The 71,892-nt window shown below is 43.6% G+C and overlaps 2 protein-coding genes and 1 pseudogene across 6 annotated transcripts; all 3 read right to left on the reverse strand.

Annotated features, from left to right (window-relative positions):
• Window positions 1-22,582: 22,582 nt before the first annotated feature.
• Window positions 22,583-42,164, reverse strand: WSB1 (WD repeat and SOCS box containing 1). Of its 4 annotated transcripts, none has more exons than XM_055256568.2 (9): window positions 41,795-42,164; window positions 34,192-34,360; window positions 32,518-32,786; window positions 31,248-31,379; window positions 29,011-29,111; window positions 26,608-26,780; window positions 25,714-25,827; window positions 24,255-24,362; window positions 22,583-23,673 (listed from the first exon to the last, which is right to left on the reverse strand). In XM_055256568.2, exons 1-9 carry the CDS (start codon window positions 41,832-41,834, stop codon window positions 23,514-23,516), a joined length of 1,266 nt encoding a protein of 421 aa, XP_055112543.1. In that variant the 5' UTR covers window positions 41,835-42,164; the 3' UTR covers window positions 22,583-23,513. The 4 variants fall into 4 exon arrangements, with proteins under 4 accessions (XP_055112543.1, XP_063486024.1, XP_055112544.1 ...); XM_063629954.1 differs by having other exon boundaries at window positions 34,192-34,267; window positions 41,795-42,131; XM_055256569.2 differs by lacking the exon at window positions 25,714-25,827 and having other exon boundaries at window positions 41,795-42,144.
• Window positions 42,165-55,648: 13,484 nt separating this feature from the next.
• Window positions 55,649-56,020, reverse strand: LOC129470101 (small ribosomal subunit protein uS9-like). Of its 2 annotated transcripts, XM_055257516.1 has the most exons (2): window positions 55,973-56,020; window positions 55,649-55,921 (listed from the first exon to the last, which is right to left on the reverse strand). In XM_055257516.1, the coding sequence occupies exons 1-2, from the start codon at window positions 56,018-56,020 to the stop codon at window positions 55,649-55,651; spliced, it is 321 nt and encodes a 106-aa protein (XP_055113491.1). The 2 variants fall into 2 exon arrangements, with proteins under 2 accessions (XP_055113491.1, XP_055113490.1); XM_055257515.1 differs by having other exon boundaries at window positions 55,649-56,020.
• A 5,905-nt stretch (window positions 56,021-61,925) lies between these two features.
• Window positions 61,926-62,294, reverse strand: LOC129469633 (large ribosomal subunit protein eL34-like; annotated as a pseudogene).
• Window positions 62,295-71,892: the final 9,598 nt, after the last annotated feature.

Below are 71,892 nucleotides of genomic sequence, written 5' to 3' on the forward strand. Positions count from 1 at the left end.
GATTGCTTGAACACAAGAGTTTGAGACCAGGCCGGGCACAATGGCTCACGCCTGTAATCCCAGCACTTTGGGAGGCTGAGGTGGGCAGACTGCCTGAGCTCAGGAGTTTGAGACCAGCCTGGACAACATGGCAAAATCCCGTCTCTACTAAAAAACAAAAAATTTGTTGGGCATGGTGGTGCACATCTGTAATCCCAGCTACTCAGGAGGCTGAGGCATGAGAATTGCTTGAACTAGGGAGGTGGAGGTTGCAATGAGGCAAGATCGCACCACTGCACTCCAGCCTGGGGGACAGAGAGAGACTCTTTCCAAAGAAAAAAAGAATTTGAGACTAACCTGGGCAACACAGCAAGACACCATCTCTATAAAAAAAATAAAAATACAATAATTAGCTGGGCGTGGTGGCATGCACCTGTAGTCCTAGCTACTTGGGAGGCTGAGGTGGGAGGATCACAGGAGCTCAGGAGTTTGAGGTTACAGTGAGCCATGAGCACACCACTGCACCCCAGCCTGGGCAACACAGCAAGAAGCTGTCTCTAATTTTTTTAAAAATAAGAAAAAATGTGTTAAAAAAAAGAATCACACAAAACTTACATATTAATTTAGCCAGAACTGGCATCTTTCCATTCACGAGTATCACATGCCTTTCCATGTATGTAAACTTTATTTAAAACCTCTTAGTTAAGTTTTTGTTGTTTATAGGACATACACATTTTGTGTCAAGCTTATATCTAGGTATTTTATAAATGACCATGAAAAAATTCACTCTCAAGCATTAAAGAAATGCAAATTATGAGAGAACAATGAGATGCTATTTTTGCCTTTCAAATTGGGATGTAGTTTTACAAATAATACTCAACCTCAGAATGGTGTAGTGAAAAGGGCATTCTCGTATGCTTCTGGGAGGATATGCATTAGTCTATTTATGTCCATTCTGGAGGAAGGTTTGACATTTTGTATAATAAGAATTGAAAATGTTGGCCAGGTGTGGTGGCTCATGCCGTAATCCCAGCACTTTAGGAAGCTGAGGAAAGACGACTGCTTGAGCCCAGGAGTTCAAAGCCAGCCTGGGCAACAAAGCCAGACCCTGTCTCTATTAAAAATAAATAATAATAAATTTAAAAAAATAATTTAACATGTTTATGTCCTTTTAAATGAAATATTTCCTATCCAGTTTTCCTGTGCAGATGCTTCATTCAAGCCTGCTTTTAGTTGGAGCTTAATAACAATGTGAATAAATGTCCTAAATCCATAATTAGCGGCCTAATATGATTTTTTTAAGAAGTCCATATCCTTTGGCTTAATGTGTAAGGTCAGGGTCCTGGCCAGAAATAGGCCCAAGCATTTAGTTTATAATCAAGGTGATATTTCAAACCAGTGAGGAAATATTCTACTAAAAGAGAAAGGCTGGGCTGGGCATGGTGACCCATGCCTGTAATCCCAGCACTTTGGGAGGCCGAGGTGGGTGGATCACTTGATGTCAGGAATTCAAGACCAGCCTGGTCAACATGGTGAAAACCCATCTCTACTAAAAATGCAAAACTTACCCGGGCATGGTGGCACGCGCCTGTAATCCCAGCTACTGGGAAGGCTGAGCCAGGAGAATCGCTTGAACCTGATAGGCCCAGGTTGCAGTGAGCAGAGATTGCGCCACTGCACTCCAGCCTGGGAGACAAAAGCAAGACTGTCTCAAAACAAACAAACAAACAAACAAACAAACAAACAAACAAAAGAGAGAGAGAGAAAGCCTGAATAATGACATATGAAAAGTTGACTATTCAGAAAAAAATAAGTTTAGATCTTTATCTTCCAGTTTATATCAAAATTAGTCCCAGGTGGGTTTAAAAGCTAAATGAAGGAGTAAGAGGAAATGGAGGGAGGGAAGTGGGGAAGAGGAGCAGAAAAGAAAAAATATAGATCTGAAATGTCTGTGTGATACTCGATGGGAGCAGTTTTACAATTAAAAAAAACAAAAGGGAGAAAGAATAAAGGAAAACATCAAGGCCGGGAGTAGTGGCTCGAGCCTGTAATCCCAGCACTTTGGGAGGCCCAAGGCAGGCAGGTTGCTTGAGCCCAGGAGTTCAAGACCAGCCTGGGCAACATAGCCAGACCTCCTCGCTACAAAAGATACAAAAATCAGCCGGGCGTAGTGGTGTGCACCTGTGGTTCCAGCTACTAGGGAGGCCAAGGTGGGAGGATGGCTTGAGCCGGAAGGCGTAGGTTGCAGGGAGCCAAGATCATGCCACTGTACTCCAGCCTGGGTGACAGAGTGAGACTCTGACTCAAAAATAAAAAAAGAAAGAAAGAAAAAGAAAAATATCAAAAGGTCATCCCACATCAAAATGTCGTGTGGTGTATCAAATATCACCAAAAACAAAATCAGAAGGTAAAATTCTAAGCTTAGAAAAATATTTGCAACACATTTGACAGAACTGACATTTTTAAAGTGCTTCTGTACGTCAACTAGAGAAAAAATAGAAAAGCAGACCAAAGATATGAATAGGCAACTCACAAAAAGAGAAAGTCAGATGTTCACAACTATTTTTAAAATGCAGCAGACACGTGGTCTTGGAGACGCAACAAGCAGGGCTTTCGGCAGGAAAGGCATTCACCCCTTCTCCAGCTGCGGGGCGGGGCCCCGGGTCCCTCTCTGGAGGGGCCTCCAGGGAGCGGAGCTCTGGGATGCCGTTTCCCGGGGCGTCTGGGAGGGGCTGGAGAAACAAGCATTTCCTAGGGCTGAGCCCACTTGCCCTCTAGGGGGTGGCGATTTCTCTCCCACTCTTCCCCTCGACTTGGCTGGACTCCGAGGGGAGGGCGCTGGCGCTTCCAATGGCACGGCAGCTCGTGGGGAGCTCGGGCGCTGCCTCTCAGGCGGCTTCCCCGGCCCTCCCGACTCGCGGCCACCGGAGGGCGGTGTTGTCCAGGAGACGCCGGAGCTGGGGGCTCAAAAAGGTCCCTTTCTCCTCCACCGGAGATGAGTCATCGCCGAGGCGGCGTCGGAAGGGCAGCCGCTCCAAGGCGACTGCAGAGCCACGCCTCCGAGTCACCCTGGACTCCCGCGCCGGCCGGCCGCGTCTGCTTCTCCTTGGGCTTGGCAGGCCACAGGGAAAACTGGGTCAGGCCGGTGGCCTAGTTCGCTGGTTCACAGCGTGAACGCCGGCAGGAGGTGACTAGGAAGGGCATCTCCACTTACTGTCTGGCTCATTCATGTGACAAATATCTGAAGAGCCCCTACTAAGTTCCAGGCCCCGTGACTGACAGCCAGTTGCTAGTGAACTCCCAAAGCCCGGGTCACCTGAGTTTAGAATGTGTCATCTCAGGACCCCGGGGGCTGGGCCTGCCTGGGCAGGTCGCCAAATCACTGGTCTTGTCACATCTCAGGTTCAGTTGCCCACATTGCAATACATCCCCTGGCCCCCTGGCATTGGATTCCCTTGCGATCTAACCCTGCCCCACCCCTCTGACTGGCTCCCACCAGGTGGCCTTCACTTTGGTCCCCACCCCTGCCTGGCAATACCCCTCCCCACATCCTGCTCCTGTGAGCCCAGGCCTGTCCTACTGGCAGCCTGCAGTGACCTTCCACACCCACCCGAGCCCATTCAGTCTCCTGTCTGCTTCTGACTGTCCTAGGATGTCTGAGGATGCCATTTGTTTTTCCCTCCAAAATTCTTTTTGCTAATAAGAAGGACACTTTTGTCACCCGGTCGAAAGGTGTAAGCTGCTGGGCCTCAGTGGAGCCAGGAGCAGCCTGTATAGGCCTGGTCTGCTCAGCTGACGGGAGGAGATCTGGGAGGGATGGGCCACTCCAAAGGATAGGAGGTCAGCCATGGGCCTGAGCAGCGTGAAGACCTCGTGTGCCAGGAGGGAGGTCAGCAAGGGTGTGAGACCAAGAAGGGCACTGAGTCGAGAGTGCAGTAGCCCTTCCTCTTCTTTCTTTCCTTTTCTCTCTCTTTTTTTTTTCAGATGGAGTCTCACTCTGTAGCTTAGGCTGGAGTGCAGTGGCACAATCTTGGCTCACTGCAGCCTCCACCTCCCAGGTTCAAGTGATCCTCCTGCCTCAGCCTCCCAAGTAGGTGGGACCACAGATGCACGCCACCAAGCCTTGCTAATTTTTGTATTTTTAGTAGACATGGGGTTTCACCATGTTGACCAGGGTGGTCTCGAACTCCTGGCCTCAAGTGATCTGCCCTCTTTGGCCTCCCAAAGTGAACCACCAGGCCTGGCTCCTCTCCTTTTTTCTTTCCTTCCTCTTCTTTCCCTGCCCTCCCTTGAGGTTGCAGCCGAGGAGCTGGGCTGCAGCTGGGCCTCCCTCATGCTGAGTTTTGCTAACATAGTGCCTTCTTGTTCTCTCCCCCTCCCACCTTCCTGCCACCCCATGTGCCATTTCCCGGTGACTCTGGAGCATCTGAGATGCCTCTGCCTGCATTATGGGTGGGCACACTGAGGCTCAGAAGAGCTAATGACTTGCCAGGCAGCACAGCCATTGGCAGGAGTGGGCAGAGTGGCAGAGGGATCAACTCTGTCTCACCCCAACTTGTGAGGACATGCCCAGAACACATGGGAAAGCAGGTTCTCTGTGCTTTGCTGGGATGGCAGTGTTCATAGACTTGAAGGCATCAATTCGACTTTAGCATTAAAAAAAAATTGTAATGTTTGCTGCGGAATATCCAAACAACAGAGATGTGTATAAAATAGAACCCAAACAAAAGTCCAGTTCTCCCCCAACTCACTTCTCACTGTTGTAAACCAAAAATAATGGACCCCTCCTCTTGGCCAAAGGCATTCCAGGGTTACTTGAAAATCTAGTCAGGCTGTGATGGAAGAGGGGGTGGGAGATGCCTCATTATACCCTCCAGCATTCACCTTAGGTCTGATAAGAAACAATACAGTCTATTCTCCCTAAATCCTGCTACTTGGAGGCTTCACCTGTGTGACAAAACCTAGGTCTTCACAACCTCTTATCATAACCCAGACATTCCTTTCTACTGATAATAACTCTTTCAATCAATTGCCAATCAGAAAGTTTTAAAATCTGACCTCTGGAAGCCGCACCCTACATTTAATTGTCCTGCCCTTCCAGATCAAACCAATGTAAACCTTGCCTGTATTGACTGATGTATTGTCTTCCTAAAATGTATGAAAGCGGCCAGGTGCGGTGGCTCATGCCTGTAATCCCAACACTTAGGGAGGCCGAGGCAGGTGGATCACCTGAGGTCGGAAGTTTGAGACCAGCCTGACCAACATGGAGAAGCCTCGTCTCTACTAAAAATACAAAATTAACCCGGGCTTGGTGGTGCATGCTACTTGGGAGGCTGAGGCAGGAGAATAGCTTGAACCCAGGAGGCAGAGGTTTCGGTGAGCTGAGATCACATCATTGCACTCCAGCCTGGATGATAAGAGCGAAACTCTGTCTCAAAAAAAAAAAAAAGAAAAGAAAAGAAAAAAATAAAAAGTATGAAAGCAAGCTGTACCCCGACCACGTTGGGCATATGTCATCAGGACCTCCTGAGGCTGTGTCATGGGCACGTCCTTAACCTTGGCAAAATAAACTTTCTAAACTAACTGAGACCTGTTTCAGATATTTTGGGTTCACACTGTTAAGAGTTTGGTATACGGCTGGGCTCAGTTGCTCACGCCTGTAATCCCAGCACTTTGAGAGGCTGAGGCAGGCTGATCACCTGAGGTCAGGAGTTCGAGACCAGTCTGACCAACATCGAGAAACCCCATCTCTACTAAAAATACAAAATTAGCTGAGCGTGGTGGCGCATGCCTGTAATCCCAGGTACTTGGGAGGCAGAGACAGGAGAATTGCTTGAACCTGGGAGGCAGAGGTTGCAGTGAGCCAAGATCGCGCCATTGCACTCCAGCCTGGGCAACAAGAGCGAAACTCTGTCTCAAAAAAAAAAAAAAAAGAAAAGTTTGGTATAAATCCATCCTTCTAAGCTTTGCAACACATTTTATATATATGTAAATATAGATATATGTATATATATATATATACACATTTTTATATATACATATATACAATTATAATCACTGAACTACCATTCTGGAACTTCTGTGTTCTCTCCTACAGCTTCATGGCTTTCTTTGTAAAGGCTCCTAACATCCTGCCACATGGTGAACCTGGCCCTCCCTATGGCTGGACAGTTAGGGAGATTTGCTTTATGGTACATGTCTGGGTGTGTGCTGTGGGAACCTCCATGGAGAATAACTAACTTTCTACACGTGGATCTGTGAGCGCGGAGACATCCATGCGTCTTCTGGGCTCTTTAAAAGTTTGTGATGACAAGAGGCTGACAGGTGCACAGCAGGCTGCATGGAATTGCCACTCTGAGGAGTGCACTGTCAGACTCAAGTCACCCCTCCCTCGACACCTACTCACCTGCCCCCTCGCCTGTTCCTCATCCCCAGGGCAGGAAGCAGCCCCATCCAAAGCTTCTGTCTTCCCATGTGGCCTCTGTGGTCCTTCTGGCACCCCTGACCCCCTCAACCACCTTATTTGTCATCAAACATCTATCTCCACCACCCTCAGGCTCTTAGGACAGATGAACAATGTCTGATGCGGCGCACAACTCAGTTAGCCACAGACTCAGCCTCCTTTTGCAACCCTGCCCACCAGCTTTGCTAACAACCCCTTTTTTCTCTCCTTTTGAAGCAGTGGCAGATACAGATGCAGCTTATTTTCAGATGCAAATCAATGCATCTCCACTGCTGCAGGCTGGGTTGCTGGGCCTAGCTTTGCAGGACTGTGTCTACTTATTGTCTCAATACAGGCTGGGGCCTACCCTGGTCTGGGGGTCCACCGTGGTGGTGCCAGGTGACTGGTGCGGTTTTGTGGAGCCCCCCTCTGTGCACTGGACTTCGATACAGGCCCTGGGGGGTTAGACAAGAGAAATAAAGAACAGAAACTCTGTTCCATGTTCTCCCTAGTACTGAGGGCTTCTGAATATCTCTTACAGTGGACTTCTGCCATAACCTGCACAGTTTTTTGTTTTGTTTTGTTTGTTTTTTGAGATGGAGTCTTGCTCTGTCGCCAGGCTGGAGTGCAGTGGTGTGATCTTGGCTCACTGCAACTTCCGCCTCCCGGGTTCAAGCGATCTACTGCCTCAGCCTCCCAAGTAGCTGGGATTACAGGCACCCGCCACCCCGCCTGGCTAACTTTTGTATTTTTAGTAGAAACGGGGTTTCACCATCTTGGCCAGGCTGGTCTCAAACTCCTGACCTCATGATCCACTAGCCTCAGCCTCCCAAAGTGCTAGGATTACAGGCATGAGCCATCGTGCCCATACCTTGTTTTGTTTTGTTTTTTTGAGACTCGGTCTCCCTCTGTCACCCAGGCTGGAGTGCAGGGGTGCAATTCAGCTCACTTCAGCCTCCACCTCCTGGGCTCAAGTGATCCTCCCAGCTGAGCCTCCCAAGTATCTGGGACTGCAGGGGTGCACCACCACCCCAGCTGATTGCTTTATTTTTTTTGTAGAGACGGGTTTTTACCACGTTGCTCACACTGGTCTCAAACTTCTGAGCTCAAGGGATCCACCTGCCTCAACCTTCAAAATTGCTGAGTTTACAGGCGTGAGGCATGAGCCACCGCACCTGGCCCCTGCACAGTTTTCAAGCTTTGCCTCCCTCTTGCTCACCTCTTCCCACCTGCTCCCTGCCCTGCTGCCCCACTAAGAAAAGAGTACATGTGATTCTTCTTCACAGAATTATATTGCAGTATGAATGTTAGGAACCAGCATAATACAATAGTGTGGGATGTTCAGACCAGTTCAACGAGTGTTCTCAGAGAATCTTCCATGTGTCTGGCACATCATGCCACACAAAGTGCATCACTATCTATGTCAGGAAACTAGATGGAAAAATGTCTAGACTCCTGGTCTGCTCACAAGACAGATGTATAAACAATTATAATACAATGTGATGGGAACAAGAGAGGTTGGTGACATTAAATGATAATGTGGAATATTTATTATCTGTGGAATGTTTGGGGAGAAATCTTCCCAGTCTGTCTTTCCTTTTTTACTTGCACATCTCAACTCAAAGTTACATGTTCTCCGTCTGAGCCTCTTGCTCTTGAAATCTTGTTGCCTCAAGGGAATATTTTCAGATTAGACCCAGGAAAGATAGTACTCTTCCCAGTCTAAGTGCAAAAGCCCCGTGACTCTGGCCGACTTCACAGTTGTACGTGTATCCTCCATGTTCTCTGTAACTTAATATTCCATCCACCTTTAACAAGCTTTTCCCTTCATTTGTGACTGGATTGGGGATGTGAACCCTACAGAGGAAGAAGCTGCCTGTGGAACTCACTGGGTACAAAAACTTTTTTGGCAAGATAATGCCCAGTGCTGGTGAGGTTCTGGCGAGATTGTCACTCGCAGATACACACTGGTGCTTGTGGTTTAAATGGACTCTGCACTTTTGGAAAGCAATCTGAAAGCATGAACAAGAGCTATGAGGCATTACTACTTTTTTTTTTTTTTTTTTTAAGACAGGGTCTCACTTGTCACCCGGGCTGGGGTACAATGATGTGATCACGGCTCACCTGCAACCTTCATCTCCCAGGCTCAAGTGATCCTCCCATGTCAGCTTCCTGGGTAGCTGGGATTACAGGTGTGCGCCACCATGCCCAGCTAAATTTTATATTTTCAGTAGACACAGGGTTTCTCCATGTTGACCAGGCTGATCTCGAACTCCTGACCTCAAGTGATCTGCCCACCTTGGCCTCCGAAAGTGCTGGGATTACAGGCATGAGCCACCACGCCCAGCCTATGAAGCAGAACTTCTGACCCACTAGATGCACAGTTCTTGTCCAGCTTTGAGATTACAAAAGCTTTATTCCTCGAGGAGCTATCTTTAAAAGGAGAAAAGACTTTAGTGTCCACCCACAGGGAAATAGTTAATTAGGCTGAAACCTCCTTCAATATACAGACTTTTCCTTATGCCCAAAGCATAGGACAGGCAGTGGGCCGTAGTAGGTCCTCAGTAGATGTTTGAGAACCTGTGAGGCGAGGGAAAAGGCAGTGCAGTGGTTAGAAACACGGTTCCTAGAGCCAGCCTGCTGGGTTCAAATCCCAGCTCTGCACTAACTTGCTGTGCAACCTAGGGAAAGTTATGTACCTCTCTGTGCCTCAGTTTCCTCTTCTGTAAAATAAGGATGATGATGAGAGTAGAACCAAACTTACAGGATTATAAGAATTAAAGAAGGTAGGATAGGTGAGGTGTACATGACTGTGAATATTAGCTATGATTGTTTTCATTGAATAAACTAAAATGTTCTGAAACATGATGTGGCAATTATAAATGATAACAATTAATACCATGTGGCAAAGTAGAATGAATATTAATGATGTCATAGCCTCCACCCTGCTCTTCCTGCCTCTTGCCTTGCACTCTCTGGTACATTATTTCCCAGCTGTCCTATAGCTGACAAGCAAAACTAACCCTGTCCCTGCACTGCTATGCTTTGATTGTGTCAGTTTCCCTAAAATACTGGAAACTGCTTCACACTCCAATACCCTTACTGCCCCCCTCACCCAACTTGGCAAACTCATAGTCATCTGTCCAGACTTACATCACACCTAGAGCCTTTCTTCCTTGACACACCTGAGCATTGCCGCTCATTGTTTCTGAATCATAACAACTGATTAAGAGACAAACATGTGACTGGCCCCGCCTGCCCTCCAGGTCTGGAGCTAGACAGTCATGCTCACGAACACGATCAATGCCAAAGAGCTGGTCAAGACCGCTTTCTGGCCCCTTGTTCTCTTCCCTCTGTCCCTTCCATCTCTCTGCATTGCTTTTCCAACTTAGTCTTTGCAAACCACTCTCACAATTTGAGCCACAACTGCCAATCATCTGTGCTATTCACTACTCAATATTTTCAAAAATCGAGTCTGTCTCTCTCTCTCTCTTTTTTTTTTAGATGGAGTCCTGCTCTGCGCAGGCTGGAGTGCAGTGGCACGATCTTGGCTCACTGCAACCTCCACCTCCCAGGTTCAAGCGATTCTCCTGCCCCAGCCTCCCAAGTACCTAGGACTACAGGCGCGTGCCACCATGCCCAGCTAATTTTTGTATTTTTAGTAGAGAAGGGATTTCACCATGTTCGTCAGGCTGATTTCGAACTCCTGACCTCAGGTGATCGATCTACCCACCTCAGTCTCCCAAAGTGCTGGGATTACAGGTGTAAGCCACCGCACCTGGCCTCGACTCTCTCTTTAAAAAGATAAATATATTTCTTTTAGCAGGCCTAGGAGGAGGCTGGAGGGCCAGCTGGATCATGGAAGAGTCGGGAGAAGAACCAAAGCAGGAGGTCTGGGCTTGGGAAAGCCTGGAGGGATTGGACAGGGTCCAGACAGGGGAGGGCCCAGGGCGATCAAGACTTTAAGGGCCCAGCCTGGGTCAGAGCTGCATTTTAGGAAGATCCCCTGTGGCTACCAGGCGCAGGCTGGACAAAGGTCTGTGAAGACAACATCACCAAGAGTGGATGCCAGGAGTTTATATCCAACATTGGAAAAATGAATTCCAAATATGGAGTGCATACTTTGTTCTCTGGGAGTGAGGGTACCCATGGGCTCTTAACTCTGAGAGAGTTAAGAATAAGTTTTCTCCCGCCGGGCGCGGTGGCTCACGCTTGTAATCCCAGCACTTTGGGAGGCCGAGGCGGGCGGATCACGAGGTCAGGAGCTCGAGACCACGGTGAAACCCCGTCTCTACTAAAAATACAAAAAAATTAGCCGGGCGTGGTGGCCAGCGGCTGTAGTCCCAGCTACTCGGAGAGGCTGAGGCAGGAGAATGGCGTGAACCCGGGAGGCGGAGCTTGCAGTGAGCCGAGATTGCGCCACTGCACTCCAGCCTGGGCGACAGAGCGAGACTCCGTCTCAAAAAAAAAAAAAAAAAAGAAATTCCACCAGTAACTGTGAAGGTCAACACCCGCCTTAGTTCATCTCTGAGGTCCTTGTCACCCGTCATTTTCTGGTGAGGTCCATTGGGCACATTCTCCCACTTGGGGGTGGTGTGGATATAGAACCCCAGCATTGTACCAAGAACTTGCAGCATACTAAAGATAGCACTTACATTGTCCAGGCCAGCCCTATTCCAGGCTCAGAACTATTAAGTCTCTAATCCTCATAAAAACCCCATGAGGATGTAACTTCTATTATCCCCATTTTACAGTGAAGGAAGGAGACGCAGAGAGGTTCAGTTACTTGCTAGTGAGTAGAGAGCTGGGATGCCTACTCTAGTAGTGTACTGTCAATCATGTCTCTCTGTTGCCTCCTGTGCTAGCAAGGAAGGCTGTGATTAGTGATCCTGCATGTGGCCCATTATGGCAATTATGAGGTTGTCTTTTCCTCAGCTCTTTAGGGGTTTGGAGGTCTGTTATCATCTGTGCCCTAGACTGGAGTTCCTAGAAGGCAGAAGCTGTCTTGATAGCTCCAGCATCCAGTAGTCTGGCATATGGCAAGTGTTCAATTGCTGCTGAGTGAATACATAAATGCATGCATGAATTAATGAATGAATAAGTGAGTGAGTGCATGGTTGACCAGTGCTGGGACAGAGAGAGGCACGGGGTGCTGAGGAATCCAGGGCAGCCACTGTCAGAGCAGAGGCTCAGAATCAGGCCCCAGAGGGTGGTTTGGGCCATGATCTGTCCATACCCAAGGGGCCCCTAAACAATATCGTCTGTCTCTTTGTACACAGCCCACCTTGTGGAGTTGGCCCAAGTACTAGTTGTAGCAAAAACCTCTGCCCAGCCCGGGCTGCAGCCTTCCCCGCCCTGGCAGACCCTCCAGTGGAAGGAGGCTCCTGCCCTGGGTTCCAGGGCTTGTGTCTTGGGGAAAGGAAGTCAAGCTGGATTTTCACCCACTTCTCTGCCTCCCTCCCATCGCTCCCAGATCATCTGACCATTCACAGGAAGTCCATGGTGGGGTGTGGCTGTTTTTAAGGACTTTGGCATTGTTTCAGGAAAGGAAAAAAAAAAAGCTAAACAAACAACGGCTCAAAACACTAAAACAATTCTCTGATTTGCTTCAAATTTGTATGGGGGATGGGATATTCATAAATAGCCAGGCTGGTGACAGTGTGGAGATGTGATCTTTGGGGCCTATTAATAACAACCCCCTCCCTCACCAAGACTAGGCCCTATGTTAAGTGCTTCTGGGGCTTGATCTTATTTAATCCATACATCCCTGGGCCATAACTGTGATTATGAGGAGGAGTTTCAGAGAGGTTAAGGGGCTTACCCAAGGGCACACAGCTGCAAAGTGGTTAGAGCAAAGATCTTAAGCCATGTATTTCTTTTTTCTTTTTTTTCTTCTTTTGTGACAGGGTCTTACTCTGTTGCCCAGGCTTGAGTGCAGTGATGCAAACATGGCTCACTGCAACCTGGACCTCCCGGGCTCAAGTGATCTTCCCACCTTACCCTCCCATGTAGCTGGGACCACAGGCACAGGCCATCATGCCCAGCTGATTTTTTGATTTTTTTTGTAGGAATGGGGTCTCACTTTGTTGCCCAGGCTGGCCTGTAACTCCTGGACTCAAGCAATCCTCCCCACTCTGCCTCCCAAAGTGCTGAAATTACAGACGTGAGCCACTGCACCCGGCCTCAAGTATTTCTTGACTCTGGAGTCGGATAGCCTGGGCTTGAATCCCGACTTGCTGTTTACTATCAGGTGACCTCTGGTGAGTTAGTTAACCCCTCTGTGCCTCAGTTTCCTCATTTATAAAATGAAGATAACTGTCTCATAGGGTTGTTGTGAGGATTCAATTATACACATTAAGCACTTAGAACAGTGTCTGAATCATGGTGAAAGTTCATAAATGTTAGCTATATTTCTATTTTAATACAAATGGAAATTAACACTTTATTTAATACAAATAGAAATTAACACTTCACTTACTACCTGTTTCTGGTGTCTTTTACTGCTGACATTATGTATAGCATTCCACTGACCTTTGACTTTTATATGTACATTCTCCTGACTTTGTGTGTGTTTTTTTTTTTTTTTTTTTTTGAGACAGAGTCTCGCTCTGTCGCCCAGGCTGGAGTGCAGTGGCGCAATCTCGGCTCACTGCAGGCTCCGCCCCCCGGGGTTCACGCCATTCTCCTGCCTCAGCCTCCCGAGTAGCTGGGACTACAGCCGCCCGCCACCACGCCCGGCTAATTTTTTGTATTTTTAGTAGAGACGGGGTTTCACCGTTTTAGCCAGGATGGTCTCGATCTCCTAACCTCGTGATCCGCCCGCCTCGGCCTCCCAAAGTGCTGGGATTACAGGCGTGAGCCACCGTGCCCGGCCTGACTTTGTGTTTTATCAAATCCTCAGTGACATTTATAATCTGTACCATCATCTATAATATACAATTACAGGGTGTACCACTTAAAACAATTTTTAAGACATCTTTGATTATAAAATATGTCCTAATTTCAGAGTGCAGAGATAAAAGTATAACTTTCTTATCAGTGAAATATGGTAAGAATGGTCTGACCCTTTATTACTGAGTTGGGTCCTTCCTGGGTATGAATGCTCCCTGCTCCCTAGATGGCATCTGTATTAGTTGATCTAGATAACAGTTCCACCCAATGCAGTCTGGCCCCTGGACTCTTAACCCAGGGCCAGCCCCAATGGCTGGTATTACTGGCAGGTCAGCTCCAGGCAAGTGGGACTACCCTTGTCTGATAGAGCTGGTAGAAGGAGCTCATGTCAGGCCCGGTGTGCTGGCTTAGGCCTGTAATCCCAGAACTTTGGAAGCCCGATGGGGGCAGATTGCTTGAGCCCAGGAGTTTGAGACCAGTCTGGGCAACATGGTGAAAACCCAACTCTACAAAAAATACAAAAACTAGCCAGGTGTGATGCCACGCATCTGAAGTCTCAGCCACTCAGGAGGCTGAGGTGGGAGGATTGCTCAAACCTGGGAGGTTGAGGCTGCAATGAGCCATGATTGTGTCACTGCTCTCCAGCCTAGGAGACAGAGCAAGTCTCTGTCTCAAAACACAAAAATAAAATTAAAAAAAAAGGGGGGGTGCTCACATCAGCTTGTAACCTGATCTCTTGTTGATCATTAAAGCTAGAGGCTCAACCTGTGACCAAGAGCAGACAAATAAATAAAGCCAGGGGCTGCAGGGTCAGGTGACTTCCTCACCTGCAGTGATTGCTTTGGAGCATCCTGCTCCAGCCTGTTTGAGTTGGATTTGTTCACGTTGTAATGAAAATGTGAGATCAGTTCCCAAGGAGAGTGGTGTGTAGGAAAAAACTAACCATCCTTTGGTATCATTTGCCCAGGTGGTGGGCGAAGGACACCTTGTGTGGGTTTCAATGGCCTAATTATATTTGGAGTCATTCCTTCTGCGTTTGTCTATGATTCAATGAAAGCTAGGGAGTGTTGGGAAAGGTTTAGCCTGACATCATGGCTGGCTCCAGGGAGTTGGCAGAGGCACAGGCAAGAACCAATTTAGTCTCACGTACCCCATAAACATATACACCTACTATATACCCACAAAAATAAAATATTGAAATAAAAATGCGTAGAAAAAAGAGAGCTAATTTTGGTATTCGATGTTGACTGAGTGCCCTTCCTAAATGACAGTGCCCATCTATGGCCATCATGAACAGAAACAAGGCTCCCGAGACAGATTTATTTTGTGTTTGAGACGGAGTCTCTCTTAGTTGCCAGGCTGGAGTGCAGTGGTGCAATCACAGCTCACTGCAGCCTCTACCTCCCAGGCTCGAGTGATCCTCCCACCTCAGCCTCCAGAGTAACGGAGGAGACCACCCCTCATTTTGTCTTTTGCCCAATTTCTGCTTCCAAAGAAAGAAGTAGTAAAAACTCAAAGGCAGAAATGAAATCCACAAGCAGACAGCCCGGCGCCACACCCTGGGCCTGGTAGTTAAAGATCGACCCCTGACCTAATCGGTTATGTTATCTATAGATTACAGACATTGTATAGAAAAGCACTGTGAAAATCCCCGTCCTATTCTGTTCCCATCTAATTACTGGTGCATGCAGCCCCCAGTCACGTACCCTCTGCTTGCTCAATTGATCACGACCCTCTCAAGCGGACCCCCTTAGAGTTGTGAGCCCTTAAAAGGGACAGGAATTGCTCACTCAGGGAGCTCGGCTCTTGAGACAGGAGTCTTGCCGATGCTCCCAGCTGAATAAACTGCTTCCTTCTTTAACTCGGTGTCTGAGGGGTTTTGTCTGCAGCTTGTCCCGCTACAAGAGTATCTGGGACCATAGGCACGCCACCATGTGCAGCTAATTTTAAAAAATTATTATTTTTAGAGACGAGGTCTCACTATGTTGCCCAGGCTGGTCTTGAACTCCTGGGTGCAAGTGACTCTCATGCCTTGGCCTCCAAAATTGCTGGGATTAAAGGTGTGAGCCACTGGGCCCAGCCTGGAGACAGATTAATCTGAATTTACAAGCTCGATGGTCTTCTCTTAGCTGTGTGACCTGAGGAGCTGGCCTCTCTGAACCTCCACAGCTGTAATACAGGATAATTCTACAGGGTTGTTAAGAAGTACCAGGGATAGTGATGGGCACGTGATCAGTGCTCAACAGATGGTAGTAGCAGCTGTCAAGTGCCTGCCATGTACCCGACACTGTTGCAGATACAAAATAGAAGCTAAGCACTATTCATGGAGGAGAGGTATTATTACAGTATTTTTATATCAAAGCTCTGAAAGTTACAAGCTGTTAAGCAGCCAAGCCAGCAATCACCCGTCTTTCTTGGGACTGCAGCCTCAGCCAACACTTCTGCAAAGTCCTCTGGGCAGCAGGCCCTGTGGTGAGAAAGTGGGCCAAGCTGCTATATGAACAGCCTCCTGATCTGAGGCCAGATGGGGCCAAGCCTAGAAAGCTGGGTCTTTGCCAGGTGTTGAGCAGTGTGACCCAGACACAGTCTGAGGGAGCTGTTTTCTCCACCCAGCACAAGCTGGATGACTGTGCACCGGGACGCCCATCCCAACTCCCCAGGCCAGAGCTACTGCTATGACTGCTGACCGGGGGCTGGTCTCTCACCTGCCAATGGCATCAACAATCACTGTGACCCAAATATCAGCCAGGGGTACAGTCCAGTGGGAAAAGGTTGAAGGATTCCCTCAGGTGTAAGGAATTTGCATTCTAAATGAGTAACCAACACCCAAGAATGAGTACCTAGCAACAGGGCATATTTGAAAGGAAGTGATGTGGAAATTAGGACTCTGATGGAACTTGAGAAATGGGCAAGATGACTTCTGGCTGGGCCAGCTTATCTGACCACCAAAAAGAGGCCATTTAGGTAATGCATCATAAGCTCAAATATACAAGAATTGGGTTTGTTATGAAATTGGGTAAAACAAGTGAGACAGGCTCATGTCACCCAGGGGGATGGCAGGGACAACCTTTGACTTGGGGCCTCCCGGTTCTATTTCCCCGAAGCTGCCTGCAGACCCTTGCAACACAGCAAGGCCACAGTAATGTTTGCTGTTTCTCTTCTGAGCTCAATTGTTATCAGCCAAGGGAGAACTTGAAACCTGTGTAATTCCTGCCAAATCATGTTAGGGGTCTTAGAGGTGGAGAGATGGTTGGGGAGTACACAGAAATCACTGTCTGTGTGCTCTAGCAGAGTTTATATCTAATTAAGAAGTTTTGGCCAGGTGTGGGGGGCTAACACCTGTAATCCCAGCACTTTGGGAGGCCAAGGCGGGAGGACTGCTACAGTCTGGGAGATGTAGACCAGCCTAGGCAACAAGACCTTGTCTCTATAAAAAATAGAAAAATTAGCTGGGTGTGATGGTGCATGCCTATAGTCCCAGCTACTCAGGAGGCTGAGACAGGAGGATCAATTGAGCTCAGGAGATGGAGGCTGCAGTGAGCCGTGATCGTGCCACTGCACCCCAACCTGGGTCACAGGGTGAGACCATCTTGAAAAAATAAAGACGTTTCAAGGAGGCATTCCTGCTGTTCCTATGCCTTAGTCCATTTGGGCTGCTAGAAGAAAGCACCATAGACTAGATGGGTTATAAACAACAGAAATTAACTTCTCACAGTTCTGGACATTGGAAGTTTGAGATCGGGGTGCAGGTCCTCTTCTCGGTTAGACTGTTGTCTTCTCACTGTATCTTCACATGGTGGAGAGGGAATGAGAGCTTTCTAGGGTTCCTTTTACAAGGGCACGATCCCATTATGAGGACTCCACCCTCATGACCTAATCACCTCCCAAAGGCCCCACTCCCTAATACCATTACATTGAGGATTAGGATTTCAACATATTACTGGTGGTGGTGGGGTGTGTATACAACATTCTGTCCATAATATTAACTGTGCTTTTCCTTAGCCATTACTGTGAGATTAACATTGTGAATCATACATCTTACTGGGTTTCCCATTTTGTGTGTTTGTTTTTGACACAGAGTCCGGTTCTGTCATGCAGGCTGGAGTGCAGTGGTGCCATCTTGGATCAATGCAAACTTTGCCTCCCAGGTTCAAGCTATTCTCCTGCCTCAGCCTCCTGAGTAGCTGGGACTACAGGCATGAGCCACCACGCCCAGGTAATTTTTGGGGAGTATTTTTAGTAGAGATGGGGTTTCACCATGTTGGCCAGGCTGGTCTCCAGCTCCTGACCTCAAGTGATCTGCCCACCCTGGTCTCCCAAAGCGCTGGGATTACAGGTGTGAGTCCCTGTGCCCGGCCATTTTGTGTGAGTTTTGTGCCAAATATTTAGCTCACTCGGTGCAAATGTATGTCTTTAAGATTTCCATTTAAGGCAGGGCGTGATGGCTTACACCTGTAATCCCAGCACTTTGGGAGGCTGAGGCAGGTGGATCACCTGAGGTCAGGAATTCGAGACCAGCCTGGCCAACATGGCAGAACCCTGTCTCTACTAAAAAAAAAATATGGCCGGGCATGGTGGCTCACGCCTGTAATCTGAGCACTTTGGGAGGCTGATGCAGGCATATCACGAGGTCAAGAGATCGAGACCATCCTGGCCAACATGGTGAAACCCCATCTCTGCTAAAAATACAAAAATTAGCTGGGCATGGTGGCACACACCTGTAGTCCCAGCTACTTGGGAGGCTGAGGCAGGAGAATCGCCTGAACCCGGGAGACAGAGGTTGCAGTGAGCCGAGAATGCGCCACTGCACTCCAGCCTGGTGGCAGGGTGAGACTCCATCTCAAAATAAATAAATAAATAAATAAATAACCCAGGCGTGATGGCACGGCCTGTAATCCCTGCTACTCAGGGGCTGAGACAGGAGAATCTCTTGAACCCGGGAGGCGGAGGTGGCGGTGCGCTGAGCTTGCACCACTGCATTCCAGTCTGGGCAACAGAGTGAGTCTCCGTGTCAAAAAATATATATATACATATGTATATATATTTCTGTTTAATATCAGCCTCATTCTTGGCTTTTTTTTTTTTTTGAGATGGAGTTTCACTCTTGTTGCTCAGGCTGGAGTGCAATGGTGCAATCTCGGCTCACTGCAACCTCTGCCTCCCGGGTTCAGGCGATTCTCCTGCCTCAGCCTCCTGAGTAGCTGGGATTACAGAGGCATGCCACCATGCTAGGCTAATTTTTTGTATTTTTAGTAGAAGCAGGGCTTCACCATGTTAGCCGGGCTGGTCTCGAACTCCTGACCTCAGGTGATCCACTTGCCTTGGCCTCCCAAAGTGCTGGGATTACAGGCGAGGGCCACTGCACCTGGCCTCTTGGCTCTATTTTAATCATTATCTTTCTCAGGTACCTCTCTAATGCCCATTATCCTTAATCTATTTTTTATAAGAACATTTCATTATTATTCAACAATTTGGATGCATAAAACCACCTAGTGGAGTAGCCATTTCACTTCTCTTACTTACTGATCTATACTCGAGCAAGCTTGTCCAACGTGTAGCCCACAGGCCACATGCGGCCCAGGACAGCTTTGAATGTGGCCCAACACAAATTCATAAACCTTCTTAATAACATTATGAGATTGTTTTTGTAATTTTAAAGCTCATCAGCTATCGTTAGTGTATTTTATGTGTGGCCCAAGACAATTCTTCTTCCAATGTAGCCCAAGGAAGTCAAAAGATTGGACACTCCTGTTCTAGATGATTTCTATAGCTCACGCTTTACTTCTGGAGAATAATTTTTTCAGAAAGAGCCATTGATGCTTCAGCCTTATTTAAAACCAAACAAACAAAAACTCACTATAATGACGGTGACAGGCAACACTGTATTATAGGTTTTCCTAACAAAACCTGTAATACTACTTTCAGACCAGACGACCAACTGTTCTGTGGAACTATAGAGAAAATTCCTTATTTTTATCATTATCTTTAAAACAGAAACCAGAAGGATAATGACAGTAGTCTCTAATAAAGAAAATAGTGCTGGAGTTTATAAAAATTGAATTAAATCATTTTTCCTTCTCCAATTCCAGCCCTATTCAATCATTTTCTGATTCCTCAACTGTTAAGATAAGCCTAGACAGGCCAGGCACTGTGGCTCATGCCTGTAATCCCAGCACTTTGGGAGGCCAAGATGGGCAGATCACTCGAGGCCAGGAGTTCAAGACGAGCCTGGCCAACATGATGAAACCCTATCTCTACTAAAAATACAAAAATTGGCCCAGCTCACCCCTGTAATCCCAGCTACTCGGGTGGCTTCTGCATGAGAACCACTTGAATCAGGGAAGGCAGAGGATGCAGTGAGCTGAGATTGCACCACTGCACTCCAGCTTGGGTGACAGAGCGAGATCCTATCTCAAAGTAAAAAATAAAAGCATATATAATGTCAAAAAACAACCACACAAAGCTACCCCACCCCACCTGTAATAAAACAGGTCACTTTATACCTGGCTCAGACCAGATTTTTGCTGTTGGCTAAAGAATGCTTTATGGATCAAAGGGCAGGTTGAGATTGCCTACTTATGTTCATTCCTTCCAAGCATCTTACTATAAACATCTGCCAAGGTTATGACGAGCATGTCACTAGGTTGCATTTTATTAGTTGCTGCCAACAGCTCTACTTCTGATGGAAAAGAATTTAACAACAAAAAAACCCCAGTATGCTCCAACTTATGCTTTTATCACCAAATGATAATACATCCACACATAACTCTAGGTAATTTTATAGTCTATACACTTGCTAGTTAAAATGTATTATCATAAGCCACAGTCTGTTCAGAATTACTTGGGTAAAATGCTATGTCACCTACAAACCCTCATCTTATTAATATGGAGGTTGTAATCACTGTCTCAATGGTTTCTGGCTCGTGAAACTTCTCATGCTTTCTATTTTCTTACGCCTGTGCTGGCTGGCTGACAGCCAAGTCCCCTGCCTCTGCCACTGCCTCAACCCATAAGCATGCTACAGTGCAGTCCAACCTTTTTTGGTCTTGCTGATCCAAGAGCAGTGCAAACCAGTTGAATCCAACTTTATCACAGTCACAGCAGGCAGGAAATTTCAAGGATCGTTAAGTTTAAGATTTGCCAACCTAAGATCAAGTTATAGGTTTTAAAGTGATTTCATTATTGCAAAAGGATAGCTTGGCTGCTGAGTGTGATTTTCCTATGTTCACATGTACTCCATGGGATTCTAAAACAGAAAATCAAATCTGAACATAAATGATCTCTTGCCAGCTCTCCAAATGACAGGCTTGTGGCAAAACAGGAGAAAGAGGCAGTGTCATTTTCAAATCATGTAGCTAGAATCTGATCCAAGTCCATAATCAACAATGTCTTCCCTATTTTCCTTTGGTCCTTCAGTCTATTATTACTGTTATTACCTTCTTCCCCACAGACAAATGGAAAATTCAAACGTTTCTACTTGACATATATGCTGCAATCTTCCTTTCACACTGGCACGCACTATGGTTTTCACGAGAAGAGGTGGCAAACAGGTGAACATCTCAAGAGAATGTAGCTTCCAAAAATGCTGTTTTAGGCCACGTTCAGTGGCTCACACCTGTAATCCCAGCACTTTGGGAGGCCAAGGCGGGCGGATCACGAGGTCAGGAGTTTGAGATCAGTCTGGCCAACACAGTGAAACAACGTCTCTACTAAAAATACAAAAAAAATTAGCTGGGCGTGGTGGGGGGGCGCCTGTAATCCCAGCTACTTGGGAGGCTGAGGCAGGAGATTCGCTTGAACCCAGGAGGTGGAAGCTGCAGTGAGCCGAGATCGCACCACTGCACTCCAGCCCACGTGACAGTGTGAGACTCCGTCTCAAAAAAAAAAAAAAAAGAAAAATGCTGTTTTTACTTGACTGGATATGTTGGCGTGGAAAGTAAAAATAATGCAATGGTGTGAAAAGTAATGGTATCTTATTTATTTATTTAGAGTCCTACTCTGTCACCCAGGCTGGAGTGCAGTTGCATGATCTCAGCTCACTGCAACCTCCATTTCTCCAGTTCAAGCAATTCTCTTGCCTCAGCCTCCTAAGTAGCTAGGAGTACAGGCACCCACCACCATGCCCAGCTAATTTTTGTAATTTTAGTAGAGACAGGGGTTTCACTATGTTGGTCAGGCTGGTCATGAACTCCCAGCGTTAAGTGACCCACCTGCCTTGGCCTCCCAAAGTGCTGGGATTACAGGTGTGAGCCACTGCGCCCGGCCAGTATATTTTAAAATTATAAAGCCGATATATTACAAAGTAAAATACAGGGGAAAAAAAGTCACAAGAAGTATAAAGATTAGATGCTTCTTGTGCTTCTTTTTGTAAAATACAGATGATCCTCAAGAAGTAACTTGAGCAGATTTTCTACTGGCTTTCAAATTGATAACCCTACACCCCCTATAAATTTTTACATTCCTTAACAGAGCTAACCGTAGGAACTTCCAAATAATTTCTCAGTGGAAATGAGTCTTCAAAATCACACATGGCTCATAAGAGTTTTGCTTTTTCTATGCCTTCTCAAACGACCTAGACTGCTAGATTTTCATAACTACTTTAACCAGATAGGCTTACTATAGGCTGGTAGTTCCCCACTAAAAGATATTTTTCTCTTGCTTAGTAGTCACCTTCCTGTGTTCTAGAGCTTCCCTATGCTTTTAAAATATGCATTATTACAACAGTTCTCCTAAAAACAAAACCACCATAAGAGCTGCTGCACTCGGGGAGCCCTGAATGAACTCTAGAGCAGCGCCTGAGTCCTGCGTTCTTTCTTCATTGTCCTTTTTGCTTAATTTGCCCGTGGTGTACCATCAACCTTACAATGGAGACAGAAAGTACTCCACCTAACCTATTTAAGAAACGTTTGCAATATACTGTTTTTTTTTTTTTTACAAGTCTTTAATTAAAAAACAACAAAAATATATAATTGAGCATTTTACATAATGCATACATTCTTAATATCTGCAGGTAAGATAAACAACAGAAGGCAAAAGCAGATATACTGTATTGCTTCTTTGGCAACTCACCAATATCATCCCCTGCAGAAACATAGTTTTTTTTTTTTTTTTTTAATCCATGGTCTTAATTGTCCCTTAGTACAAACAAAATATTTAGCAATAATACAGTAGATGGATTCTTCAAATTCACAACAATTTATAACACTTTATACCACAAGGGTAAACTAGTAAGCTGCTTTCTAAAATTAAGGCAGCCAGCAGTGTTTAGAGGGGGAGTACAAAAAAAAAAAAAAAAAAAAAAAACCAGACATCCTTTTTCTAGTTATATCCTGGCTCTGCCTTCTTTGTTGTTATTGTTTTTAAATAATGTCACATTCAAGCTCTACGTCTTGGATGACATTCCTAAGGATAATAAAATCCTTTCCCTGTACATAAACTGTGTTTCACTTCCAGATCAGTCTGACACTCTCCAACAAAACCAAATACATTTCGTATGAGGCAACACAAACTTTTTTTTTTTTTTTTTTTTTGAAATAGAGTCTCGCTCTGTTGCCCAGGCTGGAGTGCAGTGGTGTGATCTTGGCTCACCACAACCTCCGCCTCCTGGGTTCAAGCAATTCTCCTGCCTCAGCCTCCCAAGTAGCTGGGACTACAGGTGCACACCATCACGCCTGGCTAATTTTTGTTTTTTTTTTTGTATTTTTAGTAGAGACAGGGTTTCATCATGTTTGCCAGTCTGGTCTCAAACTGCTGACCTCAGGTGATCTGCCCGCCTCACCCAATTCAACTTTCTTAAGTCAGTATTTACCACCTAACTCAGTGTCCCAGAATTTAAAAATTCCTTGCACTTTACAGCAAAGATACATATTGTGGCTCTACTGAAGCAATATATACATGTCAGAACTAAAAATCAGAAAAGCAAAAGGGTCCATTCAACATATAGCAGCTTATATCTAAATATATACATGTATGTATATGTTTTCACAGTTAGATCTTTAAAAAAATTTATATTTGATATGTTCAGAAATATTTCTAGTCTATAAATATTTTAAAAGCTCAACTGATCACAATGCAGTACAAGAACATATCAAATTAAATAAATCTTCTATGTCTTTAAAAACAGATAACTGAAGTCAGTAAAGCTTGAGGTTTGTGTTAAGTGTATTCTGTCAGTCCCTACTACTAGGGAAGGCAGAATCTTCTAAATACGATACAAGAGAAATTCCAAAAGCTTGGAAGGAATTGGCAGCTCCTCAACTTCTTGGGTGGGCATCACTCTTCGGATTGACATGCGACATAAATGTTGCAGGCTAGGGACCTGCCGTGGAGTGGCCCAAAAATACACACTTCCGTCATGTGTCCTAAACAGAAACAAAATACATGCTTAGTCACCCAAGTATATGTATTTCAATGTCGCTACAGCTCAAACAACTATCATTCAATACATGTGAGTACTGGAGTCACAAACTTCACATTAAAACCCAACTAGGAAGAACTAACCAGTGATGTGTTCCATGACAAGGTAACACTACTATAAAGAACACTTATTAGAGTTTTACTGACAATGAATTACCAGTTGCTAAAAGCCACCTTAAATTGGCCCTTAAAGAAAACAGAAAAATGGGCCAGGTGTGGTGGCTCATGCCTGTAATCCCAGCACTTTGGGAAGTTGAGGCGGGAAGATCACTTGAGGTCAGGGTCAGGAGTTTGAGACCAGACAGGCCAACGTGGTGAAATCCCGACTCTACTGGAAAAACAAACAAATAAATTAGCCAGGAGTGGTGGTGTGCACCTGTAGTCCCAGCTACTCGGGAGGCTGAGGCAGGAGAATCTCCTTGAACTGGGAGGTGGAGGCTACAGTGAGCAGAGATTGCACCACTGTACTCCAGCCTAGGGGACTTCATCTCAAAAAAAAAGAAAAGAAAGAGAAAAATATATTTACCCAGCAGCTAAAACACTGCCATCAGTAGAGAAGGCACAGCAAAGACCATTGCTCAAAGGTGCAACTTGCACTGGATAATCCTCATCAATTCTCCAGAACCTTACCATTCTGAAAATGAAATAAATTATTTAGTAACTTGTAGAAAATGTAAGGTAAAAGCAACTTTTTTAAAATTTAGAAAAGCCATTGAGTTATGAGTCACAAAATACACACACAAATCACACCAACAGGCAATTATTATAACTTGCTTTATACAATTACAAAATATTTTAAGGTCTGTAATACCAGTTGGTAAATTGGATAAACTTTTACTTAAGAGACTACAATGCATGGCTGCCTTCCCTCCTTCCCAGTGTCCAAACCTAGAATGTTCACACCCGGAAACTTTCTCCTTACTTTCCTACACTTACAATACAATCAATTTCTAGTCTGTTTCACTCTTTTCCCAAGACATTTTTAAAAGCTAGGTGGGCCTGGTAGCTCATAACCATAATCCCACCACTTTGGGAGGCCGAGGTAGGTGGACTGCTTGAGCCCAGGACTTTAAGACCAGCTTGGGCAACGTAGGGAGACTGTGTCTCTACGAAAATTTTTTTAAAAAATTAGCCAGGTGTGGTGGTATATCCCTGTGGTGAGAGATACTCGGAAGGGTGAGGTGGGAAGATCACCTGAGCCCAGAAAATCAAGGCTGTGGTGAGATGTGATTGCACCACTGCACTATAGCCTGGGCAACAAAGCAAGACCCTGTCTCCAATAAACAAACAAAAAAAACCAGGAAAGGAAAAAAAGCTTTTCACCTAGGCTGAGTGTGTCTACAAATACAGCAGAGAACTCACATGCAGAATCTATCTGAGCAAACAGGAAAACAATGGTTGCAGAGAAACAAAAAAAACAACCTCTCTCCATGTTTGCTAACATTCTGGAAAGAGAAGAGTTGCCTTATGAATTGATATCACCCAACTACTCAATGCTATATGCATGAACACTGTATGATAAAAGGATGTGAAAATGAGATGGCTGCAACTAGTTTCTGCTTCTTACCAATAAGCAGCACATCTCATTCATGTGACATTTCATATTCTAATCTCAATCATGGTGGATACAAATTACTATTTATTTGTAATTCTTTTGGTTTTACTATTTGTTTCACTTCAGAAATTTCCTTCTGCTTCAACTTTTGTTAAGACATTACTTTAAAAAATCTCTGTAAGCTGGGCTAAAAGCTGACTAAAAATCAACCCACTATACCTAAATAAGTTAAACAAGGAACACAGGGAGAGGCATGCATTATCTTTAGTTTACACAGATAATCGTTCAGGCTGATATTCTTTAAGACACAACAAAATCTCCCAGGGGCTTGTGTTGAGGAAGAGACATTAAAACTCTTAACTGCAGAAAGGCTTTAAGGCTTAAGAATGTAGAAGGTAGTGGTAAGTCAAGCTATAACGCACATACTTACTTATCATCAGCAAGGCTTGCAACATGCAGTCCATCATGGCTAAAAGATACAGATCGTACCCACCGGTCATTTGCTCCTCCAGCAAATATTGGAGTAGGTGGGGGAAACAGGTGCCTGAGGTCAAATACATGTTTTCAGTGGATATCAGTCACTTCAAGAAAACAAAATTACCCAGGTACAAAGTCCATCTGTCTTTGAATAGTGTTTAAAGTAGCCTTAATTAATATAACTGAGAAGACTGAGTAGAGATGATACGTCCAAATTAAAGTCACCTGAAAAGAACTAATCTTTTATGGCTGGGCGCAGTGGCTCACGCCTGTAATCCCAGCACTCTAGGAGGCTGAGGCAGGTGGATCATGAGATCAAGAGATTGAGACCAGCCTGACCAACATGGTGAAACCCCATTTCTACTAAAAATACAAAAATTAGCCAGGGCTGGTGGCAGGTGCCTGTAATCCCAGCTACTCAGGAGGCTGAGGCAGGAGAACTGCTTGAACCCAGGAGGTGGAGGTTGCAGTGAGTCGAGATCACGCCACTGCACTCCAGCCTGGAGACAGAGCGAGACTCTGTTTCAAAAAAAAAAAAAACCACAAACTTTTATGATTTAAGATAGTAAGATTAAGTCCAACTTTGGTTTTAACTGTTTTTCTCCAACAAAAACTCTAAACATAATTAGTACTTCTATAGAGAGCTGGGTACTGTTAAGTAGCAAGAGATCCAAGTTTACTTTTAGAATTTATATCGAAGGCTTTCCGTAGTCAAGGGCTTAAATAATACCAAAATTTTAAATTACAATAGACTGTAATTTTAGGTTTCATATGCTGGTGATTGTAATTATTCACATAACTTGATAGGCAGAGATGAATTATAGACTATAATTCATGCTGTACCCACCCAAATTCCATCAGAATGTCTCCATTATGTGGATCCCAGATATACACTCGAGTATCGTAAGACGCAGTAGCCAGTAATGCTCCATCAGGAGAAAAGTCACAAGCTACCACATCATGGTGATGTCCTTCTAGTTTCCGTATCATGGTGTATTTATCCATATTCCAAAGGAAAACCTGCAATAAAAAGGCACATGTTATAGCTTCATTCAGACACACAGAGGACAAAATGGCACATCTTAAACTAAAACTGCTAAATTTAATTAAGATTATATTAAGCATTATAAATTATGAGTAATTTAAAGAATATGCTCAGTGTCATAGTCAGATTAAAATCAGTCTTTAAGTTAATTAAGGCAAACATGCAAATTCTATTTCAAATGTTTCTGTTAAATGTTAATTTAAAAATAAGCCTAAACATAAAATAAAGGCAATGCAATTTAACCACAAAGCTATACTGAAATCCATTTATTCCAAAAACTACTTAACTAAAATATACGGAAATAAATAGGGTTAAGTACTACAAACCCCCTTCTCTTTTTTTTCCAGAAACTACCAGATTTTTAAAAAAATATACAGACAGAAAACGTAAGGTTAACAAATTGTTACTCCACTGGCATCTCCCTTTGAGATAATCACTTGTTTACAATAGGCTTGGGTCACCAACTTGAGCCTAGGAAGAGAAACAGATACTGCAAGCAAATAGAATATTCACAGCCAAATGAAATTTCTTTGGCAAACAACAAGGATGTTAAACCACATTACAAAATGAAAATGCTATTTTATGAAAATAATACAATTACATTTCAATAAATCAAAATTTAACCATCTTATTTTTCCCAATCTAACCACAATCATAAGTCATTTGAATATAAAACGGTTCAATTATTTAAGAATAAGTTCACATACAATTTTAGATTCTAAAGATCAGTAGTTAACTGTGCAGAATAGCTCTAAATAGGATTCTAATGTTTACTTCAGTATGTTATATTAAATGTGAGCTTGGAGGTTTATCCTAATAAGGCAATCTCTCCTCTTGGAGTAAAGCAATCCTTTTTGCTTTTTTTTTTTCTGCACAGACACAATACATTATTTCTAAAAGAAAATAAGTACAAATTTTAAATTGAATCAAAGACGTAAGATATCTCTGGAATCTTAAAGAATTCCAAAAAATAGCACAGAGAAACCATTTGAAAGCCAAATAATTTACATTAAATTGGTTTCACTTGTCAGACCCCCATTCCATAAAACTGGAAAATCAATTTACTCAGGAGTCAGTGAATTTTACTGTGGGGGAAATTACTTTAAAAAAGAAAAAAAAGAAAGAAAGAAAAGCAGAAAGTGGACATCGACCAGCACCTGTGTACGTACAGTACACCTTGCAGCCGAATGCAAGGTTACTTCATCCTATGGTAAAGGTCGCCCCCAGCCCGGTAGCCAGAGATGCCACTCTTTCTGCCCAGCTAACACCATTGTGCGCCTGTGTGCGAGTGGTGCCAGCATAACCTCAATCACACCAATATTGCTGCCACCACCTGTGACAGGGAAAGCAAGAAGCATATGGAAAACACACAGCCTAAAATAGCAATGTCAACATCTAGTTTTGTTCTTCTTATGATTTGTAAAGAACTAAACTGAGTATCTTGCTTTAAACTTCCAACATTTATAACTATCATTTTAACATACTCCTTGGGTAAATAAAATGCATTTCAACTAGCCTCCCACCCTCCATTAATTCAAAGTGTATTGTAATTATCACATATATTTGGACTTCAACCATTTTATAAATACTTGAAGCTACTGAGATCAATTTAACTATACTAACTTAGAGCTGGTAAACAACTACAAGAGTTCATCAATAAGCATAACCCTCTTAACAGTCACTTTACTTAAGCTGTCTATAGGTATGCTATGTAAGACAAACAATATCAAATTTCACCTATAACTTAACTCTAGGACATACATGAGAGCTATTTTTATATTTTTTAAGTTACTTTTTTTCAGTTAAATGTACAGGACCAGCTGGGACTCAAAACTTTAAAAACAGCAAACTGGACCAAAAAAAATAGAACAACAGAGAAGAAAATAATTAGCAAGGGAATGTCTTAACATATAGACTACATCTCTTCTATAGCACATACTTTTCTAGATTTACAAAAAAAAAAAAAAAACAACCCTGATATGCCCATTATTGTCTATTATCTCTAAAAACAATCCAACTTCTCACTTGGCAATCAATAACTATATTTAATTTGCTTCATGCAAATTCTCCCCCATCATGAAATAAAACATTTAAAATATTCATGACACCGAGCACAGACTTCATAGATTACTTAGATTTAAAATGATTATGCACACATTATCATAATCCAATTCATAATGAATGTACAAGAACTTTGACACGTACTGTTTTACTGGCTCCAACTGAACACAGCATAGAAGAGTCAGGAGAGAATGCACAGCTGTACACCCAATTCTGATGCCCCCTCAATACTTTCATCATGTTTCCTGAACAAAAAAAATAATCTGTATTAACCCTAGAATCCACTTCAAATGAGCAGTATTTCAAAACAGCAGTAAATCAAAGGATCACAAACATTTATAGCTGAAAGCAATTTATCTATAACGGTTACCGATATACACCAGCTGCTTAGGTTTTAAATTTTACTGGAACATAATCCTGTCCATGTGTTCATGTTGTGCCCTACAGCAGACAGCATGGTTCACAAGCCTCAAATATTCAACATCTAGCCCTTCAAGAAAAAGTCTGGGGCCTGGCATGGTGGCTTGTCTGTAATTCCAGCACTTTGAGAAGCTGAGGCGGGCGGATCGCTTGAGGCCAGGAGTTCGAGACAAGCCTGGCCAACAGGGTGAAGCCCATCTCTACTAAAAATCATTAAAAAATTAGCCGGGCATGGTGACGCATAGCAGTAATCCTAGCTACTTGGGAGGCTGAGGCACAAGAATTACTTGAATCTGTCAGGCAGAGGCTGCAGTGAGCGGAGATCGCGCCACTGCACTCCAGCCTGGGCGAAAGAGCGAGACTCCGTCTCAAAAAAAAAAAAAAAAAGACGGAATTCTTTTAGTCCAATCCCCTTATTTTAAAAGTTAAGCAACTGGGCTGGGCGTGGTGGCTCACGCTTGTAATCCCAGCACTTTGGGAGGCCGAGGCGGGCGGATCACGAGGTCAAGAGATCGAGACCACGGTGAAACCCCGTCTCTACTAAAAATACAAAAAATTAGCCGGGCGTGGTGGCGGGCGCCTGTAGTCCCAGCTACTCAGAGAGGCTGAGGCAGAAGAATGGCGTGAACCCAAGAGGCGGAGCTTGCAGTGAGCTGAGATTGCGCCACTGCACTCCAGCCTGGGTGACAGAGCGAGACTCCGTCTCAAAAAAAAAAAATGAAAAAAAGTTAAGCAACTGGAACACAACAGCAAGGTTAAGAAACTTGACTATCTTCAAAATGCCTTTTCGTTCTTCATTTTTGAGAACCTACAACTCACTCCAAAGTCTTTGTGTATTTATACCCACAGCACACAACTATGCTTAAGTATACTGAACTCTTAGTTTTACAAATACTGAGTGCCTACACATGCCAGGCCCTATGCCGGCACTGAGGATATAACTGGAAATAAGGCAAGGACCCCACTATCTTGGAGCTTATATTTTACTAAGCCTATATTCTTAAAACATGTACATTGCTGAAATTAGTTTCAGATAAGCAAGCATCATTCGATATGCAAAATAAAAAAATTATTAAAATATTTCAACTGTTGGGATCCCTTTGCACCTCAACAGCTGAGCAGATTTGTTGATGTTAGCATAGAACTTTATTAAGGAATGGTTACTATCTATCAGCTGGAACATCTCCAGATCTGAGGGTTTTGTTTCCTACTAATTCAATTTAAGCTTTATTACACCTAGGCAAGCCTGTTAACCTCCAGCTTGAGGCTGTTAGAGCACCAACAGACCTTAAATTTAAGGTTTTAGTTAAAACATATAAACTCTTTCATTAGGGACTGAGAAAGGGAAGAGATGCTCATCTCAAATGAAGTAGCATCTCCAAAACTTTGTAAGGCTTTAGAGAAAGGTGAGTATTTGACACCAACGTATCTTTCTATTGTATTGGACAGTGAATCTTTCACTGTTTATAAAAACATTTCTTAACCTAGCCAATTTATTATAACGTTTACTAATATTCACATGTTATAAGTTCTGGTATGTAGGTCACGTTTTAATTTAAATTTTATTAGATACTAAGTTACTTCAAGACCTACCTAAATTTTCACTAAGCCAATGCAGTAAGTTAATAACCCTCCCTAAGGGGACATAAACACAGACTGGTTCCTGTAAAACCCTAAACCTGATCCATATTTGGTCCTCAGATAGTTGATACAGATCTATGTGATTAGTTTCTGAATAATATCAGATCGTTTACTTCGAATAACTGTTGGCCCCTATTCTGGGTCACATTTATGTTTTTCTTTGATCTATTCAGGAAAGGAACCAAAGTGTTAGGCAGAGAAAAGGAACTTTGATCACATGCCATTTTTAAAGTCAAATGCCCCAGATGTTCCCAATACCTCTCAACAGTAGTATCAAAAAACAAATCCTAGTTCATAGCTTGGAAAAAAAAAAGACATACCATCATCTTTCAGGTCCCACACTCTGAGAGTTTTGTCTCTTGAAGCTGACACCAGGATCAAGCTTCCATCTGGAGCAAAAGTTAAATCTCTGACCACTTCAGTATGATCTACCAAATTAAGGAGGAGTTTTCCTAAATATGATAGAAAAGGGAAAAAAAGACAGTATTAATATATTTTTGTTTTGTTCTTATTTTTCTTGAGACAGGGTCTCACTCTGTCACTCAGGATGGAGTGCAATGGCGCAATCTTGGCTCACTACAGCCTCGACCTCCTGGGTTCAAGCAATCCCCTACCTCAGCCTCCAAAATAGTTGGAACTATAGTTACAAGTCACCACGGCTGGCCTTTTTTTTTGAGAGATGGAGTCTCACCATGTTGCCCAGGCTGGTCTAGAACTCCTGGGCTCAAGTGATTCCCCCAGCTTTGGCCTCTCAAAGTGCTGGAATTACAGGCATGAACTTTAAAATATAAAATCAAATTATTTCTTTGCTTGTTATTTCCCTGGCCTAGGAATGTTAAGCTCCCCAAAAGATACATGTTATCCCACAACAACTTTAGTTTTCAAACATGATCCTGGTGAAAAAAATGTATTTAACTAATAATGTAAGAGCTTTGTTTTCTAAGACAATCTATGTGTTCATCTTATTTTTTTCAAGAACCCAAATTTTGACTCAGTATCACCTATGTTAGTATCACTTGTTACGTTCTAATGTACATGTTGTTTTAATGCTTCTTTAAAAATCCTTTACATTTTTGAGTATATATTATATGCCAGAAAGTGTTTTAGGCAATAAGCAACACATTTATTTCTAGCTGCCCAAAGAATTTAACTTCTCAATCTATCTAAACTTTCACTAAACCTTTCCAAGGTGAGATAATGATTACTGAAATCTGATTTACCTCGAAAACCCCTAAGCTATCAATCATTGAAAAAGCATAACAAAGAAAACACCTTGACATGTAATTCATTAACTAAATAACTAGTTTATAAAGAACAACTAACTAAACATTCCCTAGAAAATCCTTTCCTACTATAATACTCTCTAAAGAGTGATGAAGCAATATGAACTCTATTGTTTTCCTAAATTAAAATCATGAGCTGAAGAAGGTGATATTCAGGTCAATTATAAAGACACACCTATGCCATCAATTCTTGCTTTTCAGTAAGCTGAAATCCTCAAATCTCAATTCCAGTGCCTATGAGCAGTGCCCATGAGCAGTGCCCTGCATCATAAAATAATACATTCGCTTTAAAACTATGAATCCATACCTGTATATACATCCCATATTTTGATACGCCCATTGTTCAACCCTGTAGCAAGAAGTAGCTGATCTTGTCCAAATCTGAAGCGATGCCATTCTATATTTACACAGCGACTCTGTTTTTCTGGAACTGACGACCCAAAAGCAAGACTCCACACTATATCTCCACAGTCTATAATATGTTCACGAGGCTCATTTTTCTGACCACCATCACTATTTTGTCTTGGCAATCTTAAACTGCTTGAATTGGTAACATTCTTGGTGCCATGCAAGAGACTGGGGTGGGAGAAGTCAGATGGAAATTGTATTATTATTCACTCTGGACTCCTCTGGACATTGAATAATTACAAATGTTTGTTAAAATAACCTCTATTATTATAATGACACCAAATAACAATAGAATCCTATAGATAGGAAGGGAAAGGTTGATATTTGAACTACGAAAGAAGGACCAAATAAATTCAGGTCATTAATAGACATTCTCAGTGACTGAGTAGTAAGTTCAACAATAAAGCAATTTATATTATAACTTATTTGCCTCCCAAATTTTCCTCAAAACCACTGAATCAACTGGTGCTCCTTCAACCTAAAAACACAAGTATAAATAAGCAAAAAACAAACAAACAAAAAAACCCAGTAACTTAAGATATGGTCAAGCTGATACCAGAAAATTGCCTTAAGGGGGGAAAAAATCCTCAAACCATAATGATCAGTTTCCCATAGGTTCCAGACCTCAAGTTATATGTAATGAGAACATTAGTGACTATAACCATGAAGGTCTACTAGATACAAAAAAAACAGGGAAAGATCCAGTGTAGCATATGATACATTTTAGAAAAACTTTCAACAAACATCCAAACTCAATTTACCCCAGAGGGACTATAAGTCCATTAAAAACAAAAACAAAAACAACAGCAACAAAGGGCCAGGCTCGGTGGCTCACGCCTGTAATCCTAGCACTTTGGGAGGCTGAGGAGGGTGGATCACCTGAAGTCAGGAGTTCGAGACCAGCCTGGCCAACACGGTGAAACCCGTCTCTACTACCACGCACCAGGGTTATCCAACAAAACGTAAAATCCAAGGTGAATCCAAAAAGCTTCACATCACAGAAGTCACCTGCTCTGGCACAACAATATACATATACACTTGTCAGACACAATGTGACTTTTAACATACAGAAAAACAATGTATAAATAAGACCAGACGATTCTTTTTTTGTTGTTGTTTGAGGCAGAATTTGGCTGTGTCACCCACGCTGGAGTGCAGTGGTGCTATCTCGACTCACTACAACCTCCGCCTCCTGGGTTCAAGCAATTCTTCTGCCTCAGCCTCCCGAGTAGCTGGGACTACAGGTGTGCCACACCATGCCCAGCTAGTTCTTGTATTTTGAGTAGAGATGGGGTTTCACTATGTTGGCCAGGCTGGTATCAAACTCCTGACCTCAAGTGATCTGCCTGCCTAGGCCTCCCAAAGTGCTGGGATTATAGGCCTGAACCACCGTGCCCGGCCCAAAGAATTCTTTACACAAAATTTCCAATAAATATATTTGGCCCACGATTAAAACTCACAACATCATCTATAAGGTAAAACTTAAATATCAAAATGTTTTTATTACCCTACACTGAGAGAAAATGGTAAATTCCACAAACAGATATAAAATACAGAACAGAAACAGTCTTACAAGTTTTGAAGGCACTGGGACCACGGAACAAGCTTTACTGTGCGATGTCCTTGTGACCAAGCAAAGTATGAACCATCTGGAGCAAAAGCAACAGTCCAATTTTCACGACCACATTTCTTGTCAAAAGGAGCTGCAGGAGCTAAAAGTTCACCTATAGTACGTGATCTCACTAAAAGGAAAAATAAAAATACTGGATATCATATATAACCAACAATACATGTGAGACTGCTTCCATATTACTTTGGGATTGAGTTTCTTCCCTCTTCTATGCAGACAGGGTATAGTGAGTTCTGCATTCCATCCTCTAAAGGGCGGTATGCCGTATGTGAAGACCCCTTAATGATAATGACTATCTCCAAGTTTTGATAAAGTGATTTCCCTAAAATTTCACAATGCAAGAGTTTTTAAGAAAGTTTCTGCAAAAAAACCTGGTCAATAATAATGTAATGACCAATTAGACCTAACAATTACAAAAGTCCTAACTTTTCCATTGTATTATGTTCTCATCAAATTATTAACATTTAAAATGCAAGAAATTAAACTTAGTTGGCAGGAAAAGTATCTTCCAAATTAAGTTTCTTAGCTTTCAAAAACCATATCTCACCATAAAATACAATATTACACCATTACTCAAAGGAAAGCACTATAAAATACACTATCCAAACAAATATTTTTATCCTTTTCAGGCCCAGGTCACAAAAGTCACAAAACCCTCAGAACTAGAAGAGACTTAAAGCTTGTCTAGTCCAACCTCCCAACCAGTGCTTTAAAAAGGCATTACAGGCCGCGTGTGGTTGCTCACACCTGTAATCCCAACATTTTGGGAGGCCGAGACAAGCAGATCACTTGAGGTCTGGAGTTTGAGATCAGCCTGGCCAGCATGGTGAAACCCTGTCTCTCCTAAAAATACAAAAATTGGCTGGGCGTGGTGGTGGGTGCCTGTAATCCCAGGATGAGGCAGGAGAATTGCCTGAACCCAGGAGGCGGAGGTTGCAGTAAGCCAACTAAGTGCCACTGCACTCCAGCCTGGGTGACACAGTGAGACTCCGTCTCAAAAAAAAAAAAAAAAAAAAAAAAGCTAAAATAAAAGAAAATGCATTACAGCCAGGCATGGTGGTATGCTGGAGCGTGTCTGTAATCCCAGCTTCTTGGAAGGCTGAAGCATAAGAACTGCTTGAACCTTGGAGGTGGAGACTGCAGTGAGCCAAGACTGCATCACTGCACTCCAGCCTGGGTGACAGAGCAAGACTGTCATAAAAAAAAAAAACCCCAAAAAGCATTATATTTGTGATTCTCAAATACTGGTCCTTAAGAGTCTTCCTAATGGGACTCAGACTGACTCAAAAATGGAATTATTTTGGTTTTTAAGGACAAAAAATGGACAATGTCATATATTTTAAATTCAGATTACTCAAATTTTGTATTCCTAACAAAAATTGGCATATTACCAGAGTATATGGAGAATATTACTTCCGTATTTAACAAAAAGCATGACCAACAAGCTCATACTGCAATGCATGCATGCAAACTCAGCTAGAATTTCCTCAATTTGGGGAAAGGAGCCTCTTTATCAGTGTATCACCTATTTTGGGTTGGTCTTAATTTTCCCTATTATCTATTTTGTGGTCAGTTGTCTGGTCAATTGTACAGTGTATCATAATATATTTTTATGTATTTCTGGTTTAAACTTTGCAACACCTAAGCTTTAATATATTCTATGTATTGCTGTTCACGTAAGAACCACTTCCACTGCTATAGTTAGAGAACCTGGACATGGACACCCCCCCACACCCGAAAATGTACTTCTTCAGTCTGAATGTATGCTCCGTCAATAGCTAGTATAGCACCTGGCATATAAGAGGTGCTCAGTAAATATTTACTGAATGAATATGAAAGCACACATTTATGCTCCCATTCTAAAGTGATTTAAATATGTTATCTGCCCAATTCTGACACCTTAACAAATAGGTGTCGTTTAAAAAGCAAAAACAAAAAGCCTGAGACCTACTTTTCTATGATATTCATAATAAGGCTTACACTATTTTGGTGCAACTGAGACCGCTTTTAATGACTCAAAATCTTCCTCCTACCACTCTACCCACTCAGTACTGATTCTGACCTAAGAGAATAAGCCTACTGCTATCCTCATATGGCATATATATATTGAAGATAGCCATGAATGAATCTTTTTACCAGGCTAAGAGATCTCTATCCTTTCAATCATACCTTAGATCACATGGTTTCAAGTCCATTTCCCATCCTAACTTCATCATACTTTTCTGGATAAATTCTAGTTAGTAGTGGCCCTCATAAAAGTGGCACCCAGAACTAACCACAATACTTCAGGTGTGGTTTAATCAAAGCTGCAGAGTCCCGCACCCACCCGGTATTAGCACAGCATAAGATGACATTAACTTTACTAGCGGTAACATAACTTTGTTTTTTTGAGTCAGGGTCTCGCTGTGTCACGCAGGCTGGAGTGCAGTAGCACAATAACTGTGCACTGTAGCCTCGACCTCCCAGGCTCAGGCAATCCTCCTGCCTCAGCCTCCCAAGTAGCTGGGACCACAGACATGCACCACCACACCCGGTTAATGTTTTTATTTTTGTAGAGGTAAGTTCTCCTTTTGTTGCCCAGGCTGGTCTCAAACGATCCTCCCACCTTCAGCCTCCCAAGTACTGGGATTACAGATGTAAGCCACGTAACTTTCTTAATACAAAATTCACAAACTTGGTGACCCTCAAATGCCTGCAGATACTTTTTTTTTTTTTGAGACGGAGTCTCGCTCTGTCACCCAGGCTGGAGTGCAGTGGCGCAATCTCGGCTCACTGCAAGCTCCGCCTCCCGGGTTCACGCCATTCTCCTGCCTCAGCCTCTCCGAGTAGCTGGGACTACAGGCGCCCGCCACCACGCCCGGCTAATTTTTTTGTATTTTTAGTAGAGACGGGGTTTCACCGTGGTCTTGATCTCCTGACCTCGTGATCCGCCCGCCTCGGCCTCCCAAAGTGCTGGGATTACAAGCGTGGGCCACCGCGCCTGGCGCCTGCAGATACTTTTAACATACAAATGATTTCAGAAAGAGCATGCTGCTCCAGGTTTCCTTACATTTTTCCAAACCTACGGCCTTATTTCTTCCTTTTACCAGGGTTCTTTATATGCCTGGCCTCTGAATTTGCAACCCCTGCCTGCCTAATTTTTTAGACAGGGTCTTGCTCTGTTGCCAAGGCTGGAGTGCAGGGGCAAACTCATAGGCTTAAATGATCCTCCTGCCTCAACCTCCTGGGTTCAAGCAATTCTCCTGCCTAAGCCTCCCGAGTCGCTGGGATTACAGGCATGCACCACCATGCCCTGCTAATTACTATTATTATTTTTTGTATTTTTAGTAGAGATGGGGTTTCACCATGTTGGCCAGGCTGGTCTCTCGAACTACTGACCTTGTGATCCACCTGCCTCAGCCTCCCACAGTGCTCGATTACAGGTGTGAGCCACCACGCCCAGCCAAAAAAAAATTTTTTTATAGACAGGGTCTTGCTATGTTACCCAGGCTGGTCTCCAGCTCCTGGCCTCAAGCGATCCTCCCACCTTGGTTTCCCAAAGCGGTGAGATTAAGGCATGAGCCACTGCATCAGGCACAATTTTTTTTTAACTTGGATTCCTGTTTAACCACATCTATCTTTCAAAACAATTTTAAAGCATTTTAAAAACATTTTTAGGAGGAAAAAAATGCTAAGTTCACAAATAAGGGAAGCAAGTTCTAAAATTCAACTTAAAAGTCTCTACGGAGAATATTTATGTAACTTGTATACAAGGAACAGCCCTTGCATTCAATTTCAAGAACATCTAGTAAATGAGACTAAAATTAAGCTCTCCCTTAGCAAGCATAAGTGAGACTAAATTTCTCATACAAGACTGTTTTTTTTTTTGAGACGGAGGCTTGCTCTGTTGCCCAGGCTGGAGTGCAGTGGCACGATCTCCGCTCACTACAACCTCCGCCTCCCGGGTTCAAGCAATTCTCCCTGCCTCAGCCTCCCGAGTAGCTGAGATTACAGGTATGCACCATCATGGCGCCCACCACCACGCCCAGCTAACTTTTGTATATTTTAGTAAAGATGGAGTTTCACCATGTTGGCCAGGCTGGTCTTGAACTCCTGATCTCAGGTGATCTGCCCGCCTTGGCCTCCCAAAGTGCTGGGATTACAGGCATGAGCCACCGTGCCCGGCCTAGACTGTATTTTAAGTTTACTCTATATTTTTCTTCTACCTTGACCACCATCATGGAACTCCTTGTGTATAGTGGTAATAGGACAGGCACACTGGTAACCCAACACTTTGGTAGGCCAAGGTGGATGGATCATTTGAGCCTATGAGTTTGAGACCAGCCTGGGATATATAGGGGACCTCGTCTCTACAAAAAATTTAAAAAATTAGCGAGTGTGGTGGCATGCACCTGTAGTCCCAGGCTGAGGTGGGAGAATTGCTTGAGCCCAGGAGGCAGAGGTTGCAGAGAGCCAAGATTTCACAACCACACTCCAGCTCGGGTGACAGAGCAAGACTGTCAAAAAAAAAAAAAAAAAAAAAAAAAAAACAGTAGGCTGGGGGCAGTGGCTCACGCCTGTAATCGCAGCACTTTGGGAGGCCAAGGAGGGTGGATCACTTAAGGTCAGGAGTTCCAGACCAGCTTGGCCAACATGGTGAAACCCCCCGTCTGTACTAAAAATACAAAAAATCAGCCGGGTGTGGTGGCACGAACCTGTAATCCCAGCTACTCAGGAGAGTGAGGCAGGAGAATTGCTTGATCCCGAGAGGTAGCGGTTGCAGTAAGCTAAGATTGCGCTACTGCACTCCAGCCTGGACTGGACAGAGCGAGACTCAGTCTCAAAGGAAAAAGAGTAAAGTAAAAGAGCGGTAACAATTACTAAAAAATTGGTTCAAATAGATAGCAAAGACAATGAAATAACAACATATTTATAACATAATTCTCAAATATATACAAACTCAAGAAATAGAGCCATTATAAAACCTACCAAATAAATGCATTAATCTGTTAAAATTTACTAATAATTGCCTTGATTGTGTTTCTTTGCTGGATAACAGGTATATCAAATTGCCTTTGGCACTTTAATAAAATTATTTAAGTGCTCAGTTTAAATACTGGTACAATTCTATAAACCTAGCACAAAGTTTGTAATAAAGTGCTGTGAAAAAAAATTTTTCAGTTAAACCTTTATTACATTATCTGTAACTGTTTAATGTTAGCAACAGAAATGTATGATTTAATTACCTTGTTAAGGGAAAGGCTGCCATGGGAAATCAGCCATAAGATACACTACATTATTAGTATCTGTAAAATAGTAACATACCATCTGAGTCACTGCTGAACCAAGCAAACCAGATTTAGCTCCTTCTTTACATTCCTCCCCCAAATTTCATAACCAGAAAGGGACGATTTGTGGCAGTGCCTTGTGAAAGAGGGCAGTAGCTCAAGGCAGTAGTATCATATAGAATTATTTAATCATTCATGGAAATCTTGCCTCTACTCTCTGTATGTCCTCAAGAAACTAAACTTGGCTTGGCTTTTAATTAACACCCAAGAAAAGAAAAAAAGTAATTCCTTACTCATAGATTTAAAAAGCTACACAGAGAAATGTTTAACCTTGTATCCAAATGATAATTCAAAAAAAGAAACAAAGAAAAAAACTGGGGCTAAAAAAAGCTCAGAAAAAGCAAAAGTTCTTCTAGGTATTTGGCACTTAGCTAGTAACTTTTTATGCCATATCCAGGAAATAAAACTGAGACCTAAATATGAAAGAAAAAAAAAAGAAAAAAAGAAATCAGGGGGCTGGTGGGGGAACACTTAGTGGATGGTTCTACTTTATGTAGGTATGCTCTCCATCTCTATCCATCTCTTAGAAAACAGAACCGGAAATCTGGGCGAGGTGGCTCACACCTGTAATCCTAGCACTTTGGGAGGCCGAGGTGGGCGTTTCACCTGAGGTCGGGAGTTCGAGACCAGCCTGACCAACACGGAGAAACCCCATCTGTACTACAAACGCAAAAATCAGCCGGGCGTGGAGGGGCATGCCTGTAATCCCACCTACTCAGGAGGCTGAGGCAGGAGAATCGCTTGAAACTGGGAGCTGGAGGTTGCAGTGAGCTGAGATCGTGCCATTGCACTCCAGCCTGGGCAACAAGAACAAAACTCCATCTCAAAAAAAAAAAAAAAAAGAAAACGGGACGGGAGAGTTTTCAAAATGGTTCATCAGGATGAAGTAAAAAAGGCAGATCACTCGTCTATAACACTATGGTGTAGTGAAGTAAAAGAAAAACCCACTGGACTGATAAAGAACTTTTGAGTTCTTTGGCCCACTTCGCAACATACTTTCTAGTCTTAAAATACAGTTAAAATAATAACTGGACACAAATTTGGTGTTCTTTGCATCTTTTTTCTTTTTTCTGTGTGAACTCTGCTACAATTTTTTTCCTTTTTTTCTGTTTGTATCTTTAAAAATGGTTATTAAAACCAGGGTTAAAGTCCTTTCCTAATCAATCATCCCTAAGACAACAAAATTCCAGAATTCTAAAACAGCTGTTTCTAGATATAAAAATTCACCCACATACAAAATAGTAGGCGTTTTGGCTACTTCAGCCTCTTTCCTTCTCTAGAAATAACTCCTCCTTGTACTTAGTAAAGGCACACATTCACTTCAAGAGTAGGAAAATGTAAATGCTCTCTGCTCAGTGGCCACAGCTAATTATTACTTAACACAGTAAAATCAGTGTTTGCTAAGTGTATCAGCCAATGTACAGCACCCCCCCAACACCGTCAAACGTTGTTCCAGTTATTTTACTTTAAAAGAGGATTTAAATAATGCGACGTGCTTTCCACTGAGCCACTAAGTAGGTGCGGACGCACAACCTTCAACACTAATTGCCCTTTACTAAGCCGGCCAGGGCTAGACACTAAGCCAGAAAAGCCTTTTCCAGAGTTTCCTCTTCCGCACAAAAGCTTTCCTTCTGTCACTCCACCCAACCACCCAGCTCCTCCCTTAAGTGTTTGAAAGATAATTCTAAAAGTCTCCTCCCCCGAACCGCTGCCTTTCTTAAGGCCACACCATTTTTAAAAATACTGTATTGCTTTTGCCAGGCTGTTGGGACCTCTTCCATCTCCTTTCTATCTAAGAGTGGTTGGTACACACGAGGACCCCCTCCTTTCATTACTGCTCACAACCCACAAGTTTACTTTCCCATTGTAAACCTAAAGTCCCTGAGTGGCCCTTCCCTGTCCACTCGACAGTCATGCCCTGAGCCAAGAACTCCCAGGACAAGAGCCCTGCGCGGACCTCCGACGAAGAAACCGGGGTCCGTGCCCGCCCCAGCCACACGGCAACCGCGAGGGAGCACAGTACGTGCTGCATCCACGTCGGTGCCGTTTACCCCTCCGCCAACTCCCACCGAGGCAGCTTCCTCCTCCTCGCTAGTGGGCTGGCTCTGGCGCACTGGAGCTCTTCTCTCAGACTCGGAGTCGCTTCCTCCCAAACCTCCTCCGGGGAGTCCCTGCCTCTCCTCGGCCCTCATGCGCCCACCCACGGTCCCAATCCTCACCGATCTCTTTCTCGTTGACCCTCGGGGGAAAGCTGGCCATCTATGGGGCACCGTCTGATTCCGGGAATACGATGCGGACCCAACGACAGAGAAGAGAGTGGCGAGCTCTGAGGGGCGTGACGTGAAGTTGGTCCCTCCCGGGCCCGGGGACAGCGGAGACGGGCGGGGACGGCCGCTGCGGCTTCTGCTAACTGCTCCGGAAAGCTCCCGAAGGCCTCAGACCAAAGTACGGAGTCAACCACAGACAATAGACCCTGCACCCAGCCTCGCGCCTGCGGAGCAAAACAGTTCCCTGAACGCGCCGACTGCAAACGAGACACTGGAGTCAAAATGGCGGGCGGCGCGGGAGATATCTGGGCGGCAGGGGCGCGGTCACGTGACGTCAGAGCCCCGCGGCCCCGCCTCCCGACGCACGGGACGTGATCTCCCGGGCCGGGCGCGCGCGCGGGCGTTGCTTGGGGGCCTCGCAGAGAGAGATCCAGCCCAGGCTGGTTCCGCTGTCTGAGCCTGTAGGCCGGTGGCGTCTTCTGGGCCTGGATGGTCTAATATGGAGTTTATACGCTGAAGTGGCTTTGAAAAGGGCAAGCAGAGTATTGTATTATTATTAGCCTCCTAGCTTAAAGATTGCATGGAACTTAAACTGGCTGAACCGAAAAGAACAAAAAGACATTTCAGGTTTTCACTCAATTTGGCCAACTCCCCAGCCCACAAGTACTAGGGAACTGAAGGATGCACTGATGAAAAAGATAGGATGAAAATTAACATCGTTGTGCACCACCTGTCCAGCTGCGATTGTTCGGACCTGAGCCAGCAGGTTTTAGGAAGGGCCGAGGGGAACGAGAAGGAGACTGGGGCGTGATTGCGCCGCACCGCGCAACGGGACTTCCCTGGACTGCCTTTGTCCTGGCCAAGATGGATCCCACTGTGTCAGCTAAGAATTGGTCCTTCCTCCACCTTACCTGAAGGCCTCTGGGAGGCACCTAGTTGTCCGCACTTCAGACTGATAAATGTGTCAGTGTCTGCCAGATGCCAGCTTGGTTCCCGGTCACAGATGACATATTTGCATTTTAATGGCTTCTTGTGTGGACCCTAAACATTGCAAAGGCCTGGGGCGTATAAGACTGGGAATTTCAAATATGTGGTAGATATTCATGGGACAGGGTAGAGTGTTGCATAGCCGATTTTTTTTTTTTTTTTTTGAGACGGAGTCTCGCTTCCCCCAGGCTGGGGTGCAATGGCGTGATCTTGGCTCACTGCAACTTCCGTCTCCCGGGTTCAGGCAATTCTCCTGCCTCAGCCTCCCCAGTAGCTGGGATTTGTACAGGCATGTGACAACAAGCCCGTGTAATTTTTGTATTTTTAGTAGAGAGGGCGTTTCACCCTGTTGGCCAGGCTGGTCTCGAACTCCTGACCTCAAGTGCTCCACCCGCTTCAGCCTCCCAAAGTGCTGGGATTACAGGCGTGAGCCACCGCGCCCGGCTGCATAGCCGCTTTTAAGAGATCTCAAATGATAACACTGTAGGGCATGTTTACTTCATCTTTTCTTTGCATGAATGTATTAATTCTTCAAATAGCGAAATGTTTAATAAAACATCGCCCCCCTTTTTTTTTTTTGTTGTTGTTGTTATATATATATTTTTTGAAACGGAGTCTTGCTCTGTCTCCCAGAGCAGAGTGCAGTGGCACCATCTCGGCTCACTGCAACCTCTGCCTCCCGGGTTCAAGCGATTTTCCTGCCTCAGCCTCCCCAGTAGCTGGGACTACAGGTGCCTGTCACCACGCCTGGCTAATTTTTTTTGTCCTTTTAGTAGGGAGGGGGTTTCATGATATTGGCCAGGCTGGTCTTGAACTCCTGACCTTGTGATCTGCCCACCACGGCCTCTCAAAGTGCTAGAACTACAGGCGTTAAGCCGCTGCGCCCTGCCTGCCCCTCCTCTTTAAAAAAAAAAATCACTTGGTTAGGCTAGGGGCAGTGGCTCACGCCTGTAATATCAGCACTTTGGGAGGCTGAGGCGGGTGTCAGGAGTTTGAGACCAGCCTGGCCAACATGGTGAAACCCCATCTCTACTAAAAGTACAAAAAATTAGCCAGGCATGGTGGCGAAGTCCCAGCTACTCCGGAGCCTAAGGCAGGAGAATTGCTTGAAACCAGGAGGCAGAGGTTGCAGTGAGCTGAGGTTGCACCACCGCACTCTAGCCTGGGTGACAAGAGTGAAACTCAGTCTCAATAAATAAATAAATCAATAAATCACTTTGTTAGCTTCAGTCAACCATATCTTGAGGACTCACTCTGTATCAGGCACTGGGCCTAGTTGCTGAATTTTTAGAGTAGAACAAAAGAAAAACTTTAACCCAGTCTTGTAGCTCATATACCAACATTGATATCAGTCTCAGTTAATTCTTTTAACCAACTGCTATTATCCGTGTTACTTGTACTATACCATACAAATTCATGGGAAATACCAGTTTTTGAGTGTCCAACAGTGAATTATTGTGATGACTTTTTCTTTTTTTTTTTTCCCTGAGATAGAGTCTCACTCTGTCGCCCAGGCTGGAGTGCAGTGGCACGATCTTGGCTCACTGCAACCTTTGCCTCTTGGGTTCAAGTGATTCTCCTGCCTCTGCCTTCCGAGTAGCTGGGATTACAGGCACACGCCACCATGCCCGGCTAATTTTTGTATTTTTAGTAGAGATGGGATTTCACCATGTTGGCCAGGCTGGTCTCGAACTCCTGACCTCAAGTGATCTGCCCACCTTGGCCTCCCAAAGTGCTGGAATTACAGGCGTGAGCCACCCCAGCCAGACTTTTTAATACAATTGTTTAATTTCTATTTTAGTTTATTCCTGCAAGCCAACAGACTTCCTGGTCATTTTCTCAACTGGCAAAGCATGACAATGGAATGAAAAATAATTTTATGATTTGTGTACTCATTAGTAATAGATAGTTCTAAGCACTGAGCCATATAAGTGCTTCTGTGGATTAACCGATTTCATGCTCACAACATATAAGCAGTGTAATGGCATACATTAAAGAAAAACTTTAATGCAGTCTTGTAGCTCATATACCAACATTTATATCCATCTCAGTTAATTCTTTTAACCAACTGCTATTATCCCTGTTACTGGTACTATACCATACAAATTCATGGGAAATACCAGTTCTTGAGTGTCCAACAGTGAATTATTGTGATGACTTTTTCTTTTTTTCTTTTTTTTTTTCTCCCTGAGATGGAGTCTCACTCTGTCACCCAGGCTGGAGTGCACAGATAGTGTATTGACATACATTTCATAGACACTTAGTAACCTGAGAAGCCACAGGACAGAGTAAGCTGCAGAGGCTAGATCTGAACTCAGACTTGTTTGACTGCGCTGCTTCCATGCTACATTGCCTCTCATAAATGAAACCTAGCTTGAAAAGCAAATATATACCTGGCATTTCAATCTGTGCTTGCTATTTTAATGTCAGATCTGAAGGGGCTTCTTACTCCCTACATGTTGCATAGATGTTGGGGTTCTCTAGAGTTCTGTCCTTGGCCCACAGCTTTTTTTTTTTTTTTTCCTTCTTCTGCAGTCTCCCTGGGTGATGGCAACCTCCTTCTTGGGTTTAAATACCAGCTCTGTATGAAGACCCTCAAGTTGAGAGCTAACTTCTGTCTTTTTTTTTTTTTGAGATGGAGTCTTGCTTTGTCGCCCAGGCTGGAGTGCAATGGCACGATCTCGGCTCACTGCAACCTTCACCTCCTGGGCTCAACAGTTCTCCTGTGTCAGCCTTCCTGGTAGGTGGGATTACAGGTGTACACCACCATGCCCGGCTAATTTTTGTCTTTTTAGTAAAGAGCATTTCACCATGTTGACCAGGCTGGTCTCGAACTCCTGACCTCAGGTGATCCACCTGTGTCGGCTTCCCTAAGTGCTGGGATTACAGGCGTGAGCCACTGAGCCTGGCCTGTCTTAAGTTTAAAATTTGCATGTTCAAATGCTTACAATAAAACTCAAAATGTCAAAACTGAACACATCATTTCTCCTCAGTCTGCTCTGCCTTTTGTATTTCCTACTCTAGTGAAATGTCCACCCAGTCACAGGTGCCAGAGGCGAGTCTTCCTAGCTTCCCTGCTATGCCTCATCCCAACATCAAATCAACCAATCCACAAGGCTTGCCAATATTTTCTCTTAAACTGTTCTAGAGTCTGTCCTGTCTGTCCCAGCTCAGCTGCCATGGGCTTAGTTCAAGATCTTGTCATTTCAATCCTCTTTTTTTTTTTTTTTTTTTTTTTTTTTGAGACAGAGTCTCGCTCTGTCGCCCGGGCTGGAGTGCAGTGGCGCAATCTCGGCTCACTGCAAGCTCCGCCTCCCGGGTTCACGCCATTCTCCTGCCTCAGCCTCCGAGTAGCTGGGACTACAGGCGCCCGCCACCGCGCCCGGCTAATTTTTTGTATTTTTTAGTAGAGACGGGGTTTCAACGTGGTCTTGATCTCCTGACCTCGTGATCCGCTCGCCTCGGCCTCCCAAAGTGCTGGGATTACAAGCGTGAGCCACCGCAATCCTCTTAACAATCCTTTATAACCCCACACCCTGAAAAACCATCATTGACACCTTGGTGTTATTTCCTTCCCCTTAAAAAATTGTATTAGTAATGTCATGTCTTTAGACAAATTATTTAGCCTCCCTGTGCCTCAGTGTTCTCATCTAGAAAATGGGGATAGTAATAATACCTACTTCACAGTTTTGAGGATTAGTATTTACAACAGGGCCTGACACAGAGTACTATATTAAAGTGTTAAATACTATTTTTATATATAGTAATCCTAGCTAACTGCAAAACTGAAGGATCAAAATCTCATAGAAAATAAAGGTTGGCAAAAAGCTGTGAAATAAGTATATGTATAATCAAAACAATAAATAAATACATATTAAGTATACATATGATCAAAACAATAAATAAATAAATCAAAACAATAAATAAATAAAAGGCCAGGCATGATGGCTCATGATGGCCAGGCATGATGGCCCAGCACTTTGGTAGGTTGAGGCAGGCAGATTGCTTGAGCCCAGGAGTTCTAGACTAGCCTTGGCAACATGGTGAAACCTCGCTTCTACAAAAAAAAATACAAAAAATGTAGCTGGGCATGGTGGCACGCACTTGGTAGTACCAGCTACACAGGAGGCTGAGGTGGGAGGATCACCTGAGCCTGGTAAAGTCGAGATTGTAGTGAGCTGTGATTGAGCTACTGCACTCCAGTTTAGGAGACAAAGTGAGACCCTATCTCAAAAATAAATAAATAAAAATAAATAATAATAAACAAAAGTTCTAGAAAGCATTCATTCCAAAAACAAAGCTAACCCAGCCACTAAAAACCCATTCTCTTGAATCTCATTCTTGAATTATTCAAAAAACATCACTGTTATATAGTTATTTGTTAAGGCCAATTTACCCATAATTTTTACCAACATTTATTATCCTGAGATATATATACACACACACATATACATATACAGGCTGAGCATCCCTAATCTGAGAATCTGAAATGCTACAAAATCCAAAACTTTTTGAATTCCAACATGATGCTGCAAGTGGAAAATTCCACACCTGACCTCATGTGACAGGTCACAGTCAAAAGTTTGTATAGGCTGGGTGAAGTGGTTCACAGCCATAATCTCAGCACTTTGGGAGGCTGAGGTGGGTAGATCGCCTGAGCTCAGGAGTTCAAGACTAGCCTGTGCAACATGGTGAAACCCCGTCTCTACCAAAAATAAAAAAAATTAGCTGGGGTCAATCGCTGAGGTGCTAGGATCTCTTGAGCCTGGGAGGCAGAGATTGCAGTAAGCAGAGATTGCAGTGAGCAGAGATTGCAGCACTGCACTCCAACCTCGTGTGACAGAGTGAGATGCTGCCTCAAAAAGAGAAAAAAAAAGTTTGCGCAGTCAAATCTTTGTTTCATGCACAAAATTACTAAAAATATTGTATAAGGCCGGGCGCGGTGGCTCATGCCTATAATCCCAGCACTTTGGGAGGCCAAGGTGGGCAGATCACAGGGTCGGGAGTTCAAGACCAACATGGTGAAACTCCGTCTCTATTAAAACTACAAAAATTAGGGTGTGGGGGTGCATGCCTGTAGTCCCAGGTACTCAGGAGGCTGAGGCAGGAGAATCGCTTGAACCTGGGAGGCAGCGGTTGCAGTGAGCCGAGATCGTGCCACTGCACTCCAGCCTGGGTGAGTGAGACTTCATCTCCAAAAAAAAAAAAAAAAAAATTGTATAAAATCGCCTTCAGTCTATGTGTAAGATGTATATGAAACATAAATGTCATATTTAGACTCATGTTAGACTTAGTGCCATCCCCAACATAGCTCATTATGTGTATGCAAATATTCTGATATCTGAAACACTTCTGGTCCCAAGCATTTCCGATGAGAGATATTCAACCTGTATATATAACTGTATATGCATCCTCCATCATGCCATTATCTCATATCTCAGCAGAATGTTGTATAAACAGGCAGGCATTTTCATGTAGTTATACCTTTGCTTTTTCTACACCATTTTCTTATACGAACAGGGAGGTGCAGAAGCATAAAAGAGGTGGAACAATAGTCACATTCGTTTGTTCAGGGGGAGTGAATATAACCATGCATATGGAAATAATTAACATTTGGAGTAGATTACAATTTAAAAGTTTGTGTCTTGCCTTTTCTTTCCTATTATAAAATAATGTTTTCCTGTATTAGAAAACCTTTTCAGCCAAGTGGTGGCTCACGCCTGTAATCCCAACAGTTTGCTGAGGCAGGCAGATCACTTGAGGCTAGGAGTTCGAGACCAGCCTGACCAACATGGTGAAACTCTGTCTCCACTAAAAATACAAAAATTAGTTGGGAGTGGTGGCTCATGCCTCTAATCCCAGCACTTTGGGAGGCTGAGGCAGGCAGATTATGTGAGCTCAGTAGTTCAAGAACAGCCTGGCCAATATGGTGAAACCCTGTCTCTACTAAAAATACAAAAATATTGGCCAGGTATGATGGCGTATGCCTGTAGTCCCAGCTACTTGGGAGGCTGAGGCAGGAGAATTGCTTGAACCCAGGAGGTGGAGGTTGCAGTGAGCCGAGATCTTGCCACTGCACTCAACCCTAGGCAACAGAGTGAGACTTTGTCTCAAAAAACAAACAAACAAACACTTTTTACTACATCACTGTAGGTAACTTTGACTTCACTTGGCATTGAACATTTTTCTTTTCTTCACAATACTTACTATTGCAGAAGACTGGGCTTCTCCTATAATTAACTTTTCATTATTCTTCTAGACATTAGAGGTATATTACCCTTGATATCATGAATGTATCCAGTTCACAACTGGGCCTTTTTGTTGAGCAATTCAAGTGGGTTGCTATCAGGATATGCATCCATATAGAGCTGCGAAGTTGCAGACAAACGTCTAAATAAATTTAAAATTTGTAAGGATTCCTGCAGGTTCTTATTTTTGAACCTATATCTTGGTGACAGAAGAAAGGAAATATCCCCTTCCTATAACTAAAAGAAAGCAACATTTACTTAAAACAAAAGCCACACGCCAGGTGCAGTGGCTCACACCTGTAATCCCAGCACTTTGGGAGACTGAGGTGGGAGTTTGAGACCAGCCTGGATAACATAGTGAAACCCTGTGTTTACTAAAAATTCAAAAAATTAGCTGAGTGTGGTGGCGGGTGCCTGTAGTCCCAGCTACTCGGGAGGCTGAGGCAAGAGAATCACTTGAACCTGGGAGGCGGAGGTGACAGTGAGCTGAGATCACACCATTGCACTCCAGCCTGGGCAATACAGCGAGACTTCGTCTTTAAAAAAAAAAAGAAAAAACCACACATGAATAAAATAGAAAAGCTAATAAATTCTGTAACAGGGAATTGAATGAAGCCCACTACCACCAAAAAAAAATTTTTTTTAAGCCCAAAAACCAAAAAACCAAACTCAACAAACACAATGCCAATATTTTATTGTTTCCTAGTGTGATCAAATCTCAAAGATAAAAATGATTATCATATGGCCAGGCGCAGTGACTCACGTCTATAATCCCACCACTCTGGGAGGCTGAGGTGGATGGATCACTTGAGGTCAGGAGTTCAAGACCAGCCTGGCCAACATGATGAAACCCCATCTCTACTAGAAATATAAAAAGTTAGCCGGGCATGGTGGTGGGTGCCTGTAATGCCAGCTACTCGAGAAGCTGAGGCAGGAGAATCGCTTGAACCCAGGAAGTGGAGGTTGCAGTGAGCCAAGATGGCACTACTGAACTCCAGCCTGGATAACAGAATGAGACTCTGTCTCACCAAAAAAAAAAAAAAAAAAAAGCCTATCATAGTGTTTTGACTCTGTCCTGACCAAGTCCAAACAAAAAACAATTATAAATGCCTTGCACAGCATGCATTGTTTAAGCAATAGGAGAGTTGCTTATTTTTGCTTTTTGGACCTCTCTGCTATTGCATTGTTTTTACAACTTCTCCATGCTAAGTCTAAGGATGCATGCAAAATTATGCAGGGTTTGGATTCTAGGCCAGGAGTTTCAAATCATGGGATTTGTGGCACTAAGTCTGGGATTCTAGAATGAAAGGATATGGAATTTGCCCAGGATTCAGCTGGGTAAGTACAATTTATACACATAAGCATGTACATTAATAAATAGTAATAGATATCTTTCTAATTGTGGAACATGCTGGAAAAATAAGAGGACCCAGAGGAAAATTCTGAAGGCAACCACTTTTGGCAGTGGTAGTCTTGCTGGGGATGAATCTAATAGTGCCCTCATTTTTACCCTGCTGTCTTATTTTTCACTTTTTCCCTGATTTCACGTTTTTTATGTGGGGTGTTTTGACAGTGTTGTTTGAGCAGAATATTAGTATTGGGTTTTCAAAGATGTATACTTTGATCTTAGTTTAAAACTGTACCCAAAAAGGCTCCAAGTGTGGAAAATGGTGCAGCCAGTCTAGATGTTTCCGCATCTGTGTCTGGGCCAGAATGCTGGAGGCTTACAGGAAATTATATCTTAAAGAGTAAGCAGTGGGGCTGGGTGTGGTGGCTCAGGCCTGTAATCCTGACACTCTGGGAGGCTAAGGTGGGAGGATCACTTGAGTCCAGGAGTTTGAGACCAGCCTGGGCAACACGACACCTAATCTCTACAAAATTAAAAAAAAATTAGTCTATTATGGTAGTATGCCTGTAGTCCCAGCTACTACTTGGGTGGCTGAGGTGGGAGGATCGCTTAAGCTCAGGAGGACAAGGCTGCAGTGAGCCATGACTGTGCCACTACACTCCAGCCTGGGCGACAGAGTGAGACCCTATCTCAAAAAAAAAAAAAAAAAAAAGAAAAAGAAAAAACGAGTAAGCAGAGGCCCCCCATCTCTACTGCTCTGTTGGATTTCCTATGCACACTGATTAACCCAGCTCCCTCTCCTCTCCTTACCCCCAAACTCAGGGCAGTTACACGCAGGCTGTGTCCTTTAGTTCAGTCCTTGACCTTCAGAAGAAATCTGTGTAAAATGGAATATTCCATGCGATGATGGAGATTTTCCTCCTATCAATCATTTTCCTCTTCCTCTAATAGAGCTCTGCACTTTCATTTTTCTGATGTTTTTGCCCGTGACCATTCCACAGAGATTGCGAGGAAGAAAACAATGATCCTTCACTAGCTGCATAAAACTCCAGGATTTCTCTTTCATGGCCTCCTCCTTCACTCTTTTGTTTCTGGTTTGGAAAACGCTTCCTGAGTCTTATCTCCAGGTGCCTGGCTTTTTTTGGCAAGCTTTTTAGTCAGCTGTTTCCCACTTCTGGTGCAATGACACGGGCTGGAATTTGAATCCTCTTCAAGGGGTCTCAGAGAGTCCTAGTGACAGGTCACAGGCTATCTCTCCTCAGGATTTCACCCCTGCCAGCCAGTCTTGTCCTGGTGCAATGGATTTGAATCCAGGATCTGCTATTGCTATCTTTACTTGCTAGAATACAGGTCATAGTATATTTTTTAGGCTGAGGAACTTCTGACTGACGCCTCCACATTATTTCAGTTCTTTTTAATCTTCCATATTGTTTTAGTTACTGAAGTTTTTTTTTTTTTTTCAGGTTCCTTTTTTTTTTTTAAGACAAAGTCTCACTCTGTCGCCTAGGCTGGGTGATCTTGGCTCACTGCAACCTCCGCCTCTGGGGTTCAAGCGATTCTCCTGCCTCAGCTTCCCAAGTAGCTGGGATTACAGGCATGAACCACCATGCTCAGCTAATTTTTGTATTCTTAGTAGAGTCGGGGTTTCACCATGTTGGCCAGGCTGGTCTTGAACTCCTGATCTCAGGTGATCTGCCTGCCTCAGCCTCCCAAAGTGCTGGGATAACAGGCACGAGCCACCATGCCCAGCCCTGTGCCTAATTTATAAATTAAACTTTATCGTAGGTATCTATAAGAAAAAACATAGTATACTTAAGGTTCAGTACTATCTGCAGGTTCAGGCATCTACTAGGGTCTTGGAAGTATCCTCCGAGATAAGTAAGCACTACTGTTTTGTGTGACTTTGCTTATTACTTGTAGATGGAAAAATAAGTGTATTGAAGAGGTTATCTTTAATAAATATTTAGGAGTTTTTAAGAACAGGCATTTAAACTAATGTTTCAGAGGCATAGAATCATTTTCAGACTCATAGCTAGAAATGACCTTAGAGGCCAGATCATGTAGTATTACCTTTTACAGATGATGAAGCTATTGTCTTAGGGTATAAATAACTTTCTCACATTCATACAATTGGTTAGTGATAAAATGAGGATGAGGCATGGTTTTCCTCGTAATACTCCCAGCACTTTTCCTATTACACTGAATTTTGTATACATGTTATCTCTCCCCAAAGTCATAAGTTAATGGAAGACAGAGGTCATATCCATTCGTCTCAATTTTTTTAAACTTTTTTTTTTTTGAGATAGAATCTTGCTCTGTCACCCAGGCTGGCATGCAATGTCATGATCTTGGCGCACTGCAACATCTGCCTCCTGGGTTCAAGCAATTCTCCTGCCTCAGCCTCCCAAGTCGCTGGGATTACAGGCACATGCTACCACACATGGCTAATTTTTTGTATTTTTAGTAGAGACGGGGTTTCACCAGATTGGCCAGGCTGGTCTCGAACTCCTGACCTCATGATCTGCCCACCTCGGCCTCCCAAAGTGCTGGGATTACAGGTGTGAGCCACTGCACCCAGCCTCATCTCAATTTTTATGAAAGACAAAAAATTAGAATGCGTGGCAAATACAGCTGCCAAATAGCAGATGCTTAGTTAATTCTCTTTGAATTGAGTTCTTACACGATGAAACATTCTTCTTCTTGGTCTCATGTTCATAAGAAGCCACTCTATTCATTGAATATTTACTGATGTCTTACTATGTGCCAAGTACCAGACTAAGATAAAAAATGAGAATTAAAATGAAGATCTCCTTTCAGTTTTGGGTCTATATTAAAATATTACTGTGAGGGTGTTTGATTTCTCAATTAGAAAGGGAAGGAAGTGAATTTTAGCTAAGCTATTTCCCTTTTATAGACTCATTTGCATTTCCTAAAATTTTAGTGCTAACAAGAACTTAGGTTACCTAAGATCACATTGTCAGTAAATGGCAAATCAAGGGTGAGAATGAACATCAGCTCCCTCAAAATCCAATATTCCTTCCATTACAAATAATCTCTTTCTTGTGCATTTTTGGAATAACATATACAATAGTTTAATTTATAAGTGTTAATAAAATGGAAATCCATGTTTCTTCTGGATTAGATATCGAAACACCTGAAAAAGCATATGGAAAGAAAGTGGGATGGGAGAACGGAGCCATTGACTCTTAGTCAAAAGAGTAGAAGATGCCCTAATCATCTGTGTCGAATTATGGATTACGGGCGCACGCCACCATGTCTGGCTAATTTTTGTATTTTAGTAGAGGTGAGGTTTTGCCATGTTGGCCAGACTGGTCTCAAACTCCTGGCCTCAAGTGATCCGTCTGCCTCGGCCTCTCAAAGTGCTGGGATTACAGGTGTTAGCCACCTTGCCAGGCCTAAATTAAAACAAGATTTTTAATTTAAAATATAACAGAGACAAGGTCTTGCTATGCTGCCCAGGCTGGTCTCAAACTCCTGGGCTCAAGCCATCTGCCTGCCTTGGCCTCCCAATATGTGGGGATTACAGGCATGAGCCACCACGCCCAGCCAAAAATATGTTTTGACTCTGCACTTTCATCCTTGGATACCAATGTACTTTGTAAGCATTAATTGGCTGTTATCTAACCTTGTGTCTTAAGGGTATAGACTGTTATCTCTTCATCCCACAGAGAAATGAACTCAGTTCCAGAGAGGTTTGGAGAATTATCCCAGCATAACACATAAGTATGATTAAGCCAAGCAAAATTTAAGCCTAGGAGCTTAAATTCCTCTTAAGATTTGGCCACCTTGATGTGATCTGGGAATTTGGGAGTTGTGCAATACTTATGGTTTGTTCCAGCTCTCAAGCAAGCACTAAGGAGCTAGGGAGAAGGCTACCCTTCATTAAACTCTGTCTGGCCCTTTGCTGGGTTAGCGCATTTAATCCTCCCAGCAAATATTTCCCCATTTCACAGATAAGGAAAGTTTCAGAGGTTAAGTAATTTCTGCAAATTCACATACTTATAGTAAGAGTCAGAGTCAGAATTGAAACCTTTCTTTCTGACTTCTTGAGTTCATGTGCTTCGTGGAAACCATAAAATTATAAATTTGGAGACCTGGGCTCTAGGCTGATTTTGCCACCAAACTGAAGCATAACACTGATCAAAAGAGCCAACAGTCCTGACCCATAATCATCTCCAGCCCCTTTGCTCAGTCATGGGCTTCCTTAGTTTATTCATCACCTCACACCGGGACACAAGTGGATCCACACAGTAGGCCTCCTGACTTCATCTTTCTTCCCTGCATAAATATCATTCCACCATTTTATGCTGCACCATATGCTAGAAGAATGGCAAAATTTGATACGTTATTTTGAAAAATTGAAACTCCAAGATGAATGCTGTTAAGAATCAATCCAAACTGGTTGTTTTTCTTATGTAGAAATAATCCACATAGAGATAGTCATGTGACCTGTCTATCTCCTAAATCTCATCAGGAGGGCTTCCGTAAGCTGGTGAGAGGATGTTGAGAGGGAACTGCCTGGAGGGAGATGATTTAAAAGGAGACTTAAAAGCCTTAAGCATGGGGGGTGGGAAAAGGTCTTAATAACCAGGAATTCACAGGGACCTGAGGATGAGGAGCTAAGTTTTGGGGGGGGCGGGGCAGAGATGGGGATGGTGGAGAGTTAGAACAGGGGAGGGAAAGGAGGAGGGACAGAGGCTTTCTCTTTTCTGCAGCTCCTTGGCCTGGCTTCTCTGCCCACGGCAGCTCTTGCACGTATCTTAGGGCCTTTTCACATTCCAGAAGCTGGCAGTGCCCTCAGCCAGGTATAGAGCCCTGTTGGGTTGGCTGGTTTGTCTTTTACCCCCTTTTGGCAGGCTGATGCCTTGGAGAACATCATTGTACTTGCTCCATGCCAGGCACGACGTGTTTTCAAACTGCAGACTCTTGGACACTAAGCCTGCTGCCTTCTCAGATGGAAACTTCTTTTCATATTTCAGCAGGTCATTCACAGTCCCCACCTCATTCAGCCTCCATGGATGCTGCTGCCTCCACAGTTCTCCTAATGCCAAATCCCCAGCAGTCTATCTCCCTGTCCCATTGAGTCATATATTTTATTTTAGTTTTAGTTTTTTAAACTCAAACGTTATTTATTACATAGGTATTTATTACACAATGATGGACTTTTACTGATAACTCATGATGGGCTTTAGGGTAGGATTCCTAGTAACAAGCATGGGCACCAGGGCCTCCAAACTTTCTGGATTTGCAGCGACGAGGGTCAGCCACCAGCAGGGTCCAGCCATATTGGATAAGGACATCTTTGATCTTCTTAGAAGCCACTTCCACGTATTTCTGGTAACAGGCCACCAGGGCTTTGGAGATGGACCGACAGATAGCATGAATCTGGGCCACCTGACCATCACCCTTCACTAGGACATGGATGTCCATGCCAGCAAATCGCTCCTTGCCCAGAAGCAGAACTGGTTCCAGCAGCTTGCAATGCAGTGTGCATGGCTCCATCATCTCCAGGGGCCACCTGTTCACTTCCATGAGGCCACTGCCATGTTTGCGGCCCGTCATGGCTGTAGTCATCTTCCTCTGTCCAAAGACCTGTATGGACTGCAGCAGGCTCTTGGGCTACATGGCTATGGGCATAGATGAGAGATCCTCACCATGCAGCACCGCCCCTGGAAGAGCCGGTGTCACATATTTCAATGCACCCATTTTATAGAACATATGGTGAATACCTTAGAGTTCTTTCTGTTTTCTTTATTGAAATACAGCCAAAAAGTTAGTGGACCCGTAACACAAAAGGAACTAGCAAGTGATAGATTCCTCTTATTTCTCAATGGCTTGTCTGATGCAATCTGATTTTGGATAACTCATCTACCATTCATCCATTCATTTCACCCTCAGCATAACACACCAAAAAAAAAAAAAAAAATCCTAATAATTTTCTTTGTCAAGAAACTTAGGCTGGGCATGGTGACTCATGCCTGTAATCCCAGCACTTTGGGAGGCCAAGGTGGGAGGATCACCTGAGGTCAGGAGTTCGAGACTAACCTGGCCAACCTGGTGAAACCCCGTCTCTACTAAAAATACAAAAATTAGCCAGGAATGGTGGTGCACACCTGTAGTCCCAGCTACTCAGGAGCCTGAGGCAGGAGGATGGCTTGAATCCAGGATGTGTAGGTTGCAGTGAGCTGAGATTGCACCACTGCACTCCAGTCTGGGCGACAGAGCAAGACTCTAAATTTCTCAGCTTGTTATCTGGGAAGAAGAAAAACAGAAAGGAAGGAAGGAAGGATGGAAAGGAACCTAAAGACTACGGGTAGTAAATGGCATTTAAGCTGGGACCCTTTCTCACATCACGTAATTTTGTAACTAGTAATTATTCTGCCATTGAAGATACTATTTTATTTTATTTTAATTTTATGTTTTTTTGATACAGAGTCTCACTCTTTTCCCCATGCTGGAGTCCAGTGGCACAATCTTGGCTCACAGCAAACTCTCCCTCCGGGGTTCAAGCAATTCTCTTGCCTCAACCTCCCCCTGCCTCAGCCTCCGGAGTAGCTGGGACTACAAGTACAGTGCCACCATGCCTGGCTAATTTTTGTATTTTTAGCAGAGATGGGGTTTCACCATGCTGGCCAGGCTGGTCTCGAGCTCTTAACCTCAAGTGATCCACCTAACTCGCCCTCCCAAAGCACTGGGATTACAGGCATGAGTCATGCCTGGCCTGGTTTGTTTTTTTGAGACAGGGTCTCACTGTGTCACCCAGGCTGGAGTGCAGTGGCGCAATCACAGCACACTGCAGCCTTGACCTCCCAACCTCAGGTGATCCTCCCACCTCAGCCTCCAAGTGGCTAGCCAAATTTTTTTTAAGTCAAAATTATTTTTTATGGCCATTACTATACCAATCCCAGAACTCAAGACTCCTCAAGTCTATGAAACACAGCTCTGAAAGGAGCTGCTTCAAAATATTATTTTGTTTCAATTATTTCTGGGATTTAGATTCATTTAGCACAATAAACACAGTATAGAAAGAGAAGGCAGAGAGGTGGAGAGGAGGGGGGAGCCTGAGAATATGTTGCCAAGATGTTCTTTTTGTAGAAAATGACTGTTAAAGAAGGAAGAGCTCATTCTCTTATCCTTTTAAATCTCACAACTTCATAATCCTCCCTAAACCTGACCTTCCTTTCAACTTGTATTGGAAACTCTCCAGTACTGAAGTCTATTGTCCAACTCAAATGATAACCTTTCCTATTTTCTTTCTTCTTGCCCACCCTATTACAAATAGCTGGTATGTTTTTTGCTTTTATTAAAACCTTTTTTGTAATCAATGTTTATTTTTTATCAAAATATTCCATGCAACTAGTCTAGGGGTCAAATAATGCTAAAGAGGCTTAGAGCAAAAGCAACAGTTTCACTCCCAACCCTTCATCACTTCCTACCACTCAGAGGCAACTACTCAACTTGTTCAATTTATTGCTTTGTGGGTACATAATAAGAGTGGGAAAACAGGCCGGGCGCAGTGGCTCATGCCTGTAATTCCAGCACTTTGGGAGGCCGAGGCCAGTGGATCACCTGAGTTCGGGAGTTTGAGACCAGCCTGACCAACATGGAGAAACTCCGTCTCTACTAAAAATACAAAATTAGCCAGATGTGGTGGCACATGCCTGTAATCCCAGCTACTAGGGAGGCTGAGGCAGGAGAATCCCTTGAACCTGGAAGGCGGAGGTTGCGGTGAGCCGAGATTGCACCATTGCACTCCAGCCTGGGTGACAGAGCGAAATTCTGTCTCAAAAAAAAAAAAAAAAAGAGTTGGAAAACAAAATTTATCTCTTTGGACATTTATCTCTGTTATATCTAAGAAATATGTACATATTATCTCTAGTTTGTCACATAGCATTTTTTTTTTTGAGACAGGGTCTTGTTCTGTCACCCAGGCTGGAGTGCAGTGATTCACTGCAAACTGTACCTCCCCGGTACCAGGGATTCTCATGCCTCAGCCTCCCGAGTAGCTGGGATTACAGGTGTGCACCACCACACTCAGGTAATTTTTGTATTTTTAGTAGACACAGGTTTTCACCATGTTGGACATGCTGGTCTTGAACTCCTGGCCTCAAGTGATCCATCAGCCTCAGCCTTCCAGAGTGCTGGGATTAAAGGTGTGAGCCACAGCACCTGGTCCACACAGCAATTTTTATGTTAGGCAACTGTGAAAAGCTTACACACGTGAACTAACTGTTTATCTGATCAAGTTTATTGTTCTTCAAAATTCATGTAGAGCCAGCTACTAGGGAGGCTGAGGCAGGAGGACTGCTTGAGCCCAGGAGGTTAAGGTTGTAGCTCGCAATAATTGTGCTCATGAATGGCCACTGCACTCCAGCCTGGGCAACACAGCAATAATGACTTCAATGTAGTTCAAGCTTGTCCAAACCACGGCCCACTAGCTGCATGCGGCCCAGGCTTTGAATGTGGCCCAGCACGAATTTGTAAACTTTCTTAAAACATTATCAGATTTTTTTGCGATTTTTTTTTTCTTTAGCTCATCAGCTATCGTAAATGTCTGCCTATTTTAACCGTGGCCCAAGACCATTCTTCTTCCAATGTGGCCCAAGGAAGCCAAAAGATTGGACACCCCTGATTTAATCCACCACACACCATTCTGAATGAAAAGTTTTCAGAAGTGCAAATCCGAAGAAGACAATGCATTTACCGGATTACAAAATCATTATAATACAACCAGTCAGGATTCTAGCAAACAGACTGAAGCAGAGCAGAACCCACTAGGGATTATATATCATATATACCGCATATAATCTTACACAATTGTGGGAACTGCTTAAGCAATCCCTGTAAAGCTGTTATCTTCACACCTGATCCTGGAGCTTGAAGACATCAGGGAAGGCAGTCAGGAAGGCGTAGAGAAAAGCAAATACCGGCTGGAACCCACAAAGGCAAACTAAAACGTGTCAATTCTCTTTGCCTTTGACCTTGATAGTATGGCCATCCTGCAGAAGAAGCTGCGTTCCTTCAGTACATACTTAGCCTAGGAGTAGGAAACGCTGGGGAAGGACTTGGGGGAAGGCGGAGCAGTTTTAGGCCCAGCTGCTGGCCCAAGCCAAGGAGGTAAACCAGCAGATAAACAATAACACCAGCCACAAAATGGCTGCTGCTTCGCTCCCGCCCCCAAATCTGCATGAGAATGTCTCCTGTGGCCCACCCTAACCAGAAACATATCGACAGGGAATGCTGGGAAATGTAGTTCCACCTCGCCAAGTGGACACAATACGTTTCAAAGCCACCATGGTCTACCCCTTCTCAATTTGGCACCTGAGTTTATTTATTTATCTATTTATTATTTATTTAGCTGGGGGTGTCAGGAAGTCACTTTATTTGTAAAATGATGGATTAGACCTGACTGTATTCTCTAATAATTAGAAGTTTGCAAAGATGAATAAAGATTTCTAGGCCAGGAGTGACGGTTCATGCCTGCAATCTCAACTTTCGGAAGCCGAGGAGGGAGGATCACTTGAGCCCAGGAGTTCGAGATAAGCCTGGGCAACCGAGCAAGACCCACTTCTTTACAAAAAAATAAAAATAAAAAATAAAAAAATAAATAAAGAAAGAATTAGCCAGGCTTGGTGACTTACTAAGGCAGGAGGATTTCTTGAGCCCAGGAGTTCAAGGCTGCAGGGAGCCATGATCACTGAATGGCACTTCAACCTGGGCAACAGAGAGAGATCTTGGCTCTAACAAAAAAAAAAAAAAAAAAAGGAAAGAAAAGAAAAAGATTTATAAAGTCAATTTTATGGAGGAAGATCTCTCATTCGGTTCTGAAGTGTTGCGAATCTAAAGGTAGGAAGACAAATTCCCTTTAATTCAGCAAACACTGAGCCCCTACCATAGGCGCCCTCTGCGAAGGAGGCACTCCGAACCTCGGGCACTCACTCGCCATGTGTAAGAGGAAGCACAAATAAAAGTCCTGGCCAGGCGCGGCGGCTCACACCTGTAATTCCAGCACTTTGGGAGGCGGAGGTGGGAGGATCACTAGAGATCTGGAGTTCGAGACCAGCCTGCCCAACATGGTAACTCCCTCCACTACCCCCACGCCCCCCACCACACTTCTACAATAAATAAATAAATAATAAATAAAAATAATAAAAGCCCTTTCACCCAAGAAGCGTTTCGCTTCTTTTAGCCGGAGCCATCCTCCAAAGTGCGAAAGCCTAATTACTGTCCATTCTCACCAAGCCATTGGCAAAATGACCACCTACCTGCTGTGAACACGGAGGTGAGGCTACTACAGTTCCCAGCCGGCCTCTCTCCCGCTTCCGCTCCTGGACTCCACAGGCCAGGATTAAGGCACCCATGTTTTAAACCATACTTAACCTCTAAATAAAGATAACAACTAAGTCATCTTTCTGTCTAATATGACACAACTGTACCATGTACAACACAAAACACGTTAACCCTTTCCCCAGAAAGACGAGGCAAAGTTCCTTTTCAGTTTTTGAAGGGTATTCATTTTCCTACCTAATTCACACTTTTCCTTTGGTATTCTACAATTTAAAGACTGATATAAATCTAATCTGCTACTAAGTATGGGTATGGGAGAGGGAAAGAAAATCAAACTACTTTATTCATAGAGACACAAACATATTCATGTGAAAAAAAGGAAAAAATATTCATTACAGTCCTTATTTCTGCAGCTAGCTACATGGCTGTAAACTGTTTTATCAAGCCAACTGCTTCGGAATGATGGGAACATGATAAGAATATGAATTCCCGCCGGACGTAGTGGCTCATGTTACCGCCTGTAATGCCAGCACTTCGGGAGGCTGAGGCAGGCAGACCTTGAGGTCAGGAGTTCAAGACCAGCCTGGTGAACATGGCGAAACCCCACCTCTACCAAAAATACGAAAAAAGAAAAAATTAGCCAGGCATGGCGGTGGGTGCCTGTAATCCCAGCTACTTGGGAGGCTGAGGCAGGAGAATCGCTTCAACCCAGGAAGTGGAGACTGTGGTGAGCCGAGACTGCACCACTGCACTCCAGCCTGGGCAACAGAGTGAGACTCTGTCCATAAAAAAAAAAGAAACACAAAAAACACAAACAAACAAAAAAATGAATTCCATGAGCATAAGCCCCTTGCCATACTTTATTTATAACTACTTTTTTCCACTTCCCATTCCTATTATTTGTGTCCTCAGCAGGCACCTCAGCTGATTTTAGTTCCTTGCCTGCTAAAATAACCCAGACCTTCATTCCTGAACCGTCTGGACCATTAGCAGCCCTGCCTTAACTAGGTTGTTATAGTTTTCAATTGACTATAATCCCTGGGCTTGGGAGGACAAAGGGAACCCTGGAGAATCTCTTGCATTCCAGGCATATGCTCCCTTACCCTCATTTCATAACAGCATCCTCATTTTCTCTCTCTTTTTTTTAAGTCTTTTCATTTTTATTACTCAAAAAAGTTTCATTTTTTAATTTCGTTTTCTGACTTTGCGCTTGTGCCTTCAACATTTTCACAACGATTTTCTGCTCCTCGATAAGGAAAGCATGCTTGATCCTGTCACGAACACATTTAGCACACATGGAACCACCACAGGCCCTGCTGACATGTTTCTTTGTTTTGGACAATCTCATAAGAACTTTAGGTCTTACAGCAGGAACCCCTTGAAGTCTGCCTGGGCACATGCCGCATGCAGATTTTGGTGCTTTCCCAACCTTCTTGGTATAAAGATAAACAATTCTATTACCAGGGGTTCGGGACAGCCTAGTTTTGGTTCAGGACAGCATAGTTTTTTTAGAGGCTGTATTGTAGGAAAGCCTACGATGGTATGTCAAATGCTGGACCATTCCGAGTGCCTGTAGACAGCATCCCTGGAAGAGCCCCATTTTCTCTTGATGGTCAGGATCAATCACCACAGACAGTACTCCTTCTTTGCCTGTTGATTCAGAGGCATGAGCCCAAAGTGGCTGGGTAGCATTCTCGATTTCCAGTTCATTGGAATCATTGTTGTGCCCCTGATGGAAGCATTTATCCCTTTGGAGCCCAAATCTCTGCACCATTCATGGGGCTGGAAAGCAAAAGTGTCACTAATGGATTGCTAGGAGTAATAGTGAGAAGAAACTATTCCCATTCCCATCCTTTGACTTCCAGACCTGGGAATCCTGGCTATGACAGAATATGACCATATGTTGGATGCTGATTGAGAACACACACTGCCTTCTGAAGAACACTGCCCCAGCCCCACAGGTGTTACCATCTAGCTAGAACTATAATTGAGTCTTCCAAAGGCCACCGAGGCAGCTGCTTCAGGACAATGAGGAACATGGCAAGAACAGTGAATTCCATGAGCATGGGCCTTTGGTCACACTTTATTTGCTGTGAAATGAGCTCTTTGGTTAGAAATAATGCATGTGGAATTCTATGATGATGGATAAAGCATTCTATAAGCCCACAGATAGAGTGAATTTCATCTTTTTTTTTTTTTGCCCATGGTTTTATGCTTTTGGAGTCTTATTTAAGAAACTCTTTCTCAATCCAAGGTCACAAATATATTCTTCTACATTTTCTTCTATTACTTTTATGGTTTTACCTTTCACATTTAAGTGTTTTGTACACTTGGAGTTTATTTATGGTGTGAAATAGACCTTTTTCTTTGAACAGGATTTCTCTCTATCACCCATGCTGGAGTGTAGAGGTGCCACCACGGCTCACTGCAGCCTCAACCTCCCAGGGTCAAGCAATCCTCCTCCCTCAGCCTCCTGAGTAGTTGGGACTACAAGCACATGCCACCATGCCTGGAGTGCCATTTTTAAAAATCCACTTAGTGAATCAGTTTTCCCAGCTCTGCATCCTTCCCTCACATATAACTGTGTCTCTTTCTGGACTCTATTGTATTCTGTCTATTTTACCTGTTTGTATGACAGTGTCACACTTTTTCTTGCTGTGGCATTGTAATGTCTGGTAGAGACAGTCTATTCCTTTGCTCCTCTTTTCTCAAAATCATGTTAATTGTTTATAAATCTTTAAATATTAAAAAGTATTTTTAGGCGAGGCGCAGTGGCTCACACCTATAATCCCAGCACTTTGGAAGGCTGAGGCAGGCGGATCACCTGAACCCAGGAGTTCAAGGCCAGCCTGAACAATAGGGAAAGACCCTGTCTCTACCAAAAATACACACAAAAAAATTAGCCGAGTGTGGTGGTGCATGCCTGTAATCCCAGCTATTTGGGAGGCTGAGGAAGGTGGATTGCTTGAACTCGGGAGGTGGAAGTTGCAATGAGCCAAGATTGTGCCATTGGACTCCAGCCTGTGTGACAGAGTGAGACCCTGTCTCAAAAAAAAAAAAAGCTTTAAAATTTATTTTCAGGATTCAAGTCTGCATCCTCTTGCGCTTGGCAAGAGGGCAATGGAAGAGTCATCTAACATTCCTGGGACCCCATGTGCACCTCTTGGGAAAAATTATTTGTATGAGAAAAAAAGAATAATAGTGGTATTTAATCTCTGGAAACTACATAGAACTCCATCATCAGGGACATTTGCCCAAATTAAGAAAACTGCTAGATGAACCAAGGTTTCTGAAATTGTATTCCTCTTACCATAAAGTAATAAAATAGGCCGGGTGTGGGGGCTCAAGCCTGTAATCCCAGCTCTTTGGGAGGCCCATGCCTATAATCCCAGCTCTTTGGGAGGCCAAGTTTGGTGGATCACCTGAGGTCAGGAGTTCAAGACCAGCCTGGCTAACATGGCGAAACCCCATCTTTACTAAAAATACGAAAATTAGGCATGGTGGCACATGCCTGTAATCCCAGCTACTTGGGAGGCTGAGGTACAAAAATCACTTGTACCTGGGAGGTGGCAATTGTAATGAACCAAGATTGCAACACTGCACTCCAGCCTGGGTGACAGAGTAAGACTCTGTCTCAAAATAAAATAAAATATAGCAGAGCAAGACTTTTAATGCACAGCCCCTTCATTTTAAATGAACATCTTATTTAAAATAAAACAAACACAAACCAAAGACTTTCAAATGAATGATCTCTCTAGTAGTTTGCATGTATTCTCTTACTTTTTGGCATTTAAATAAATTTCTTTTGCTTTATTTTTAGGTAGGTAGGCTTAAGTTTGTCACTCATCACCACAATGGAATCTGAGAATTGCTATTTATAATGTTTAACAAGTAAGAACAATGCATGCTGTTCTGTAGAGGGTAGGGTAGTTGAAACTGGGTACCTATAAAATTTTGAGTATTAAGAAAAGTGCTCTGGGCCAGATGCAGTGGCTTACCTCTGTAATCCCAGCATTTGGGAGGCCGAGGTGGGTGGATCACCTGAGGTCAGGAGTTCGAGACCAGCCTGGCCAACATGACAAAACCCCGTCTCTACTAAAAATACAAAAATTAGCTGAGCGTGGTGGCACATGCCTGTAATTCCAGTTATTTGGGAGGCTGAGGTAGGAGAATTGCTTGAACCTGGGAGGCGGAGGTTGCAGTGATCTGAGATCTTGCCACTGCACTCCAGACTGAGCGACACAGTGAGATTCCACCTCAAAAAAAAAAAAAAAGGTTCTGTGTTCTGGACTCACCCCCAGAGACCCTCCAGTTACTATGTCTAGGGTGCAGCTCAGCAATTTGTGTTTTTGCAACCACCTCAAGTGATTCTGCTATCCCACATTTTGAGAACTACAATAAACACAGTCCTTTCTACTTGGTTGCTGGCTCAAAGATGATGTGGACAACTGGGATACGGTTTCAGGCCACAAACAGAATGGTTAGAATTTGAGAGGACTCGAGAGCCTTAACCATAACTGAGGAAAGTGAAGAATCTGTCAGAAGTGATACGTTTCACAAGCTTTGCTCTTAAATAACTGCATTAGAACTGTAACTGCCACATCACAGCTTTGAAATGTAATTGGGAACATTTCTCATCACTTAAAAAAATGTTAAAAATTCAAGAAGTTTTCCCAACCTGGTTTTAAAAGCTGCATATTTGAAATTAAAAATATTTATTTATTTATTGTGTTAGTCCATTTTCACACTGCTGATAAACATATACCCAATACTGGGAAGAAAAAGAGGTTTAATTGGACTTAACAGTTCCATAAGGCTGGGGAGGGCTCAGAATCATGGTGGGAGGTGAAAGGCACTTCTTACAGGGTGGCAGCAAGAGAAAATAAGGAAGAAGCAAAAGTGGAAGCCCCTGATAAACCCATCAGATCTCAGGAGACTTATTCACTATTATGAGAATAGCTTGGGAAAGACTGCCCCCATGATTTAATTACTTCCCCCTGGGTCCCTCCCACAACATGTGAGAATTCTGGGAGATACAATTCAAGCTGAGATTTGGGTGGGGACACAGCCAAACCATATTATTTATTTATTGGAGATGGACTGTCACTCTGTCACCCAGGCTGGAGTGCAGTGGTATGATCGCAGCTCACTGCAACCTCTGCCTCCCAGGTTCAGGTGATTCTCCTCCCTCAGCCTCCTGAGTAGCTGGGATTACAGGCTCATGCCACCAAGCCTGGCTAAGTTTTGTATTTTTAGTAGAGACAGAGTTTCGCCATGTTGGTCAGGCTGGTTTTGAACTCCCAGCCTTAGGTGATCTGCCCACCTCGGCCTTCCAAAGTGCTGGGATTACAGGTGTGAGCCACCACACCCGGCGTCCTCCAGGAGTTTTCAAACAGGAACTTAGGAGGGAGAATCAGCACCTCACTGTTGGTAGCCTCCTTGGACGTGAGGCTCAGGTGCTGCCAGGAAGCAGGGCTGCTGTCTCAGAGCACAAAGTCAACATGCAGAAGGAGCAAGACCGAGGGCAGAATGCTTATAGAAATATTTCTCTACAGAGTCCAGTGGCTGTGAAATAGGAAGCAGTTACTCCAGTCACCAAAAGTTTAATCACACAAAGTCAAACTGTGCATTAGCTTTCCTTTCCCAGTGCTAGAGAAAATTCCAGGGACAGGGCTTGATCTGAGAGGTTTATCAGGATTTCCAGAAGGAGGTGTAAATGGAGGGTGGAGTCTCCATAACAGAGAAGCAAATTCAAGCATGTATGCAATCAATCCAAGTGGCAAGTGGGAGATCAGCGATGCTGGGGATTTTGCTTGTTTGTGTTTTCAACGAATGTTTATTGTGCACCTATTATGTCCCTGAAACTGTTCTAGGTGTTGGCAATGCAGCAGCTATCGAGGCAGATGAGGTCTCTGCGGTCATGAAGCTTTCATTGTACTGGAGGGAGACAGGGAATGAACAAACAAGAAACAGACTCATGGAAATTCTAGATGGAGATGTATTCTGTGAAAAAAAATAAAACACAATGATATGCTAGAAAGTGGCTTCAGCAGAGAGCATGCCCTCTAGACTGATAGATCAGGAAAGGCTTAGCAATAGAAGGTAGCATTTCAGGTGAGACAAGGTGGAGCCCAGGCAGCCAGCCCAGCTTCTCCAAAGTCTCTGAGGTGTTTGAGAAAGAGGAAGTCACATGGATGGAGCGAAAAACGCAAGGAGAGCAGTAGCAGGTAGCAGGTAATGTCAGAGAGGAAGGCAGGGGCTAGATCACACAAGGCAGTACAGACCAGGATAAGAGATTTGGCTTGTGCTAAGGATGGCAGGAAGACATTGGGAGATATCTCTATCTCTATCACTATATGGTGAAAGCAAGTTTATTAAGAAAGTAAAGGAATAAAGAATGACTATCCATAGGCAGAGCAGCCGACATTGGGCTATTAAGAGGAGGTTTCCATTGTTCAAAGTTCCTTCCAGCTACCATGCTGAGAATGGAGAGGATGACAAGAATGGCAGCAGGGAGACCAGGTTGTTAAGAGACCATCATTGTAAATCCTGTTGGAGACTAGCAGACAAGTAAAGATTTGGGATATGCATGATGTCAGGACTGAAAAAAAAAACAAAACAGATTTTGGACAAGAATTTAAATATGTAGACTAAGAACAAAGCAAGATCACATGACACAGAGGACAGTAAGCCAGCTTAAAACGAAACCTGAACAGCCCAGGAGGCTCGAGGTGCTTGAGCAACACTGCCGCCCTCAATGCCCTGAGGTCCACATGAGGATCTGCTGCTGGTGTGGGGAACTGCACCTCCATTTTTTGTCATATGTTGATCCACCTGGGCGTGAAGACAATGAGGCTTGCGCCTGATATTTCAGACATTTTACGGGCAACAGCTCCTTCCGCATATTTTAGAACCACCTCTCCCCTAGCACTCAGATCAGCACTGCCCTCCAAAGACACCTGTTCTCTGGTGTAGGCAGACGTTCCTGTTCCCTTGGCAACAACTCTTATGTAAATGGATTGTCCAGAACTGACTCTTCCAGAGCCCCTCTTGCACCACCCCCCAACTGTCCCTCACTCCCCCATACATGCCATGAACAATCCAGACCCAGGTTAAAGCCAAGATGGCTAGAGCAGTATTATTTTAAATCTCCCTAATTAATCTTCTCTAGCATGTTAAAATATTAAGAGCCTATTAGCAAAATTGACTTGGATAATCTAAGCTCTAAATAAGTACTTAACCAGCAATACCCCTAATCTGGGCTTTCTATTGAATTTTTTAGTGTTTTCTCCAATTTTAAAAAACACAGAGATAAACCAAGTAATGAGAAATAAAATGTGCTATGATAACCTCTAGGCTAGATGTGAGTACGAAAACTGAGTGCCCACTCGCCTAGGTGTCAATCCTCAGAGACACATTCTCTCTTCCCACCCAAATTCACTCTTCCCATTCTCCCCAGTTTCTGGGCCAATACTAAGAGAAGGATTATAAATGGATAGTTTTAGAGCATTTGGAATTAGGTTACTAGCATTAGTTTACCTGCTCTTCTAGTCAAGAGTCCATTGGTTGCTAGAAGCAAAGGCTTATAGCCCCTAAAATTAACCATAGGTTTGAGGAAGAGCAGAAACTGAGGCTGTTTGGGAGTCTAGCTGCTCTCCCTTGTCTCTTTCTTGCTTGACTTCATTCCAGGGTGTATGTGTGTTATATATATGTGTGTGTGTATATATGTGTGTGTGTATGTGTGTGTATGTGTGCATATATATGTGCATATGTACATGTATATATAGTGTGTATATGCATGTGTATATATGGGTATGTATTATATATAAGTGTGCATATAGGTATATGTATGTGCATATATACATGTATATATAGTGTGTATATGCATGTGTATATATGGGTATGTATTATATATATGTAAGTGTGCATATAGGTATATGTATGTGCATATGTATATATACACATGTTTATATGTATGTGTATGCATGTGTATATATGTGTATGCATATGTGTATATGTATGCATGCACGTGTGTATATATGTGCGCACATATATGTCTGCATGTGTGAATGTGCATGTATATACACGTGTATATGTGTGTATATGTGTATATATGCATGTGTATATGTGTGTATGTTTATGTGTATATATGTCTGTGTGTCTCTGTGTATGTGTGACATATATCTATGTGTCCATATGTGTGTGTATGTGTGTATATGTGTGTATTAGCGCATTTTCATACTGCCATAAAGAACTGCCCAAGACTGGGTAATTTATAAAGGAAAGAGGTTTAGTTGACTCACAGTTTAGCATGGCTGGGGAGGCCTCTGGAAGCTTACAATCATGGGGAAAGGCAAGGGGAAGCAAGGCATCTTCTTCATAAGGCGGCAGGAAGGAGAAGTGCCAAGTGAGGCAGGAAGAGCCCCTTATAAAACCATTAGATCTTATGAGAACTCACTCTCACTATTGTGAAAACAGCCCGTGATTCTATTACCTCCACCTGGTCTGTTCCTTGACTCATGGGTATTATGGTGATTACAAGTCAAGATGAGATGTGGGTGGGGACACAAAGTCTAACCATATTGTGTCTGTGTGTGTGTACTCCATTCCTCTCTCACATTCCTTTCCAGCTGGCTTCCTTTGCTCACTCGTTGTCTCTATTCTCTCATACCGTGGGTGTGTGTGCAGCCCATTAAAGCCACCCAACCTTAACTCTGTAACTTGCTGGAACTCCTACCTCCACCCACCTGGCCTTAACCATTCTAAATTCCCCAAATTGGAATGTGATGGCCCCACTCATATTTTCAAGCCAGGCCATGAGTCACTGACCAGGCCAGGACTTTAGCTGCCTTTTGCCTGATGTCTGTCCCTGATTGTACTGGTTATGGCCAGGGGGCTCAGGTCACACAGTACACATGATCACTCAGGAGCAGCTGGATCAAGAGGCAGAATCTCCCAGAAGATGGAATGGATGGGTAGACATCCTGAAATATCCTTTAGTACGCCCTCCTCAGTCTGGGACCTAGTGGCCTGGTCATAACTGTTGGGTTCCTCTGTTGCTACCCCAATCTCCTTGCTGGCAATAAAACCCAGGACCCAGTACTTCTATGGTTGCCCCCGACCCAGACATCTATCTGATCCACAGCCATCATTCTCCACTCTTTCTCAACTTTATTCCTTTAATTGCCTCAGTCCAGAGGTTACAGAAGTGCTTCTCACACTTTAGTGGGTATAGGGGTATACAGGGTAATGTGGATATTGTGAAAATGTATATTCTTTTTTTTGAGACAGAGTTTTGCTCTTGTTGCTCAGGCTGGAGTACAGTGGTATGGTCTCAGCTCGCTGCAACCTCTGCTTCCCGGGTTCAAGCAATTCTCCTGCCTCAGCCTCCTGAGTAGCTGGGACTACAGGCACGTGCCACCATGCCTGCCTAATTTTTGTATTTGTAGTAGAGGTGGAGTTTCAACATGTTGGTCAGGCTGGTCTCGAACTCCTGACCTCAGGTGATCTGCCCGCCTTGGCCTCCCAAAGTGCTGGGATTACAGGCATGAACCACTGCGTCCAGCCCAGGCTTTTGACCTTAAGCAGTTTGTTGTTTAAAGTCCTAGTCCTGGTACAATAGGAGAACATCAAGGTATACATACAAATTATGTGAAAGCTTGAAACCGATGTCCAGGAGATTCAAAATTAACTGTGCTCTATGTGTAAGGTGGTGGAGGAAATTATATTTCTTAGAACTTCAGAAAAGCTCATTCCCAAGAGAGAGGCTCCAGGTGCAAAAGAATGGACAACCCTCCCCAGGAAGTTGCCATTAGGGCCAGCCCTAACATTTCCAGTCTCTGGGACTAAGGCCCACAGACCATATGGCTAAATATTTAAAAATCATAAGTCAAGTAAACAAATTATTAAATGAATTGTGTTCCACTCTCCTTCCGTGATGAATATATCTTCAAAATGGCAACATTTAAAAAAATACATGTAAAGCTATGGTTAGTATCCAAATTAGTAAATATATTATTGTTTATATCTTGATGTTCAGTTGATAGATCAGGAATGTTTGGAAGATGAAACAAAATAAAACAAGCATAATTTATAACTTTTATATATTTATTTCATAAAATGTATTTGTCTTACCTACGTTTTAGCAAAATTACTAAAAAGTCAGGATAGGCCAGACGCTATGTCTCATTCCTGTAATCCCAGCACTTTGGGAGGTTGCGGTGGGCGGATCACTTGGGGGCAAGAGTTCAAGACCAGTCTGGACAACATGGTGAAACCCCATCTCTACTACAAATACAAAAATTAGATGTGGTGGCTGGCGCCTGTAATCCCAGCTACTCAGGAGTCTGAAGCAGGAGAATCACTTGAACCCCACAGGGGAAGATTGCAGTGAGCTGAGATCGTGCCACTGCACTCCAGCCTGGGCCACAGAGTGAGACTGTCTCAAAAAAAAAAAAAAGTACTATTATAATGTGTCAATTTAAAAATTCAAAAGCAAACCAATACATACCACAGTAAAGGTATTTATTACAGCTGATAAAAAATAAACTGACTAACTAAATAATGCCTGCTATTGCCCAATTTTGAGGCATTGTTCTGTCACCTTTCATATTGCAAAGAGCAAAAGCTGAGAGCACTGGGGCTTGAACATGTTGGTGGATGTTGAGAATTGCAGATTGTTCTTCCACTATGGGCACCAAATCCTGAGTGACAGAGGCACCTCATGTTTTTCAGGTGATTCATATCATCAGGGAAGTTTGGGAAATACTGATAAGGAAGGCAAACAATATGGAATAATATTTAGCAGAGCGCTCTGAATAGTAGAGTAGCTCAAGCAACTGGAAATTGCAAAACCTATTTGGTGACTTGCCAAAGAAATCCTGATGACGATTATAAGATCACATACAATATTTTGTATGGACAGAATTTATTTAAGTTATTGTGTTTCTGATTTTAGTGTTAGATTTAAAATTATTATTTATTTATTTGAGACAGTCTCTCTCTGTCATCCAGGCTGGAGTGCAGTGGCACTATCTCAGCTCACTGCAACCTCTGCCTCCTGGGTTCAATTGATTCTCATGCCTCAGCCTCCAGAGTAGCTGGGATTACAAGTGTGCACCACCATGCCCGACTAATTTTTTTTTTTTTTTTTTAGTAGA

The sequence above is a fragment of the Symphalangus syndactylus genome, chromosome 20 (genome assembly GCF_028878055.3).
Source record: "Symphalangus syndactylus isolate Jambi chromosome 20, NHGRI_mSymSyn1-v2.1_pri, whole genome shotgun sequence".
NCBI lineage: Eukaryota > Metazoa > Chordata > Mammalia > Primates > Hylobatidae > Symphalangus > Symphalangus syndactylus.

Coding starts and splice junctions, on each gene's coding strand:
- LOC129470101 (XM_055257515.1), bottom strand. CDS start 56,020: ATGACTACAGCCATGACGGGCCGCAAACATGGCAGTGGCCTCATGGAA.
- WSB1 (XM_055256568.2), bottom strand. CDS start 41,834: ATGGCCAGCTTTCCCCCGAGGGTCAACGAGAAAGAGATCG. Junction 34,361..41,794: donor GGTCAACGAGAAAGAGATCG/GTGAGGATTGGG, acceptor TTTTCCTTTTAG/TGAGATCACGTACTATAGGT. Junction 26,781..29,010: donor CAGTTGGAGCCAGTAAAACA/GTACGTGTCAAA, acceptor TTTTTATTGCAG/GTTTTCCTTTGGAATATGGA.